Genomic DNA, 59,264 nt, shown 5'->3' on the forward strand with positions numbered 1-59,264 from the left:
TATGGGGATTATCTCATGTAATACCTTGAGAGCAATAATCTGCCCAAGGGCATACAGCTGGTTACTGATGGAGCTGGGATTTGAACTCAGTATTCTCACTTCCCAAGATCCCTGCTTGAAACTCTAGTTATACTGATCCTAATGATTATTAAACCAAATTTCAAAGCATAAATTTTGGAAGTGAGTGTGCAAATTTGAATATGTGGCAGCAGAGAACTCCTCTGGTAGTGTTCCAAGATTTATGACGAATTTCAGCCTTGCTCTTGATTGTAATTACTCTCTCCACGAGCTCTGGTGCCCTGGCCTCATTAGGGAAAGGCGCTCACCACCACCAGCACCTGCCCACTGCTGTCAGGCCTCTGGCTCCTGTTACTCCTCATCACATTAACCTCAAGTGAAACCTTTCTGCAAAGTCACATGGAGCTACCCCCGCTCAGATTTCAGAGACATTTTCTCGTTGCAACTGTTTGAAAACCTCTGACTCATCTCAGTTCCAGAATAGACTCAAGGCTGAGACCTCTTATGCTAAACAATGCAACCTACAGAGGAAAGCAAACCCTGTGCAGAGAGAACTTGCTCATTTTACAGAGAAAACAGACTACTACTTTGTACCACATCAAACAGTGGACTCCAGACAGAATAAAGTCCTAAATGTAAATGGCAAACTACAAAGCTAACAGGGAAAATTCCAGGAGACAATCACTGTGACACTGCATAACATAGGAGGTCAAACGACGTCGTGGTTTCATCAAAGTAAGGCTGTCTGGTCAATGAAAGATGCCACAGACAAAGTTAGCAGGTAGATCCACATGGGGAGATGGTTTTAGTGTTATTAAAACTGACAAGGGATTAATATGTAGATATACAATTAACTATTATAAACTGACCAGAAAAAGACATGAGCTCTAGTATAAGTGGACAGGAGATGCTTTACCCTGGTGCCTAGAATGATGTCTGGAACATAAAAGCCCCAGTAATTTTTAGTTAAATAAGTGAGTAGTTAGCAAAAAGATGCAGAAATGCTCAAATTCACTGGTAGTCAGATAAATGCAAATTAGAACAGTGATATTCCACCATTTTACATCAATCAGAAAGGCAAATATTAGAAAGAAGATGCATGCTGCTAGTCGGAGAATAAACCGCTACAAACAATCTGTAGAACAATCTGGAATAACTTCGTGAAATTAGATATATCTATACCCCAGGATCAGCAATTACATCCCTGAACATATATGGCCCAGGGGAAATTTTTCACAAGACTCTAAGGGGGAAACATGATGCCGTCCGGAGCAAGCATTAGTTCAAGGCCACCTAGCTGCCCATAGGGTGAAATAGCTAAGTAAACATGGTAGATGCCTATGAAATACTATGTAGTAGTTAGAACAATGAACTAGATATACACATAGTAATGTAATTAATTCTTAAATACATAATGGTGACTAAAAGATAAGAAACAATAAGATTTTTAATATTTATGTAGATGGGAAAAGTATATACACTTAACATAATCCCACTTAAGTTCCCAAGATACATGCATACATATTTAAGGCAAATTATTAAGTAGATTAAAAAGTGTCCTCAGTGGGCAAAGGGATAGTGCTGGGGGCTAATTCCAGCAGGTCATAAATGCAAGAAGTTCATCAAAAGGTTGGTGGACCTTGAGGCTTCAGCAGGGCTAAAGATACATGTTGTTGCCTGCTGTAATAGCTGAAAGCATTTCCCTAAACCTAAAGATTTGCATATATTATTGCCTGCTGCTTGACAGCCAAGGGCAGTTCCCCTAACTTGACAATGCCTACTATATCCCAAACCTTACCTTTGATATGTATATCTGCTTTGCTTTAGGACAATCTACACTAATAAAATACAAACATGCAAATTGACCGTACCTTCGCTACACCTTAATCCACACCTGCCAGCCAATCAGAGTGACTATATGCAAATTAACCCAACCAAGATGGTGGCCGGCAGCCATGAAGCTAGGGCAAGCAGGAGGCTTGGTTGCTCCAGTGATGGAGGAAGCCAAGCTTCCCGCCTGCCGCGGCCCAACTCTGAGCTCCACTCAAAGCAACAAAGTTTAAATTATAGAAGGTAAATAAACCCCAGATACCTGCTTTCAGCCGGCCGTGGCCACGGAGCTGGAGCGAGCAGGAAGCTTGGGTTGCCCCTGGCGATGGAGGAAGCCAAGCTTCCCTCCCGCCTGCCCTGGCCGGCTCTGAGCTCCTCTCAAGGCTACAAAGTTTCAATTTGAGAAGGTAAATAAATCCCAGAATAAAAAAAGAAAAAGAAAAAAAGGAGAGGCTGGGAGCTTCCATTGCCGGGGGGAAGGGCGGCTTGGCCAGTCTGAAAACGGCCCTCAGCCTCTCACCCAGACTGGCCAGGCACCCCAGTGGGGACCTCCCACCCTAAAGGGGGTGTGGCCAGCCTGAAAAAAGCCATCAGCCCCTCACCCAGGCTGGCCAAACCTCCATGGGGTGAAAGTCCCCACTGGGGGGGGGGGGGGGGCTTGACCAGCCTGCAAACAGCCATCAGCCCCTCACCCAGGCTGGCCAGGCACCCCAGCAGGACCCCACCCTGATCCGGGACACCCTTCAGGGCAAACCAGCCGGCCCCCACCCGTGCACCAGGCCTCTATTTTTTATATAATAAAAGGGTAATATGCAAATTGACCCTAACAGCAGAACGACTGGGAATGACTGGTCCCTATGACACACACTGACCACCAGGGGGCAGATGCTCAATGCAGGAGCTTCCCCCTGGTGGTCAGTGCGCTCCCCACAGGGGGAGCTCTGCTCAGCCACAAGCCAGGCTGACAGCTGCCAGTACAGTGGTGGTGGTGGGAGCCTCTCCCGCCTCCTCAGCAGCTCTAAGGATGTCTGACTGCAGCTTAGGCCTGCTCTCTGCCAGCAAGTGGACATCCCCCGAGGGCTCCTGGGCTGCCAGAGGGATGTCTGACTTCCAGCTTAGGCCCAACCCCCTGGGGGAGCGGGCCTAAGCCAGCAGGTGGTCATTCCCTGAGGGGTCCCAGACTGCGAGAGGGCACACGCCAGTCTGAGGGACCCCCCTGAGTGCACAAATTTTTGTGCACTTAGCCACTAGTTTGTGTTAATAAAAAGCTAGGGGTCCAGAGACTTAGAGAACTTGGTTACTGAAGCTAGGTCTCCTCTGGCTCCCCAAAATGCCTTCCAAATTGATATTTCATGTCTAGTCTCTTTATTAATTTACTTGCAGCCCTTCTCCACATTTCTGAACTCTTCTAGATGCTGGATAACACCCTGGCAGGATAGGACTGGGCATTGGAATAAAGGGAGAATTCTATCTAATAAAGAGGGAATATAGATCGTCATGCCGTAACAAGATGGTAGACCCCACAGCAGAGGCGGGGATCCCGTAACACAAGATGGCAGCACCCACAGAGGGGAGGGGGCAACAGGCACAGGTTTTGATAAATTCTTTGAATGATGAACAGTTGGCAGCCTTTCAGACTATAACTTCAGCCATTGAAGATCAAACTGTACACCCCAAATGCTTTTTCTTGGATGGTCCAGGTGGTAGTGGAAAAACATATCTGCATAAAGTTTTAATACATTATATTAGAGGTCGTGGTGGTACTGTTTTACCAATAGCGTCTACTGGAATTGCTCCAAATTTAGTTCTTGGTGGAAGAACCTTTCATTCCCAATATAAATGATCAATTCCATTAAAGGAAACTTCAATTTCTAGACTCAATATAAACAGTAAAGTTGCTAAAACCATTAAAAAGGCCCAACTTCTCATTATTGATGAATGCACCATGGCATCCAGTCATGCTATAAACGCCATAGACAGATTACTAAGAGAAATTATGAATTGGAATGTTGTATTTGCTGAGAAAGTTCTCCTTCTCTGAGGGGATTTTTGACAATGTCTCAGTATTGTGCCACATGCTATGTGATCGGCCATAGTGCAAATGAGTTTAAAGTACTGTAGTGTTTGGGGCTGCTTCAGAAAGTTGTCTCTTAAAACAAATATGAGATCAGAGGATTCTGCTTATAGTGAATGGTTAGTAAAACTTGGAGATGGCAAACTGGATAGCATTTTTCATTTAGGAATGGATATTATTGAAATCCCCCATGAAATGATTTGTAATGGATCTATTATTGAAGCTACCTTTGGAAATAGTATATCTATAGATAATATTAAAAATATATCTAAACATGCACTTTGTCCAAAAAATGAGCACGTTCAAAAATTAAATGAAGAAATTTTGGATATACTCAATGGAGATTTTCACACATATTTGAGTGATGATTTCGTTGACTCAACAGATGGTGCTGAAAAGGAAAATTTTCCCATTGAATTTCTTAATAGTATTACTCCTTTGGGAATACTGTGTCATAAATTAAAATTGAAAGTGGGTGCAATCATCATGCTATTGAGAAATCTTAACAGTAAATGGGGTCGTTGTAATGGTACTAGATTTATTATCAAAAGATTACAACCTAACATTATCGAAGCTGAAGTATTAACAGGATCTGTAGAAGGAGAGTTTGTTCTGATTCCAAGAATTGATTTGTCCCCATCTGACACTGGCCTTCCATTTAAATTGATTCGAAGACAGTTTCCCGTGATGCCAGCATTTGCGATGACTATTAATAAATCACAAGGACAAACTCTAGATAGAGTAGGAATATTCCTACCTGAACCTGTTTTTGCACATGGTTAGTTATATGTTGCTTTCTTTCGAGTTGAAGAGCGTGTGACGTTCAAGTTGAAGTTGTAAATACTTCTTCACAAGGGAAATTAGACAAGCACTCTGAAAGTGTTTTCACTCTTAATGTAGTGTACAGGGAGATATTAAAATAAGTTTAATCACTTTATCAGTCATTGTTTGCATCAATGTTATTTTTATATCATGTTTTTGTTGTTTTCATATCATGTTTTTGTTGTTTTTATATCATGTCTTTGTTATATCATTTTATTATTTATTTATTAATAAATTCATATATTATTTTCATATGCATTTTACTCATTTCCTTTCATCTCTGACACTTCTATTATAAAGAGAGGGCAAATAGCAATATTAAAATATTTCCTCTAATTAATTCCCTTTTAATGTGCATGAATTTCATGCACTGGGCCACTAGTGAATAAATAACCAGAGAAGGGTTTACTCAGATCAGTAAAGATAATAGCTCTGAACCAGGGCTTCTCAAACATAAATGGGCAGAGGAAGCATTGGAGATGTTGCTAGGTACAGGTTTCTACTCAGTAATTCGGGGATGATGCCTGGATTTCTGCTTCTCCAATAAGCTTCCTGTGAATACTGCTGGTCTGTGGACTTCACTTTCAGTAGCAAGGACACTAGGAGCAAGGTTAACTCAGAGCTGGAAGGTGGTGTCAGGGCCTCCAGAGCAGGGCAGTGGGTCTAGAACACACAAAGGCAAGAGCCAGTAGGTGACCGGACTCTCTCTGCTTCTTGGAGTCTAGTCATGGCAGGCCATGCCACACACACCAACTCTTCAACCAAGTGGGAACGATTCAAATGATTGTAGTAAAGAACAAAAGACTCCTGGTTCCCACCAGGTGCAAACTGTTACCAAAAAGAAAGTAGGTCCGAATTTTCCTCAAAGAGGTCTTCCACAACCCCCCTATCCAAAGTTATCCCTTCACCCCCATAGCCAGCTGGCCTGCCCAGTCATTCTCCATCCTGCACCCTCTCTCCTTGCACAGGGATCACACATGCACCATGACCTAAAGACTCTCCTTACCTTCTCCTGCTCCATCCCCCAGTGAACCTCTTGAACACCTAATCCCATTTTGCCATTTGCTTCATGGCAGATTAAACCTAATGCAGGCTTCCTTGTCAGAGACATTCTCCCTATTCCCCTGTGATATGAGGCTTTTCCCTTGAGTGAAGACTGCAATTTGTGGAAATAACTTGGCAGGAGGTTGGGGAAACCAGTTCTCTTCATTCTTCCCCCCTAACATCCCTCATTGCCTGAATCCTAGCAGCAGTAATGTGCTAGAGACAGCTTCTATCACCTCACAAAAGCCAACTTAAATTTTAAGGAATTAAGTTAAGTTGGTTGGTAAACACAGTCATTATTAAATATCCTTAAAGTTAAATAAATTATATTAAGACCAAAGGTAATTAAAAACTCAAAAATTCACCAATGCCCATTATTACACATTGTGGACCAGTAGTTTTATTGCTAGCTTTACCCAGTGGCCAGATAAGTTTCTATTGAACGAGTACCAAAAACGTTTTACATAAATGTTAAAGGCACTCTTTAAAATGAAATCCCCATTGCATTTTGAAGTTATTACATGTTCTTACAAGCTAATATCTTTTTAAAGTATGATACTTTGTAAAACAGTGTAATATGAAGTAAGAATTCTCATGATCCGTCCACAATGTCTTAACAACTTTCCATTATCTATACCCTTGAGGTTATTTGCATCCCTTATATCTGGGTGTTGGAACTAATGTGTAATGGTGCTCTACTTGCACTTCTCTGGATTTTGGAGGCCAGATTTAGATGTGCTGTTTCAGCTCTTTTCTTTGGTAACTTGAGAGGTTGCCAGCTTTGAGGGCAGCCTACAGCAAGAGAAAGCTTTTAGCCAGGCCCTCTGATCCACGAATCCAGTGGGCTTGACGCACCTGTGGCACACAGGCAGCTTTGGCACCCTCAGAAAGCAAATCAGAGCACGGTCCCCCAGGGGTTTGCAGCCGAGCCAAGAGCTCTGTGGCACAGAACTGTTTTCCTTTTGAGAAACGAATCTGGATGTGTTGCTTGGCACTAGTAAATACAGCAGTTTGTCATGAGACATTAGGTAACCAAGCAAATGGTGCTCATCATAACCTGGGGTCACCTGACCCGCCAAGTCACAGAACCAGCTACCATTTAGTGTGCGTGCACAATGTGCCAGGCTCTTTTCTAAGCATTTTACTTGTAACGTTTCCTTTAATCCTCCCCAGCTATTGGTGATAGTGCTGTTATTACTTTAGAAAACTGACCCAGAGAGAGGGTAAGCAATTTGTTCCATGATCATATAGCTCCTAAGTAGCAGAGCTTGATTTGAACCTAGGCCCTTTGGCTCCAAAGTCTAATTCCCAAATTATACAGCTTCTCATGATCAAGTGGAAGTTTTCTGTGCGGGACTGGGCTTGATCAGAATCTGAAGACACAGCCAATGGCATGGTGTGCTCGCTCCTACCACCCTTCCATTCTTCTCCAGCCTGCACATCTCACCTGGGGACGTCCTCCAAGTCCAGGTGACTAAACAGACGACCAGCACATATGATGACAACAGCACAAGCGGCCTGCCACTACGCTGTAGCCCAACTCAAGGGTGGCCCTGAAGAACAACTGAGAAGGGAAATTTTGCCGTAGACAAAATGGTAAGTATTTCACCCTGTTGACCACTTTGTCTGAAGAGGAGAAACGGTCTGAGGTGTATATGTCAGTAGCTGATTGGTTTAGCTCAACAACCAGAGACGTGGAAGGATCAAGAAGGTAGAACTGGTGACAAGCCTATTAGGGGGAAGAGGTATGTAGGGGATCTCTCAGAATGGATCCAGAGTAGGAGGTTATTTGGTTCTTTGTGAATAACCAGGAATAGGCCTCCCCTGTAGAGGAAGCACTCACTAAGCAGGTGCGAAGGCTGGCCTGTCCTCTATCTCAGCCTGGCTTCTTCCTCTAGGCATTCCGACGGTGCCCAGTGGGCATGGAGGCAGAGATGCAGGCTGCATGTGGCTTCAGCAACTTGGATTTCCCCTCACCAAGGCTGATCTGGCTACTGTTTCTGCTGAATATTTAGTTGTCCAGCAATTAAAACCAAATTTGAGTTCCTGGTATGAATTAGGCTTGAATGCAACAGAGCCAGGGAAAGAAATGGATTCTCTCCAGACCACCACTGCCAGTATACCATCTTCTGCTCAGCACTTAAACGTCAGAATCCTGGTGCTGAAGGCCAAAATCCCGCCCCAGCTTGCCTGGTAGAGCTGGACGCCTCCTCCTCCGGGCCTGCAGGAGCAGCAGCTCTCCCTGTGGCTTCTGTGGATACCAAACATAGGAGCATGTGTGATGAGTTGAAACATCAGAGGAGCCTGGGAAAGGTGGCCTTACTGTAATAGAAACTTATTCTGGACCTGGATTTGCTCTCCTGTTGAACAAACTTCTGCACACACCCATCTTCACAGACTTCTGAATGCTCATTCACCACCATACATATTTCACCCAAAATTGGTTCTTGCTTAAGAAACTAATTTTACAGCAATGGGTTCATACTATGGGGTTCACTGCTTCTATCATGTACTCCATCACTCTCAGGTCCTGCCTCACAGCGAGTAAAGACTTACAGAACTAGCTGTCAGTTCAGCATACAGATTACTGAGATGGGCTCATGACAGACCAGTGAGATGAGAGGTCATCACCCAGAGACTTTGTATTTGAAGACAGATGCAGTAACTGATAAAACTCAGAGACACAGTATCATTTTACTAAATTCTTTTTTGATCAAATTATCCAGAGTGAGTTTCATAGAGAAAGTCCTAGAACAGTGGTTCTCAACCTGTGGGTCATGACCCTTTTGGGGGTCGAACGACCCTTTCACAGAAGTCGCCTAAGACCATTGGAAAACACATATATAATTACATATTGTTTTTGTGATTAATCACTATGCTTTAATTATGTTCAATTTGTAACAATGAAAATACATCCTGCATATCAGATATTTACATTACGATTCATAACTGTAGCAAAATTACAGTTATGAAGTAGCAACAAAAATAATTTTATGGTTGGGGGTCACCACAACATGAGGAACTGTATTAAAGGGTCGCGGCATTAGGAAGGTTGAGAACCACTGTCTTAGAAGGATATATTCCAACTAGAGGCCTGGTGCACAGGATTTGTGCACTGGTGGGGATGGGCCTGCTGTGGGAGCACCGCTCATCCTGGTCAGCCGAGCTGCTATGGACCCGCCCTCTGAGCCGCTGCTCCCTCTGTGGGAGCGAACTGACCACCAGGGGGGCAGCTCCTGTGTTGAGCGCCTGCCCCCTGGTGGTCAGTAAGCATCATAGCGACTGGTCGAGTGGTCGTTCTGGTCATTCTGCCTTTCGGTTGCTGGGCTTTTATTATATAGGATAACTGAAGAGTGGTTATTGTTGACTCCATAAGAATTAAGTATTTTCTACATTCTTTTTGTTAGTCTATATTTTCTAATATTCTTAACATGAGCATTAACATTTTTATTATACTTTATTTTTATTGTTGACATTATTACAAATGTCCCCTATTTTCCCTCCTTTGCTCCCCTCCACCCAGACCCTTCCCCCCTCCTCTGGCCCAGACGGCATTGTTGTCTGTGTTTGTGGGGCATTCATACATGTTCTTTGGCTATTCTCTTCACCTTCTTTCATCCATCTGCCCCAGAGCATTAACATTTTTTAAAAAATATATTTTTATTGATTTCAGAGAGAAAAGGAGAGGGAGAGAGATAGAAACATCAATGATGACAGAGAATCATTGATCAGCTGCCTCCTGCATGCCCCCCCGCTCCCTCCCCCCAGGGATCAAGTCTGCAACACTGGCATGTGCCCTGACCAGGAATTGAACCCTGAACTTCCTGGTACATAGGCCGATGCTCAACCACTGAGCCACACTGGCTTGGCCAGAGCATTAACATTTTTAATAAAAAATACTTCTAAAGAATTATTTTAAAATACATGTCATCTTGAGTTTCCATTAAACTTTATGATTTATGGCCTTATGTCATAGGTACACATTTATTATCAAGACCATGCTTTAAAAAGGAGGAAAACCCCAGTAAGCTTAATTCAGAATGAAAGAAAATTATATTGTAAGGAAAGAATAAAGCAAATATTCACTCAAAACCAGGGAAAATAATACCGTACTCTAGAAAAAAGCAATAGAACAATTTTACTTTTATATATAATTTTATTTATGTTTTACCCATAATTGATATAACTATGTTAAATTTACAATGCTACAAATATGTAAGAAGACTATATATGACTATTGATCTCACAGTTGGCAAAAATATATAAAATATTGATTAACGAAAGCAGAAGGCCACTGTGAAATGTTCATAAGCATCAGGTATAAAATGTATGGATACCTTTAAGCCAAAGTTGTACATCCATGGTGGGACACTCATCATAAATTTTGCATCTATTCAATGAGAGAGAAAAATAGCCAAATACTATATAGTCAATAAAATCTGTCTAATCATCTTCCTAAACTCTTCTCTGTTATTTTCTAGGAGTCTTTTTACAATCGCAATCACATTCCTTCTTGGTATTTATATTCTCCAGGAACTAAAAAAAAAAAAAGAAGAAAAAGAAGAAGAAGAAGAAAAGAATGAGAAAAACTTAGATTGGCAAATAAAAATTGTACAGTCCTGCCAAAAACCACAACCATATACCCAAATTTACAATTTCACACTCTATAACATATATCCTCATAGTACTCAAAATCTCATGGTGATAATTAGACAGTGATAGATGGTGGGCTTTGGAAAGTAGCTGCACAACATCAGAAATACTTAGAGCTAATTTACATTTCTTTGGTGCCCAAGCCAGCCCAGCCCAGCCCACCCCAGCTCAGCATAGCCTTGTGCTGCTCATCCCTGCTATTGAAGGCCTGGCTCTTATCTGTGTAGCAGACTTAATGAAGCTTGGGTAATGCATAGAACAGATAACCCAGCAGCAGGTACTGGAATGTATATACACTAGTAAGTATGTGTGCTCATATAACATATGTGAATCTGTATGTTATACACAGTGTACACAGACATTATAGGAGTTAAAAGAATGAATTTTCATACCTAAGTTTAAATAAGTAATGACAGTTTGTATGTGTGTGTATGTGTGTGTGTGTCTGTGTATATATTTATATGTATGCGTATATATATATATATATATAAACTTCAATAGATTCCCTTCTCTCTTTTAGTCAAAATCTTATTGATAAAGTAGAGAATATAGCACGTAAGAAGAAAAGGCTTGAGTGACAGGTGTTCTCAGAGGACTCAGATGTAGCCAGGAATGTCATCTCTCTTTAGTTACTGCAGCTAAAAGAGTATAGCCAGAGTGTCAGGCATGCTTCCTTTTGCCCAAAATTGTGCTAAATGTTCATATACAGAATGGATGAAGCCAACAGGGGACAAATCAGAATGGAAAAAAAATGTTTTGCCACTAAGAATGTTAAGATAGAACTATGAATCATTGTGGGAAGAGCTCAGGAGATTTATCTCAGTGCTGCGGCAGATGCAATGGCGTGAGCACACTCCGCCTATACAAGCTTCCTCGGCACACCAGGAAGTGGCATCGCCCGCCTGAGAAGACCCCCTGGAGCCCCTACATAGTACCCTGGTCTTTCCTACTATTGGTTGCCCTATGGATGTTGTAAACTTCTGATTGGTCTGGAATGTTATATATACTGCTGCACTCACACAATAAAGTTGGATTTGCGTCACTGAACCGTCCCCGGAGTCGGGCATGCTTCGTTAGGACTCCGTTCGGCCTCACCCCCGCGGACCCCCCTGTATCAAATCATTACAACATCAAGAGCAAATAAAGATTATAGAGTGTATATATAGATATATATATGTAAATATACATCTACATAGATACATAGTCATGGCAAGAGGAATATATATATAGAGAGAGATACATTTATATATCACATAATTATACTTATGCTTAAGTATACTTACATATATTATCTAAATATATAATCATATAATTATGTAACTATATAAGCATATTTTATATGTCATATATATATACTATTGTAACCTTATATACAGACTAGATAGGTTATTATAAGTGCATAAATGTATATAAGTATATTAAATATATATCATTGATGCTGAAAGCTAGAGGAGAAATTTCATCCTAGCTATGTAATGGAGTCTTTCAGCCCCATCTCTACCTCATCTTCTAGACCTCCCCTCACCTTGCCTGACTTAACTTTGAAATCAGTCTGTACCTGAGCCTGGTAAATATATTTATTTGTCAGTAAGTATAAGCTATTGTTAACTCTTGGGAAAAAAGAAATTCTGTGTCCCATTTCCAGGAACTTCGACCATCTTGGCTACATGGCCGCGAAGCCTCTGTGGGCTGTGCACACAGAGGACACCGGCAAACACATGGCTTATTGCTAGCTCTGCCTCTGGCTGGGCTGGTGCAGAACTTCCTGCTAAATGGTCCAACCTCCCACTCCACCCGTTACGGAGTCTTCCAGGGGGGGGCTGCTCCATGTGGGAGGCAGCTGGGCCAGCTTTGCAAGTTAAGGGAGGGGAAACTAGACAGGCAAAAGAGAAAATGGGGAAGAGACAGAAGGCCTTGGTGGGCCCCAGGAGAATTTTTGCTCTGGTCTGTTTCCACGTGAGGCCGACAATGTGATATTGTCAATGCCAACCCCATTTGGTCCTGATACAAGCCACAGCTCTTTGTCCTTAGATATGGAAGCAAAGAAGCAAAGGAAACGTAAACACTTCCTAGAGAATTCAGAGTGTTTTAGTAGCAGTCAGAGTTTGCATGGCACATGCCCTGTACATGGTTCCCTTTTACTTTGGTCCCGTTAAGGCCAACCCCAAGGCAGGTGCATCAGCAGGGAGACAACACATCTGACAGCGGAAACCAAACTGGCAGAAGAAAAAGAGAAAATGCCAAATCCTATCTCTTGGCTCCTGTCTGAGGAAAAGCATCTTAGCTCTTTCTTCCAGGGGCCTGAGTCCTGGTGTTTTGATTCTGTCAGGGTGCTGAAGCCTTCCCATGAGCAACTGAGCCCCTCAGCAGGTCTTTCTGAAATGACCCTTTACTCACACTTGGCATCCTGTGGCCCTTCCTTAGAATGAAATCCTTAAAGGCAGCTGGTCCATGAAGTTTTGCAAACTCCTCCTCCTAAAAGAAAGTTCACATTTTAAATTAACCACCAGCAGTCAGAAGCTTGATTTCATACTTGTCCTAATTAGAAGCATCTGACTCTTTATACAATACCTCAGGTATGTAGGTTACATTCACAAGTTAAAGAATACAAAGGCTTTCAAAAGATGTACAACTTTCTCTCCTTTCCCTACCCCTTTTCTAACCCTTATATTAAGGATAACTCATACATTTTAGCAATTAGACAATTATTGACCTAAACTGTCTGGAATCTAACCAACTTAAGAATAACAATTGTGATACTATGGTTTACATTATTCACAAAGATATATGTAGCCCTATGTTCAATGCAGCATTATTCACAGTGGCCAAGACATGGAAACAACCAATAAATGGTTGGATAAGGAAGATGTGGTACATATATAATGGGATACTACTCAGCCATAAGAAAAGATGAAATACTGCCATTTGGGACAACATGGGTATATCTTCAGTATATCATGCTAAATGAAATAAGCCAGGAAGAAAAAGTCATGAACCATATGATTTCACTCATATGTGGGCTATAAAACTGAAAGCAACAAGTGAATAAACATGAGAAAACAAACAAAAATTCATAGAACAGGCAACAGGGGTCAAATATACGGTGATGGAAGGAGACTTGACTTTGGGTAGTAAACACAAGGCAATACAAGATTATGTATTATAGAATTATATTTTGAAACCTATAAAATTTTATTAACTAATGTCACCCCAATAAATTTAATTTAAGTATATATTTGCTTTTCTTCCTATAACTGGCAGAAAGCCCCCCAAATCCCTTGGATTTCCCAAGTGATAAGAGCCACAAAGGTGAAAGGAGAGCCTTTTGTTATTCATAACGAACCCCTTTCAATACAGGGGAGTTTATATTCCTGAGGTGACTTTTGGTGAGCCCATAGGTAGTCCTATGAAGGGGGCTGGTTGCCAGAAGAACCAGCCATGTGAAGAGAGGGTTGACACGTTCAGTTCCACTTCCCAATGGCCAACCATCAATCATGCCTGTGTAATGAAACCTCAATAAAACCCCAGAAGGATGAGGTTGAGAGAGCTTCCAGGTTGGTAAGCATGTGGAGGTTCTGGGAGTGTGGCACACCTAGAGAGGGCATAGAAACTCCATGCCCGCCCCTTCCTACATCCCTTGTCCTATGTATCTCTTCCATGTGGCTGCTCCTGAGTGTGCCCTTTTATAATAAAACTAGAGGATCGGTGCACAATGTGATATTGTCAATGCCAACCCCATTTGGTCCTGATACAAGCCACAGCTCTTTGTCCTTAGATATGGAAGCAAAGAAGCAAAGGAAACGTAAACACTTCCTAGAGAATTCAGAGTGTTTTAGTAGCAGTCAGAGTTTGCATGGCACATGCAGCCTGTTTGCAGGCTGGCCACAGCACCTTCAGTGTGGGGGTCCCCACTGGGGTGTCTGGCCAGCCTGGGTGAGGAGCTAAGGGCCATTTTCAGGCTGGCCACACTCCCTTCAGGGTGAGAGGGTCCTGCTGGGGGGGCGGGGGGGGTCCCTCAGCCAGGCCTGTGCCCTCTCACAGTCTGGGACCCCTTGGGGGATGACCACCTGCTGGCTTAGGCCCGCTCCCTGGGGCATTGGGCCTAAGCTGGCAGTCAGACATCCCTCTGGCAGCCCGGGAGCTCTTGGGGGATGTCCACTTGCCAGCGGAGAGCAGGCCTAAGCTGCAGTCAGACATCCTTAGAGCTGCTGAGGAGGCGGGAGAGGCTCCCACCACCACCACTGTACTGGCAGCTGTCAGCTTGGCTTGTGGCTGAGCAGTGCTCCCCCTGTGGGAGCGCACTGACCACCAGGGGGAAGCTCCTGCATTGAGCATCTGCCCCCTGGTGGTCAGTGTGTGTCATAGTGACCAGTCATTCCCAGTCGTTCTGCTGTTAGGGTCAATTTGCATATTACCCTTTTATTATATATGAGTGCCTGGCCATCCTGGGTGAGGGGCTGATAGCTGTTTTCAGGCTGGCCACAGCCCCTTCAGGGTAGGGGCTCCCCCTGGGGTACCTGACCAGCCTGGGTGAGTGGCTGATGGCTGTTTGCAGGCTGGCCACAGCACCTTCAGTTTGGGGGTCCCCACTCGGGTGCCTGGCCAGCCTGGGTGAGGAGCTAAGGGCCATTTTCAGGCTGGCCACACCCCCTTCAGGGTGAGAGGGTCCTGCTGGGGTTCCTGGCCAGTCTGGGTGAGTGGCTGATAGCAGTTTGCAGGCTGGCCAAGCCCCCCAGTGGGACCCTCACCCCATGAGGGTGTGGCCATCCTGGGTGAGGGGCTGATGGCTGTTTTCAGGCTGGCCACGGTCCCCAGCCACCCAAGCTCCCAGTGGAGGCTGGCTGGAAGCAGGTATCTGGGATTTATTTATCTTCTATAATTGAAACTTTGTTTCCATGAGTGGAGGCCACAGCCGGCTCAGGGAAGGCGAGAAGCTTGGCTTCCTCCATTGCCCCGGCAACCAAGCCTCCTGCTTGCTCCAGCTCCATGGCTGTCGGCCACCATTTTGGTTGGTTAATTTGCATATAGTCACTCTGATTGGCTGGTTGGCATGGCTTGGGGTGTAGCGAAGGTATGGTCAATTAGCATCTTTGTCTTTTATTAGTGTAGACTAGAGGCCTGTTGCACAAAATTCGTGCATGGGTAGGGTCCCTAGGCCTGGCCAGCGATCAGGGCCAATCAGGTTCCCCGTGTCCCCACCCGCATGCCACCACTGCGCAGTTCCCCCACCTCCCTGCCTCCTCCTTCCCTTGCTGCCACCACATGGTTCCCTGCTTCCCTGCCTCCTTCTTCCCTCACTGCCACCACATGGTTCCCTGCCTCCCTGCCTCCTTTCCCCTTGCCACCTGTGCACCCCGCCACAGCTGCTGGTCGCCTGCCATGTTCTGCACCTCCCCCTGGTGGTCAGTGCACATCATAGCAAGCGATCGAACTCCCATTCTCCTGGTTGAACTCCTGAGGAGACACTTCGAATGATTAGAATCATTTGACTCTTTATAAAATACCTCAGGTGTGTAGGTTACATTCACAAGACCTGCTGAGGGGCTCAGTTGTTCATGGGAAGGCTTCAGCACCCTGACAGAATCAAAACACCAGGACTCAGGCCCCTGGAAGAAAGAGCTAAGATGCGTTTCCTCAGACAGGAGCCAAGAGATAGGATTTGGCATTTTCTCTTTTTCTTCTGCCAGTTTGGTTTCTGCTGTCAGATGTGTTGTCTCCCTGCTGATGCACCTGCCTTGGGGTTGGCCTTAATGGGACCAAAGTAAAAGGGAACTATATATATATGTATATATATAGCCTTTTATATATATAGATGGTAATCTGATACATAAACTGTTTTCCCGAGTTCTGTGAGCTGCTCTAGCAGATGATCGACTCTGAGGAGGGGGCTGTGGGAACCTGCGATGTATTTAGCCAGTTGGTCAGAAGCACATCTGAAATGAGGGCAGTCTCATGGGACTGAGCCCTTAACTTGTGAGATCTGACTTTATCTCCAGATAGATAATGTCAATATTACATTAAATTGTAGGACACCCAGCTGATGTTCAGGGAATCAGAGAATTTCTTGGTGTGTGTGGGGGGGAGGGGGGAAACCTAACACATTTGGTGACTAGAGTTGAGAGTGGTAGAGGAAGAAACAGAAGTGTTTTTCTTATTCAACAGTATATTCACAATTTTTAGATCTTAACTCCAAAAGGCATGGTTATCAAAAAAGACTTGATCCAGTCCCAGTATCTTTGGAGTATTCATGCATTCATTTGGTCTTTCCTTTCATTTATCTGAGTTTAAAAATTGGGTATGTAAGATTATATCATTGTAATTCAGTTCTTTAAGACCATTTCACCTTCCAAACAAACTTAATCAGTAGCAGTCAAGACTCATGTTACCAGAAAGACAGCAATGTCATCATAGTGACTGTCCCTTACTAGCACAACCCTGCCCCTGTGTCTTGTGAATTGGGGTGCCATAGCCAAGTGGCCCCCCAATTCACAGGTACACAGGTAAATCAATCTTCAGGTATTACAAAATTGTGACTTATAAAAATCATTATAGAACGACTCTGTTGCTTTAAATCATTTTTGTGTCTAAACTGTCTGATAAACCATCTTTTACTGTAATAGTTCTATCAGCCATATTTCCAAAATTTATATATTACTTCTTTTATTAGATTTTGCTGTCAAAATAAAATATTTTTGGAAAATTATTTGTTTTTAACATTTAGTCTTTAAGAATATATTTCTAAAAAGAGAACTTCTAGATAATTTAAACAAAAATTTTTGTAACTATTTTTTCTTTTAAAATATTTGAGACTGGTTTGTTATATTTTAAAAATGCAAATGAAATAGTTTTATGTTATGTGTTAAATTCACATAAGTTTAGATAGGCAGCTCCAAAAACATACACCAAGAAATAGTGCTGTATATTATTTACATTATTTTTTTTTTTTTTTTTTTTTAATTAAATCTTTATTGTTCAGATTATTACATTTGTTCCTCTTTTTTCCCCCCATAACTCCCCTCCTTCCAGCTCCCACCCCACCCTCCACCCTCACTCCCCACCCACTGTGTTCATCCATAGGTGCATGATTTTTGTCCAGTCACTTCCCGCATCTCCCACACCCCTTTTTCCCCCAAGAATAGTCAGTCCCTTCCCTTTCTATGTCCCTGATTCTATTATAATCACCAGTTCATTCTGTACATCAGGTTATTTATTCACTTGATTCTTAGATTCATTTGTTGATAGATGCATGTTTGTTGTTCATAATTTGTATCTTTACCTTTTTCTTCTTCTTCCTCTTCTTAAAGGATACCTTTCAGCATTTCATATAATACTGGTTTGGCGGTGATGAACTCCTTTAGCTTTTCCTTATCTGTGAAGCTCTTTATCTGACCTTCAATTCTGAATGATAGCTTTGCTGGATAAAGTAATCTTGGTTGTAGGTTCTTGGTATTCAGCACTTTGAAAATTTCTTGCCATTCCCTTCTGGCCTGCAAAGTTTCTGTTGAGAAATCAGCTGACAGTCGTATGGGTATTCCCTTGTAGGTAATTGAGCCTCTTTCTCTTGCTGCTTTTAAGATTTTCTCTTTGTCTTTTGCTCTTGGCATTTTAATGATGATGTGTCTTGGTGTGGTCCTCTTTGGATTCCTTTTGTTTGGGGTTCTCTGCGCTTCTTGGACCTGTAAGTCCATTTCTTTCACCAGGTGGGGGAAGTTTTCTGCCATTATTTCTTGAAATAGGTTTTCAATATCTTGCTGTCTCTCATCTTCTGGCACTCCAATGACTCTGATATTAGACCGCTTAAAGCTGTCCCAGAGGCTCCTTACACTATCTTCACACTTTCGGATTCTTTTTTCATTTTGCTTTTCCAATTGGGTGTTTTTTGTCGAATCTTTGGTTTGATTATTGTACTCCTCTGGTCTGCTATTGGGTATAATATTCTTTATTTCAGTCTGTGTATGCTTACTTTCTAATTTCTTTATCGTAGCATCGAGGGTCTCATTAGTTTTCGTGAGGTTCTGCACAAATTTATGGCAAGCCCTCAAAATTGCGATTCTTAGCTCCATATCCTCCATTTCTGTCATGTTTTTTTGTCTCCGCATCTTTTATGCTTTCTTGGTGCACCCCCTTGTGGTCTCTGTGCGCAGTCTTGTTCTAGCCAAGCCTTAATTGTTGTAGTTAACACTAGGGGGATTTGACCCTCAGGCCGGCTGGCTATAGTAATCAGCTGTGCGGAAAACTCTGTCTTCTGGGGAGGCGCTAATCCAGCCTTTGCCTGAGGCGATCAGCAAATGGCTGTGCGCAGGCTTTGGGCGGGGCGGGATCAACAGGGCGGGCGGAGGGAGCAGTTATGGCCACGCTCAGTCCCGTTCCCAGAGGCTCTGCTTCTCAGAACCCCGGCAGCCGCTGCAAACCTCGGAGAGAAAGCTGCCCTCAGGTTCCAACTGATGCCGGGTAATCCCGCTTCTCCCGTTTGAGTCTGGGTCCCTAGAGACTCGCCCGGATCTGGAGCCCAGAGTCTGAGACTCAGTCCCGACAGAAAACGACAACCGCGCCCTCAGCCACCAGCCCGCTTTCGCGCGCACCTCGGTACCTTTGTATTTTCCACACTGCGCCGCCTCTGAGCCTCGATTTGCTGTTCTCTTTCCTTCTAGTTGTAGAGTCTCTCTTCAGCCAGCCTTCCTGTGGTTCTGGGTGATGTCCGTTCAGTCTTTTAGTTGTATTTTTGAAATGGTTGTTTGCGGCAGCGGTCTCCGGTGTTTACCTACGCCGCCATCTTGGTCGACCCTATTATTTACATTATTATCTCACATCTCAAAATAAGAATTTCATGCCCCGTACTAGAAAATATTAAAATGACCATCCTTCCTCCAATCTAAAGGAGGCAGCTGATGACTGATTTATGAATGAATGAGTAGCCAAATTTGTATAGCATTTTACTTTTTCAAAGTGTTTTCACATTGAGATCTGGGAGAAGTTTGGGGTCTATTGAAAAAGGGAAGTGTTTCACACATATTCTCATTGGAGTCCTGCACAAGTGTTGTGTCAACATCTCCAAGTTTTCAGGACTGCAATGAGGATCTTCTTTCCATTAGATACCTGTACACAAGAGGTCAGCAGGCAGAGTTTATTTGTAGTAGAATTAGAGCACATTTTTGTTGTTTGTGATATCAGCCTTTATCCCTCTCCTCTCAGCTCCTGCAACTCTGCTGAATTGCATAAAAGAAGTTTCCTGATTGCAATTTTGAAATTCTTTAATATGCATTCACTACAGATAAAAACAAAATTTTTTAAAATAGGCCTCACATTGTGTTACTCAAAGAGAATCCATGACATTATATCCATTCTGAGTACTGAGGTGGTCCTACCTGGTCACAACACCCTGTGGACAGCCAAAGTATCCATGAACCCTGGACCAAGCATGGTAGAAGTACAGTGAGTAGTTGCCCCATCTTTGGCAATATTTCTGTCCACCATGAAGCCAGGAAATTTCCAGTCTTGCTTATTAGACATTCCCTGTCTAATGACTTGGCATTCTCATTGCTGGATTCCCTATATAAGTTATGAGACTTTCAGAAGCCTCTGCATTAATCAGAGACTCCCCTACAATATGAGGGTGCAGTTGCACTGATAATGTTTAGTTCAGATGATCCACAGCATACACACATACCTGTTTCTTCTGCTCCTTTCCTAAATTCTCATCTTTGTGTAAGGCCTTGGGGTCAATCAAAGGTTCATTTGCTCTTTGTCTTTTCCACAGTTTTGGGTGCAGATACCAGGATCCATACCGCATCTTCACGTGCTTTGGTTTAGAAGTATTCTATGGAAAATAACATAATTCACAGTTTCATTCGTTGTTGTTGTGTTGTTTTTTTGTTGCTTTTTTTTGGTGTTTTTGTTTTTTTGGGGGGGGGGTCATTTTTATAAAAATTTAGCTTATGAAAGCAATTTTGAATTTATTTTGAATTTATGATTTATCCTTGCCAAAGTATTTTATGAAGCTTCAGTATGCTTTGATTTACAAAGGTAACATGAAGAGTTTGAGATTGAGAAAATAATGTGGTGGTTAAGCATGGTCTTTGGATTTAGAGATATCTGGTTTCAAATCCAACTTCCTCCACTTAGCAGATATTAAAGTCGACGGGCACGTTACTTAAATTCTTCATCTGTAAACTAAGATAGCAGTACCCACACATAGGGTTGTTGGGAAGATCAAAGGAGAGAATTATATAAAGCAGCTAGAAATCATGTAAAAATCACATATTTCACCAAATGGTAATGATTTTAAACAACCTTCAGTCAACCAAAATGATAAGTTACTAGCCCAACACTGTGCTCAGCCTTGTAAAGATGCTATCCAACACCCATCTCTTGCCTCTTTAACTAGAAGAAAAAGAAGGGCCCTGGCCATTGTGGCTCAGTTGGTTGAGCATTGTCCTGATTCCGGTCAGGCACATGCCCAGGTTTCAGGTTGGATCCCCCGTTGGGTGCACACAGGAGGAAAGTGATCAATGTTTCTCTCTCACATCAACGTCTCTCTCTCCCTCTCCCTCTCCCTTCTTCTCTCTTTGAAAGAAATAAAAACATATTTTTTAAAAAAAGAAGAAAGAGGAAAACAACTAGATGCCATTCCTTTCTTTCTCCCATATCTCAGTAGTGCATCTGTTGGTTCCTGCTGGATACTATGGATACAATAACCACATATTGTCTCATCACAAAGGGGAGGCGGGGTCTAATGCTTGGGAGCGACAAAGATACAAGAAACACAAAGATCCGGCCCTTCTCTCTTCTCACTCATATTTAAACTATGAGGTGGAATGTGTGGGGCATCAAGGGTCCAGCCAGATGCACCTGTCTAAAGCAGAGAGGATGGAACAGGACAGAGGGAGGGAAATCCCTCTCCTCAGATCTACATTAGCATTGTGATCCCTCCGTTCCAAGCATACTGATCTTCTGGCTGTTTCTAGAGCACTCCCTTCATGCTTTCGCCTCAGGGCCTTTGCACTCACTATCCCTTCTGCCATAATGCTTTTTACTCAACACACCCACACGACTTACTCCCTTACCTATTTCATGCGATCTTCTCAGTAGTATACTTCCTGACCACCCAGTTTAAAAATTATAACCACCTCACAATAGTCCTGTCTTTTTTCCCTGACTCATGTTTCTCAATAGCACGTACCACCATTTGAAATGCTATATATTTTTCTGATTGTTTATCTCTCCTTTCACCCTCTAAAATGCAAGCTTTTGAGATTGTTCTGTGCTACATCCCCCTGGCATCTAGAACAATACTTAGGATACAATAGGTGCTCAATAAGTAATTGTTGAATTAAAGTCCGATTCCTTAATTTGGGCATTATTGATATTTTGAGCTGGATAATTCTTTGTAGCACCCCCCAAATTGGGATAACCAAAAATGTCATCTCCAGACATTGCCAAATATCCCGGGATTGGGGGGCAAAGTCACCCTTGGTTGAGATCCACTGAATTAAAGGAAGGAGGGAAGGAAAGAGAGGGAAAAGGGAAGGAAGAATTATTGAATCTACACTATGTTATGTTCTTGGGTAACTGGTGTTCTTTCAAGACTCAGCACAAACATAGTATCTTCTATGATGCCTTAACTGTGCTTGGTGAAATTGATTACTTCCTCTGTCCTGTACAAACCATGACATCATTTCATTGTAGTTAATCATTTACCTGTTGATCCTACTGGACTCAAAGCTCCTTAAGTGCAGGAGATAGTCCTTCATTTGCTCCCAGCACTTTTTGGCACATAGTAGTAGATGCTAAGAATATTTTTTGAATGAATGTATAAACAAATGGGTGAATGAATATACTAGGGTAATTCATTCATAGAGACACATAAGAGGCACAGATGACTGTGAGAGATTAGCAGTAAGAATAAATTAATGTCAATCAAAGGACCAGGAGAAAACCCATGGAACAAATTGTCATGTAAACTGTGCCCAAAGAGAGATACAAGCATGTAGACATTGGAAGAGGGTAGTTCAGGCAGAGAGAATATTGTGAGCAGAGGTAAGGCAGTGGGAAAGCTCAGAGTCTTAAAGAACACCAAAGAAAAGAGTACCGCACGCCTGAGAGAACATGGGGTAAAAAATATACACATGGAGACTTCCATCTGGAACAGGGTAAACAGATTTACCTTCCCACCTGCAACAAACAAACAAAAAAACAAACACACATATACAACCGACACAGTATTTTTTAAAAAATGTGTTTATGACACTGGACATCAAATAACAAAACACCATGATCCCTGAGAGGCAGGAAACCAACAAGATAAACCCCACAATTGACACGGCTCACTGCCTGGATAGTTTGCAGGCCACAGTGCAGGGAGAGCCCAGGAGGAGCCCAGTGGACTTCGAGTTGAGGAGACAGCACTGAAAATCCAGGAAGATGAAGGCAGCTACAGTTTGCAGTCCAGACTGCAAAGAAAGGGAATTCCAGAGGTTTGCACAGAGTGTCTCTCTGTGCATGTGTGGGAGGAAATTACCAGAGGTCCGGGAAGAAAGCAACCAAAGGATTAGAGAGAACAGTGCCCAGCATGCATGGGGCAGGGACAGTGCCCACTCCCTCCTGAGAATCTACGGATTCACAGGACACTGGGTCCTGCCTCAGCAGTAGGGAATCAGCCGTAGACTGAACATTACTTTGATCCTTCACAACAGATCTTAAAAGCAAGACCCAAAGGATCAAACTTTTCCAGGTAACTTTAACTATACCCTAAGACAGTGGTTCTCAACCTTCCTAATGCCGCGACCCTTTAATACAGTTCCTCATGTTGTGGTGACCCCCAATTTCATTGTTACAAATTGAACATAATTAAAGCATAGTGATTAATCACAAAAACAATATGTAATTATATACGTGTTTTCCGATGGTCTTAGGCGACCCCTGTGAAAGGGTCGTTTGACCCCCAAAGGGGTCGTGACCCACAGGTTGAGAACTGCTGCCCTAAGACAAAACTCAAGTTTATAAGAACACAAAAATGCCCAGCACCCAAAAAGATAAAATTCATCTACTCATATATCACCAGGCATGTGGAGAGGCAAGAAAACATAATCCACAATGAGGAAAATATCAAGGAGTAAAACATATGCAGAAAAAACAAAGATAAGGATGACAGAAGATTTCTCATTGGAAACAACTCAACCAAGAAGACAGTGAAGTGACATCTTTAATAGCAACTCACACAGAACCAATAGATATGTTAGAATTAGCAGACAAGAACATTAAAAGAATTATAATTCTGTAAGCTCAAAAGATTAGGTAGAGACACAGAAGATATATATTTTTTTATTTTTTTTAAATATAATTTTATTGATTTCAGAGAGGAAGGGAGAGGGAGAGGAAGAGAGAGAGAGAAAAACATCAATGATGAGAGAGAATCAGTGATTGGCTGCCTCATGTGCCCTGACCGAGAATTGAACTGTGACCTCCTGGTTCATAGGTCAACACTCAACCACTGAGCCACACTGGCTAGGCCAGAAGATATATATATTTTTTAAACCCAAGTTGAACTTCTTAAGATAACAATTATAATGTATGAGATGAAAAATACATTGGCTAGGATTAACAGCAGGTTAGACATAGCAGGAGGGAAAAACATTAGAGAATTTAAAAATATAACAATAGAAACAGAGAGAAAAGATAATAAAAAACTGAACAGAGCAGCAATGAGCTATGAGACAACTTTATGCAGTCTAACAACATGTAATTACAGTCCTGGTGTTACAGAAAACCAGAGAAGAAGCAAGCAACGCTTAGAGAGATGGAGTTACATTTATTATTATTACGCGAGGGCCCAGAGGAAAATGTCTCTCAAATTCTGGGTGAAATCACACAGGAAGCTTCCTGTATTTATACCATTTTACCTTCTTTGTCTCCCAAATATGAGGTTTTTCTGGTTCCCTTTGCAAGTTCTTAAAGGGCCCGATGTGCTGGAGCTTTGAGACCTCAACCAAAGGCTTGGCCTGACACCAGCACTGATAACTTCATCTGGGGAAGGTTTAATGGCCTCTCTGAAATGGGAGTAGTCTTATTTACCTTATTAGTTAAGCCAGCAAGCATTTACAGAAGCCAGAAATAGCAGAGTTAAAATTTCAAACAGCAGTTTTTATATAAGATGGATGCTTCACTGGGAGTTGGGTTGAGAGACCAAAAACTGTTTTTTAAGAAATAACAGTAAAACTTTTTCCAAAATTGATGAAAACTATAAACCCATGGATCAAAGAGACTCAGCAAACCCCAGCTACAAGAAATATACACCAAGGTATATAATGATCACATTACTCAAAAACAGTAACAAAGAGAAAATGTTAAAAGCAGCCAAGGAATAAAACATATCCAGAAAAACAAAGGTAAGGGTGACAGATGATTTCTCACTGGAAACAACTCAAGCAAGAAGACAGTGACGAGACAGCTTTAAAGTTCTGAAAACAAACCACCAAACCAACACTGGGAACCGAGAATTATATAACAACAAAAAGCTCTTGAAAAACCTAGGCAGACTAAGGCTGTTTTCAGACAAACGAACGCTGAAAGAATTCACCACCAGCAGAAGGACCATGTGGAAATTGATTTTGAACTTTTGCACAGTGACCCTCCATCTGCCAGTCAAAAGTTCAATTTTGGCAATAACCACTGTGGTTTATAAAGAAGAGTTTGTGCAATTATTTATAAGTACAAGGAATTGAGCAATTTCATTCAGCCCAGATTCAGGATCAGCAGGGGTTCAGGCCGCAGGCGTGATGAACATAATTTTTCCAGCAACAGTTTGCATTTTACCCTTTAGAAAGATGAGAGGAAAATGGAATAATTTAAAGAGTTTATATCAGTGATGGACTGCGTAGTTTTCATAAACCTTATGCAATAGAGTTAGGGATAGAAAACATCGTGTATGTAAAAATAGGTCAGTCGATTGTGTTAGATTGTAAAGGACAAGGTTAATATGTCCACAATGTTGGAAATATAGTATAAAAAATGATGTGTAAAATACAGAGAGTAGCTAAAGATAATATATAGTTCTTCACTTTTAGAGAAAGGAACTATCTCCCCACCCCAACTCCCATTTAGGCACTCAAAGTGCCATTTAGGCACTTTGTTGGATTGGCACATTTGACTTGTGTGTATATTTGCATTAACACATTGTGTAAAAAAGTGGAAAAGTGCTTAGGGGCTCACAGTACTTCCCTTTGGAACGTAGTGTGTTATTTCCCCTCTCTATTACCTTGTTCTACCTTCACAGGAAATTGGTATTGGGAAACTAAGCAAGTTATTAATGATCAGGCAAGCACTCGATCAGGAATGATGGTGTGTGGTCAGTTAGACTCCCCTAAAAACTCAAGAATTCTTTGGACATAAAATCAACAGTATTCATGGTCATTAACTGCAGCATTTTACTGTTGCAATAATAAACATTCATATATATTTCCACTGACAGGATTTGAACATATAAAACACATAAAGAGATTATCTCAACCTAGAAAACACATAGAATACTAACGACTCTTCAGATATGAACAATAATGCCAATTGACATGCCTTGATTGTATATCTGACTTTGCTATATGTATTAAATATTCACTCACTTAACAAATATTTATTAAACATTAAAAAAATTCAAGAATTCTACTGAAAAAGATGGGTGCCCCTTGTAGTACCAGAATTTAAGATTTTAATAAAACTTTAAATTTGATTTTCAGTCTTCTCCCCTGTTGTAATTACCTGAGGTTCTGGCTCTAGTTCCTGGAAAAATTCTGACTCCTGCTGTTTCTTGAGGCCGTCTCCCTTCTTTAGTTCCCCAGGAATCTCGCCGAGCTTCATCGGGTGGAGCGTATTATGGCTGACTCCCCTCTCATAGTTAATGTCAAATTGCTTCATGATGTACTCTTCATCAATCCCCGAGCTTCCCTGGAAGAATATCACATTGCACAAGTCAAGGACAGATGGTGAAATGCTCCTTGCTTTCTTCTTTAATCTAAGGGAGGCATTTGACCATGGCTGGAGAAGAGGTAGTTTGGAGAAGGAGAAAATGCTCAGTCAGCATTCAGTGAAGACAAGAAGTATAATTGACCCTTGAACAACAGGGAAGGGGGCTTAGGGGGGCTGACCTCCAGCACAATTGAAAATCCTATATAGCTCCTGACTCCCCAAAAAACCTAACTACCCTTGATATTTGCAGGGAGGAGAGGAGGGTTGGTTCTAAGACAGTGATGGCGAACCTCTGACACGCGAACTCATTTTTTTGGTTGATTTTTCTTTGTTAAATGGCATTTAAATATATAAAATAAATATCAAAAATATAAGTCTTTGTTTTACTATGGTTGCAAATATTAAAAAAAATTCTATATGTGACACGGCACCAGAGTTAAGTTAGGGTTTTTCAAAATGCTGACACGCCGAACTCAAAAGGTTCGCCAGCACTGTTCTAGGACCTTCCCGCCACACCCCTCACACACCCCACAACTCCCCAGCCGATCCCACCCCCTGCCATGCTCAAGTCCCTTCTATAAAACGGTGTAAGTCAGCCCTCCACACCTGGACTCCCAACCATAGCTAGAAAACAGTATGGGCATTTATTTTTTTTTTTAATCTGCGTATAAATGGGCCAGCACAGTTCAAACCATCTTGTTCAAGGAGGTCAACTGTATTTGGGGCCTGGAGGACTTTGCCTTAAGAGAGAATTTAGGACCTGCAAGAAGCAGTGAGTCCCTGAGGGAATGAATGGGCCTGGGGAAAAGTCAGTCTGTTTGACCAAAGAAATTTCTCCAATCCTTTAGAGCAGTGACATCCCTAGAGGTATTCTCCAGGCATGTCTAGAAAAGTGTTTGTTCTGCTCGCAGACCCTCATAAGGGAAGCTGCTCCATCAGGGCTCCCGCTGAAGAAGGTGGTTTTAGTCACCCATATTTTGTGCACAGAACAACCCCTTCTGCTGCCTTCCCCGGGCCACAGCCAGTGGGAGTGGAGATGGGTACATAAAGAGTAGCTAATAGGTAGGCTGACCCTTGACCTATGATGTGGCTAAAAAATAGCTTAGATTTGAAGGGCAGCAGAATATGCCACTCCAAAATATGCCTCTGGCATAAGAACTGTTTTGAGTTGATGGTCTTGAGACTCAGCAGACAAACAGGAAAAGCACTGGAAACAGGATAAGAAGTTACTTTTTTGTAAGAGACATTTACATTTATAGGGAAATCTCCAGTTGTAAGGGTGTCTCACTCTCTGTACCAGGAAGAGAAGGAAGACTCTAAATCATAAGAAACGCTTATCAATGGAGAAGGCACATACTTAAGTCTGCATAGCAAACCTTACTCTAGTTTACCTACTTTTCCTGGTCATCTCCTTATAACTGGTTCCCCACACACTTCTTTCTTTTGTCTTGTGCTGAAGATGGTATTTAAGCCTGAATTCTAAGCCACCTGGGAGAGTTACTCATTTTTCCTTGGGTATTGCCCATGTATATATGATGTATACGTGTTAATTAACTTCTGCTTATTTTTCTCTTGCTAATCTGAATTTTGTTATAGGAGCCCCAGAGAGAACTTAGAAGACTAAAAGGAAAGTTATATTTTCCTCCTCTACAGACTCAACACAATCCCACTTTAGAAAATATAAATTGGGGAGCACAGAGAGAATGAGGCCATTAGCAACTGAAGCTGATGTTGGGGTGACATTCATAGAGAGGAGCCATGAAATAGAGTCAGGAACATAAAGGGAGGAGTAGCATTGAAACCAGGGTGAAATAATGAGGAAGCAGAAATATAGCAAGCAGAGTCAGTGAGGTAAACAATAACGCATGGAAGGAAAGTATAAGCTAATGCTACGGAGAAAACACCGCAGGTGATGTGATGGGGCCCGAGGGAGCATAACTGAGGTAAAGATGAGACCTTGGTCATAAGGGACTGAAAACCAGGCTTGTCACCTGTAGAAAACACTTCTATGATAAGTGGTGGCAGAGTCATAAAGGTTCCTCTATGACTTTGTTTGACTTAGACGATAGCCAAACACTGTTTTTTAATAAAAGTAACTTTGAATGTGACTTTAAAAGTTGTAAGTATTACTACTAACGTACCATCGAAGCAGCCCAGTCACAGAAGTCTCTCACTGATTTGCGGACGTTTTCATAAGGATTAGGACCATCTTTGTGGAGCGAATCCTTTGCACTGGGCTTCTCTTCAGAAAGCGATTGGCGTGGCTTCTTCGACAGAGGAGTCTTCTTGGGACTAAAGACAATGGGATCATCAGATATGATCACTACAATATGAGCCACCATGAATCCAAATGGATTTCAAAAGGTATCATGGGGGAAAGCAGATCATAAAACAAGTATTTCCAAGTTTCTTGCAAACTCACACTATTTAAATTTTTCAAAGATTCCATTCCTATTATCAATAACATAAAGAGAATGACATGATTAGTTATAACAATTAAAGCTTATATGGCATTTTACCATTAAAAGGTGATTTTTAAGATTATGAGTACCAGTTATTAAGACATGCGCCAGGTAAAAGCGTAAATTGCTATGCTTGGAGTCTGCCACGGCCTCAGACAATCTTGACAAGTAGGAGACATCCTTGACCCCTCTGTCCCTCATCCCTAAAACCTAGCCTATTAATAAGTCTGATGGATTTTAGTTCTGTCTTCTCTGGACTCCTGCAAAAGGCTCCTCACTGGTGTCTCTGAATCTTCTCTTAGGATCCCCAATCCTTAATCCCTAACCCATTCTCTAAACTGCAGCCAGAATAGTCATTTCAAAATATAAATCTGATCATAATCAGCCACTCTTCATCCTTGATTATACCCTCTTCAATGGCTTCTTTTTAAGAATTGAGATAAATTTACAGACCATAATAACTAGCGAATGGCTCACTGAGGGCCAAGAATTTAAAGATGCTCCCAGGGCCACACCGACCCAAGGTTGGAGTCTCCAAGGGGATCCCTTCACATAACGCTGCTCCCTCTTCCCCAGCCAGGATCTGAGCAACTTGAAAAATAATACAAATTATTACTGACAGCAGCCACATTGGAAGACATGGGTTTAGGTCCAAGAGGACTTGCTCACTGAAACCCAGAAATGGGTAGACTGTCCAATCCTGTCCTGAGCAGGGGGATTCCCTCAAGGAGGAAGAAACAGAGGAGACCTTGCTTCCCAGTGAAAGGGCAGAGCTGAGATGAGTGTCCTTAGTTGTTCTTCCCAGATTTACCAGGGGGTACACTCAGGGGCCAGAACAGTAGAGTTCCGGTCACCTTGTGTCTCACCCTCACAAACATGTATAATTTAATACAGTGCATTTTCTCTCACTCCAGGTAGGTAACTTGTGCAACTAGCAAAGCTCTACATGTCCCTTCCGAACACCCTGACCATAGTTCTGGGCCCTGTCGGTGGTCTGGGTGCCGTGGATGGGCTTCTCCCTAGGACACCTGTGCTCTTCTGTGCCTGCAAGTGACACCAGTTAATTTCAAAAGTCAAATGCATATCCCACATCTACTTATGTCAAGTATACATATTTCATTGCATTTACATTTTAAATTAAATATGACATGAGTTGGGAAAACAAGAGTTGTTTCTATGGAAATTAAGCTCAGTGCTTTAGAAAGATTCAATGAAGGTGTCATTACTGCTGCGATTTATGCAAAAAAAAAGATGACTTGGAAATCCAAGCAGTAGACCCATACTCAAAAAAAGGCTTTATACTAAAAGATAGAATGTGAATGCAGTTATGTTCTAGGGCAGCGGTTCTCAACCTGTGGGTTGCGACCCCTTTGGGGGTCGAACGACCCTTTCACAGGGTCGCCTAAATACATCCTGCATATCAGATATTTACATGACGATTCATAACAGTAGCAAAATTACAGTTATGAAGTAGCAACGAAAATAATTTTATGGTTGGTGGTCACCACAACATGAGGAACTGTATTAAAGGGTCGCGGCATTAGGAAGGTTGAGAACCACTCTTCTAGGGTAAAATAAGGTGCTTTAAGTACTTAAGTGTCATCTTTTACAATTCCCTATATTAACTTTTTTTTTGGGGGGGGGTGGCTATCCAATTAACTATTGGTCCCAATCATGTGACTAAAAGGGCTTCTGCCATAAATAACTCAATGAGCCATTTTGGGCCAATTAATCAGGCTGTCTGCAGTGTATCTCTTCTCCAGCAGCTCTCACTGAGTCATGTGGACACGCTGGTGTTTGCTCCATTGCTGGCTAATTAACATCCATTAATTAAAAAACCACTGTTTAGAGCAGGACTCAAGGCTCCTTTCCCTCCTTCTTGGCAACTTAGTTACTTTTGCTTCTCTAAATTATTCTAAAAATGAGGAGCTTTGAGAAGGACACTCCTAGAATGCTTCATCAGGTGACAGGAATAGGCGAGGGGTTTAGAACAATACTTACGGCCCCAGGGAGGCTCGGGTGGGACGTTTTTCAAGCAGTTTTGTGGGTTCCTTGGTTTTTTTCTCAACACCCTCACAATGAGCCCATGCGTCCTCCAGTTTCTTGTCAGGATCCAGCACTTGCAGCACCCTTTTTAAGAGCTACACAGAGAAAACAGTTTTGGTGGAAAGAAAAATGTGCTGAGAACGAGGGCCCCTTGATTCTAAAAGAGAACGGCCCTTTGCTTTTCCTTTCTAATCAGTCAGAGCATTCCCTGGTTTGGGTGCAGATCCTGTGCTGGGTGCTAGGTGAACCTCCATCCCCTAGACCAGTGGTCGGCAAACTCATTAGTCAACAGAGCCAAATATCAACAGTACAATGATTGAAATTTCTTTTGAGAGCCAAATTTTTTAAACTTAAACTATATAGGTAGGTACATTGTAATTAACTTAATTACGGTACTCCTAAGGCTTAGGAAGAGCCACACTCACGGGGCCAAAGAGCCGCATGTGGCTCGCGAGCCGCAGTTTGCCGACCACAGCCCTAGACATTAGGTAGACAGTCCGTAGACCAAAATTCCATCCCCTCTAGGTGGAGTGGTCTGCCCAGGTCCCCATCTGCCCCTCTGAGTATTTCTAAAGAATGTCTGTGGTTTTTGACTGTCCAGCATTCATTCTTCCTCCTATGAATGACAGTATCTACATTTTTCTTTGGAGATCCATCTCTCTTTCCACTCTCAGATTGAATGGTCTGAACTGGCCTGACCCCATTCTCACTTCACAGGCAGGCCAGTCCCATCTGGACTAACCCACACTGGTTTTAACGGGCACATAACCCAAGTTGGACTCACAGGAATTAAGATATGGAATTTTGCTGAGCCTGTGCAAAAATAAATGCTCTTCTTTTCTGGGTAGAATTTAAATCTAGAGCTGCTGATGGTCATCACAGCACCATAAAAAGAGATCTGGCCTCAAAAAAAAAAAAAAAAAAAAAAGCCAACACACCTAGTTGGGAGGTCAAACATGGAAATAAGGGCACAATCCCATGAGCCATCTGAAGGTATATGAAAACAGTCTGTTTGCCAGGACTCAGAAGCTCTGGCTTGCAGGAGGCAGTGCAGGAAAGCCTTGGGTGGAAAATAATTGGTTAGAAATTCCAGGTGTCCTCACTATAGACTTCTCTGCCATGGATCATTCATCCATTCATTCATTCAGTATGCACAGATATTTACTTAGTGTCTACCATATGTCAGGTATTGGTAGTACACAGTAGAAGACACAAAGTCACTGCCCTGCAGAGCTTTTATCTAGTGAGGAGCCCAGTGGGGACAAGTGCTATCCTATATAATAAAAGCCTAATATGCTAAGTGTCCAGTTGTCTGGTCGGCCATTCAACCAATCAAAGCGTAATATGCTAATGATATGCTAAGGCCGCTCAACAGCTCGCTATGACATGCACTGACCACCAGGGGCCAGACAGTCAACTGGTAGGTTAGCTTGTTGCTGGGGTCCGGCCAATAGGGACTGAGCAAGATGGGCCAGACACGCCCTGGAGCCCTCCTGAAGTCCCTCCCCAGCTGGCCAACCTCCCATGTCCCTCCCTCGCCTCAATCATGCACTGGTGGGGTCCCTTGGGCTAGGCCTGAGCCCTCTCGCAATCAGGGACCCCTCAGGGGATGTCGGAGAGCCAGTTTTTGCCCAATCCCAGGCCAAGGCCGAGGGACCCCACTGGTGCACAAATTCATGCACTGGGCCTCTAGTGTTGAATAATAGGTCATGGTAAGGACTAGAGCATGAGGGTGGAAGGGAAATGTTATTTTATACAGTCTAAGTAGGAGGCATTCCAGCAAAGATCTGAAAGAAGTGAGGGAGTGAGCTAGGCCAGTGGTCGGCAAACCGCAGCTCACGAGCCACATGTGGCTCTTTGGCCCCTTGAGTGTGGCTCTTCCACAAAATACCACGTGCGGACGCACACATACAGTGCGATTGAAACTTCGTGGCCCATATGCAGAAGTCGGTTTTCAGCCTGGGCGAGTCTATTTTGAAGAAGTGGCGTTAGAAGAAATGGGGGTACGTTCACTGAGGTTGGCCCCTCAGATTGAGGATGTTTTTAGCAAAGCCCAGCTTAGGAGTACCGTAATTAAGTTAATAACAATATACCTACCTATATAGTTTAAGTTTAAAAAATTTGGCTCTCAAAAGAAATTTCAGTCGTTGTACTGTTGATATTTGGCTCTGTTGACTAATGAGTTTGCCCACCACTGAGCTAGGCAGACATGCGAGGCAAGTGTTCCAGACACAGGAACAGAGATCTGAATTGGAAATGTTTGTAACATTTACAGACAGAGCAGGCAGGGGCCGGAGTGGCTGCATGGGTAAGAGCAGAGGGGTAGGCGGCCAGGTTGGAGGGGGAGCAGCAGAGAGGTAGGCAGAGAGCAGAACACACAGGGCCTCTAAGACACTGCCAAGGACTTCCCTCTGAGTGAGAAGGGGCCACTAGGGGGCTTTCTGAACAGCTGTCGTGCTCGCTGTGTAGGAACAGACTGCAGGGTGGGAGCAGCAGGCACTGCTAGTTCCCCGCCCAATATCCATTCTGCTCTTTTGCTTCAAATCTAAAACACTTGTTCTGTATTGTGTTCAACACTGCAATGCCAACCAAGAGAATCAATTTCCTAGACTCCCGAGCATCTGGACGAATGAGCTGTTTACTGAAAAGCTCTCACAGTTGACCTCTGAACAACACAGGGATAAGGGGTGCCGACCCCTGCACTGTCGAAAATCCACATAGAACTTCTGACTCTGTAGTCAGCCCAAAGCATCCATGGATTCAATCAACTGCAAATCAAAAACAGTATTTTAGGTCCATGGTTGGGAATGTGCATATACTGTTTTCCATATGCAGTTGGTTGAATCTGCACAAGCGAAACCCATCGCTAGGAAGGGCCAACTCTATTCATTGAAAAATCTCGGGATAAGTGGACCTGGGCAGTTTGATCCTGTCCAAGGGTCAACTGTATTTGTCTAATTAAAAAACAGTCAGCTGGCATGTACCCTTTAACCTTTGCCCCTTACCCCTTCCTGTTTGAAAGCCCGCATGCCTGGTGGTGTGGAAGCCTTTGGAGATACAAGAACTAGAGACAATAGAGTGGTGAAGGCCTGGAGGGTGCAGGGTAGAGGCGGTCAATGAGGGGGAAAAATCACAAACAAACAAAGGGGACAACTGTAATATTTTCAACAATAAAGATACACTTTAAAAAATGCTAATGTGGTAGTTTAGGACTTTCTAAATTAAGATGCCAATATGCAACATCCAATGAAAACCAATGAAGATTTTTTTAAAAAAACAACAAAAACTAGAGACACATGCTGAGGATTATAGAGCTGCCGCCCACCCCTAGACTGACAATTTGGTGAATTTTCCCTGTGACCTTTCTGGTTCTCATACGCCTTATACCTATCAGTTAGTAAATACTTACGGACACCTCCCAAGACCAGGTTTAAGTGACAGGAGTAAGACTGAACAATCCCACCACCCTCATCACATTCCACCCCCCAAAAAGTCCCAGGCAAAGTAGACTGGTAGAACCGTCCAGGGAAAAGAAGTCTCATGGTCCCAGCTGCTGGACTGTGATAAGTTGTGCAGCCTCACTGGAAGCAAAGGGAAATGCTGCTGAAGGGAGGCTGCTCCAAGCCCCATGAAAACTCTCACCCTGGGAGACACTCCTCGTCCTCTCCTCTTTACAAGCTGTCATCCCCCAGGGGGAACGCCCCAGCTGTCTAAGGAGAATTCTTTCTAACGTCCCCCCTCCCCCACCTCCTGAAGGCCCTCCCACACCCGAGGAGAGGCCATCACCTCCGGAGGCATGCTTTCCTCCAGGTAGGGGTAGCGAGCCAGGGGATGCCGGGTCAGCTGGGCTTCGATTTCCTCCAGGAATGCCTTCCGGGCCTGCTGGGCTGCCGAGAGCCTGGAACACAGGGCTGCGCCCGTGGGCAGGTAGCTCGGCCTCTTTGTGGGGGGAGGTCGGGGACCTCTGCTATACCTCTGGGGGGCAGGGTGCTCCGGAAGGCCCCGAGTGATCATATTCTCACAAGAAGGGCAGCCGTACCTGAAGTCATCCAGTCCCTTTTTCACAAACACCCACCGTTGCGTGCTCTTGAAGATGGGATGTAACTGCCTGTTCTCAAGTTTCGTGGAAAACCGGGAAGGCAAATTCTCTTTGCACCTGAAAGAGAACATGCTCAGTATATGGAACCACAAGGACCCGGGTGGGAGAAGGCTGAGTTAATCACACTCCTAAGTTCATGGCCCGTTGTCACTGGTCTGTGTACGGCCCCGCTCCTGTTTTCCGTATTCTATGTAATCCCCGTATCCCACTCTCATCGCTCTCCCCTGCAGAAGCAGAATCACTCTAGCGGATCTGTAATGCACCCTTTTGTTTGTACACATTCTTATAATGCCTGTGTTACCCTTTCGTGTGCATGTATTCTTAATTTACATAAATGGTGCTATTTGTTTACCAGCCCAATTTTATGAAGGCCTATTCATGTCACTATGTGTAACTCTAATCCATGATTATCAACCGCTGCCACCACAGTCCATCTGTTCATTCTCTTTGTAAAGGACACTCACAGTGGCGGCCCCTTCGAGGGCTCCTTCCTACCCGTTTAAAGGGAGACAGTGCAGTGGGAAAACCTGGATCCCAGTGACAACTTGCCACTAACTAGCTGGATGACCTTGGCATCTCGTTTAACCTATATTATCTTATGTATCGACATCCTGAAAAGAACAATATCAAAGATATGGAGAACAAATTAACGGTTGCCAAGGGAGCCCCTTTAGTTGCGCTACTCCTTTAAATCATCATTCCTTTCCCCACCCCCAACCCTTTTGCAACCACTAATTCAGTGGTTCTCAACCTGTGGGTTGCGACCCCTTTGGGGGTCGGACGACCCTTTCACAGGGGTCGCCTAAGACCATCGGAAAACACATATATAATTACATATTGTTTTTGTGATTAATCACTATGCTTTAATTATGTTCAATTTGTAACCATGAAAATACATCCTGCATATCAGATATTTACATTATGATTCATAACAGTAGCAAAATTATAGTTATGAAGTAGCAACGAAAATAATTTTATGGTTGGGGGTCACCACAACATGAGGAACTGTATAAATGGGTCGCAGCATTAGGAAGGTTGAGAACCACTGCACTAATTCCTTGAGATGAGAAAACAGTTGTGTATCTTGAGGTGTACATATGACAACATTTTACAGAACTATACGCACAGGAATGCAAGTAAAAACTGGTAAAATCCGAGTAAGGTTTATAGTCTAATTAATACATTGTGTCAATGTAGATTTCCCCCGTTGCCACTGTATTATAGTTATGTAAGAAGGAACCACTAGAAGCAGCTGGGGGAAGGGTACTTGGGATCTCTGCACTGTTTTTGCAACTTCTTGTGAGTCTATCATTACTTCAACACAAAAGGTTTGTCAATAAGAAAGAAGGGAAAAAGTTTGAAAATGGGCGATAAAGGGAATTCCCAAAGAGCTTATAATTGCTACCACGTGTCCAGTGCAAACCGTGTGTCAGTAATGATAGATCCTCCCTTCCCCCAACTGGTGGGCGGGGTATGAGTACCTGCAGCCCAGAAATACCTGAGTGACTAACCAGGTACCTTATATGGACTATACATTGGACTACCAATCCACACCTGCCAAATACCCTAAGCCCTTGTCCTCTATGGACAATGCAGTAAGCCACCAATCAGTGTGCGCCGAGTACACTAAGCCCCCCACCCCTTCCCATTCCACCCCTCAAAAGGCTGCCCACCCCTGCACGTGCTGCTGTTCTCCCCTTGCGAGACAGCCCGGCAGGTGCTTCTCCTCTAATAAAGCCTGTAGCCCTGGTTTTAGGCCTCGGTCTGATTTTTCAAGTAACTGCTTCACCTGTACTCTATCGGTTACTCCTCACAACAATCCTATACAACTGATTGTGCTGATTGTCTCTGTTTTATTTTTTTAATATATTTTATGGGAGCTGATTGTCTCTCTTTTATTTTTTTAATATATTTTATTGATTTTTTTTACAGAGAGGAAGGGAGAGAGATAGAGAGTTAGAAACATCGATGAGAGAGAAACATAGATCAGCTGCCTCCTGCACAGGGGATGTGCCCGCAACCCAGGTACATGCCCTTGACCGGAATCGAACCTGGGACCCTATTGTCTGCAGGCCGAGGCTCTATCCACTAAGCCAAACCGGCTAGGGCTGATTGCCTCTGTTTCACAGCTAAAACTGAGCCCAGAAGGAGCAACGAACTCGCCTAAGGCCGCCTTGCAAGTCAGGGGCGCACTGGCCCTGGACTCCAGCCTTTCCGATTCTAGACTTGGGGATCTTTACCCACGTCGCCCAGCCCCTAAGAGCGTAGCATTCCATTCTCATAAACTCAAGGAATCAGCAAAGGAAAAAAGCCCTGGCTTCTGCCTGGTGGCTAAGACACCACGCCCTCAGAATGGCAGCGGACCGCCCTAGGACACCAGGCTGTCCCCAAACCCAGGCGCAGCTCGCCCCCCGGTGGCGCACGGCTCCAGGCGCAGCCGAGCTCCCGCGGGGCGCAGGGTCCAGGTGGCTGCCTCGGAGAAGGGTGCGCCTACGCTAAACCAGGCTCCACAGAGGACTCTGTGGCCATCAGGTTCCCATCTGGGATTGGTATGTTAATCTGCATTCCCTGGGGGTTGTCAGGATAACAGGGAAAAAGTGTCCTTTGCGATAAACAGATTCGAGCGCTGGTTATTTTATATTATAATCATTTATGTGCTGGGGACCTTGAAGAGGAAAGGTAGGCCGGCCTGCAGCCAAGCTCCGAGTGGCCCTCCGCCACCCCCCACCCCAGCCCCGGCTCCGGCCCAGCCGGGGCAAGAGCGGATTCCAGGCGCCCCCACGCGGTACCCACGGCACCCACGGCGCTTACCAGGGCTTGCCATTCATGCCGACCCTGGTCAGCGGAGTAGGCCTGAACAGTCGTCTGCGGTCAGCCATCGTCGCGCTCTGCTTCTCGGTGACCGCTGAGCCCTTGGCGTTAGCGTCGTCTGGTTCTGGGGTCGCTAGGAGACCGCACAATAGCTACGCGGGGTTCGGATTCCAGAGGCGCGAGCTGCCCGGGCGCCCCTCCCCCTCCCCTCGAAGCCGCTTCTCCCGAATCAGGGCCCTGCACGCTCCACGCCCCCTCCCCCGCACCGCCCTCCCCCCACCTCCCGCACCCTGGGGGTCTCCGAGGCCCGCGTGTGGGGGACCGAGGCGGGGGAAGGGAGCGGACCGGGTCCTTGAGTTCATTATGTTTTAACCTGTTGGGAAGGCGTTTTCATCTTCCCACTGAAATTTACTGTCAGCTGGGCCAGGTCTATTTTGCTCACTACCTTTTCAAAAAACGTTTCTTGAAGGAAAGAAAAGAAGAAGGCAGCTGGAGAGAGAGCAAGAGAGACCGGACAGAGAGGGAAAGAAATAGACCCATGTCTCATGGTGAGAAGGCCTTTTAGCCTGAAATGCTTTCCAGAGGCCTTGGAACTGCCTGGGCGCGCAGCCTCTGCCATGGTGGGCTCCGCAAGGCTTAGTCACCAGCCGATTTCCCGACTCCATTCCAGCCCGCGTGTTACCTGATTCGTTTGCCTTGACCCACTTCCAGCAGGGAGTTACCCTACCAGTTGGCCCTGGTAGGCAGATGCCCATGTACATATGGGTTGCATGAGTATCCTTTGGTTTTGCTCATTTCTCTTGCTACTTCTGGGGTGTTTCTGATTTAAATATCAAGCATTGCTTCCAGAGAAAATAGCAGCAAAGCATTCTCCTGTCTCAAAATTATTGCAGTCGTTAAAATTTAATGGTTAAATCGTGTCTGTTATAGGAGAATAATTTTTGTAGTCATTTAAAGATGTCTTCTGATTTTCAGACTATATGGCAATAAATTAGCTCCACTTTTGGGAAGCCATCAACTATTCTGTTTCTTTGTTATGGGGTGGGGCCACAACATTAGTAACAAAGAAACAGAATTTCCAGAGGATGAGGCCCAGAAATCAGGATTTTAAAAAGATTCCCAGGTGATTCTATTGTGCAGCTAAGGTTGAGAACCACTGATCTGGATAGTATTAAAGGTGTCCTGAGTGGTATTAGTTCCTGCAGCTTCACCTGTGTGTGTTTAGCTGCCTTCTCTGCACACAATGGAGAGGCCTGGAGTCCCACTGCCTTAGGTGAATCCTCGCTCTGCCACTTAATAACGATGCACTCCTGGGCACGGTTACTTAAACGTTTATAAGCTTCATTGATTTCTTACTCTGAAAGTGGGAGAAATAATAGTTATTGGGGGATTCAATGAGATGATAAATGTAAAGCACTTAAAACAGTGCTGGCGATACAGAATCCCTCCATAACTGCTGAGGACTATTATAACCTCAGCTGTGAACTGAGGATAGGTGTATTTGCCCTGTCTACTTCATAGAGTTGTAGGAGTCAGTTAATGGAAAAAGTTACAAATGTAATCATTATAAGGAGCTGATGACTTGTTTTTATTGTTTGATAATATCTTTGATATAGTTTGATTGATTGCAAATTCAAGCTTCTTTACTTTGAGGAAGTAGGATTTCTCCAAAAGACTGAGGGTAAGGATCATGTCCATCTTGCTCCTAGTACTGTGCCTGGCACACAGTAGGTACTCATTCAACAACTATTGTCTGTTATGACCATGCTAGGCACTGGGGATGCTATGCAATGGAGAATTAACAGGCTTGGTTCTTGTCACCTTGGTCCTTAGTTTCTAGTGTTTGTTGCATGAATTAAGAAGAGCACACCTATTTTCATGACTTTTGCTTCTCACAGGATATTTGCTCTGTGCAGTAATTTTGTCTCCATATCTGGTAGGAGACAACTAACATTTTTATTTTGCCACATTCCATACCTTAATTATAGTCATTACCCAGGAAATCTTTCATATTCTCTCTCTCTCTCTCTCTCTCTCTCTCTCTCTCTCCCCACAAAGGTAAAATGTGTTGCATATAATCTAATGAGTAGATGTTATTTAACAGTGAGGATGTTGATGTTCCAGGTATTTTTCTAGCATTATTGCCAGGTAGTGTGACCATTTCATTTCCAAATAAGATTACTTAAATACCTATAACAGGATTGCCCAGAACTATTACTGCATCTTTCTCACACAAGGATTAATTAGTCTCTGTAGCATTATAAAACATACTCAGCAATACTTAGTTATCAGTACTTTCCAGAAAAAGAAGCATTTGAACAACAAAAGCAACAGGAAGTTAAACTGAGACATTATAAAGTGCTCCTGCCTTGGTAGAACCCTTGGCATCCAGACAAAAATCCTCCCTGCAGGACTATATTGAGCCCAGACAATCTTACCCTCAGCCCAGTTCTCACAGAATTTCTACTGTTGGATTCAAAATGGGCATGAACTTGCCAAGAAAGATAACAAAATCTATGAGGAAACAAGACACAATGACTAAGAGTCAGTAGAAACAATAAAAGACCAAATCAGATTGTAGAAACTTTATGTATGGGAATGTTCAGATGTATAATATAAATATATGTGATTAGTTATGTATAAGCATATATGTTTATATACATAAAGTAAGCATGTTTAATATGTTTAGGAAATAATAGAGGGAGTTGAAAATATGAGCAAAGTGTAAGAAGCTATTTTGAAAGATATATTTGAAAAAGAACTACATAGAATTTATAGAAATGAAAAATATCGTTGCAATTAAAAACTCTGTGGACTGGTTTACAATAGATTAGATCAGCTCAAGAGAAAATTAGTAATCACAGATAGCTCTGAATAAATGCCTGGAGTACAGCAAAATAGGTAAAGAAATAGAACATATGAAAGATATGGAGGAAAGAGTAAGAAAGTCTAATATATTTCTAATTATATACTTTAAGATTTCCATAAAAAGATGGTAGAGAGAATGGGAAATGGCAATATTTAAAAATATAATGGCCGAGAATTTTCCAGACTTGATTAAAGATCCAAATCCTCAGTTTCAGGAAGAACAACTGACCTCAGATAAGATAAAAAAGAATAAAATCTCATATAGCATTTCACCATGAATACAAAAGGCAAGAAGCTGACCTTAAAAGTAGCCAAATATAAAAGATAGATTGTTTACAAAGGAACAAGTAAATAGACTAAAGCTAACTTTTAAAGCAATGATAGAAGCCTAAGACAGTAAAATAATCCAGCTTTGAGGGAAAATTAACTGTCAATTTAGAATTGTATATTTAGCATAACTATCCTATATAATAAAAGCCTAATATGCTAAGTGTCCCACCGTTCATTCAACTGTTCAACCAGTCACTCTGATGCGCACTAATGTGCTCTGACTGGTAGGTTAGGTTGCTGCTGGGGTCTGGCCAATTGGGACTGGGCAAAATGGGCCAGACACACCCTGGAGCCCTCCCTCGGTCCCTTCCAGCCCCCATCATGCACTGGTGGGGTTCCTCAGCCTGGCCTACACCTTCTCGTAATCCAGGACCCCTTGGAGGATGTTGGAGAGCCAGTTTTGGTCCAATCCCCACAGGCCAGAATGAGGGACCCCATTGGTGCATGAATCCATGCACTGGGCCTCTAGTCTTTCAGTAACAGGGCTCAAAAACACTTTCAGACAAACAAAAAATAGCAGAATTTTATCATCAACAGACCAAAACTAGAGAAAATCTTAAAGGTTGTACTTCAGGTAAAAGGGAGAAAATGACTATTATAAAATACAATAGAATGTTGAAAAAAGAAAATATACAAGTATTCTTTTAAAAAGTGGATTGTATAAATTAATAATAATGTCTAATTAACGGAGATTAACAAAAATATTTTTTCTGAAATACTGGATTTTTTATTTAAATGAGAGGAGGATAAATATATTGATTAGAGAAGTATAAAGGAAAATGTATCAGGCAGATATTAACCAAAAGAAACCTAATATAGTTATATTAATATCAGACAGAATAGAATTTAAGGGAAAAAAGATCATTAGAGATATATAAACATTATTATGCATAATGGTAAGAAGTTTGATTCACACGCATATGTATACACACTAGACAGAGATATACAGTTGTAAACTTAAATGTATCTAATAACATGGGTTAAAATATAAAAAGAAAAATTGATATACCTATATAGAAAAATTGATTAATACATTCTAATAGGGAGATTTTAATACAACTCTCAGTAATATATCAAAAGGACCAAAAAAAATTAGTGAGGACCAAGGATTCAAAGCTTGATCTAATAGGTATATGTAGAACTTTGCATCCAATAATTACAGAAAACACATTCTTTCCAAGAACATGTAGAAAACTATATTTGCTAGTTCATAAAGCAAGTTGCAACATATCTCAACTGGTATCATTTAACTCACACACACTGATCACAATGTAGTTAAGTAAGATATCAATAGTATACGTAAAAGCATTTATTTGAAAATAAAATAAAACACAAATAATTTATAGGCGAGGAAGATATCAAAATGGAAATTTAAAAATAAATGTAAAAATATCAAAAATTGTAGGATGCAGCTAAAATGATACTTAGAGTAAAATGACCTTAACTTATTAAACTAAAAAAGAAGAAAGGTTAAGATCTAAATAAATGGAAAGACATCCCATGTTCATGGATTAGAAGACTTAATATTAAGATGACAATACTACCCAAAGTGATATACTAACTCAGCTAGTCAGCATATCAGATATAGGGAAACAACCCAGTTAAAAAATAGGCTCAAGACTTGAATAAACATTTTTCCAAAGGAGATATTCAAATGGCTGGTGAGCACATTAAAAGAAAAAGGAACCCTTCTGCACTGCTGGTGGGAACGCAGACTGGTGCAGCCACTGTGGAGAACGTATGGAGTTTCCTCAAAAAACTAAAAATGGAACTCCCATTTGACCCAATGATCCCACTTTTAGGAATATATCCCAAGAAACCAGAAACACCCATCAGAAAGGATATATGCACCCCTATGTTCATAGCAGCACAATTCACCATAGCTAAGATTTGGAAACAGCCTAAGTGCCCATCAGTAGATGAATGGATTAGAAAACTGTGGTACATCTACACAATGGAATACTACGCTGCGGTAAAAAAGAAGGAACTCTTGCCATTTGCAACAGCATGGATGGAACTGGAGAGCATTATGCTAAGTGAAATAAGCCAGTCAGAGAAAGATAAATATCACATGATCTCACTCATTTGTGAAATATAGAGAACAACACAGACTGATGAACAGCGATCAGATTATCAATCCCCAGAGGGAAAGTAGGGGAGGGTGGGGGTAAGGGGAAGAGATCAACCAAAGGACTTGTAGGCGTGCATATAAGCCAAATCAATGGACATGGACAACAGGGTGATGAGAGCATGAGTGGGGGGGGAGGGGTAGGTGGGGGTTTAATGGGGGAGGGAGGATGAGGACACACTAGTAATACCTTAACCAATAAAGAAATTAAAGATAAAAAAAAAGATTCTCAACATCATTAATCACTAGGGACATGCAAATCAAAATCACAGTGAGATACTACTTCACACCAACTAGGACAGCTATAATAAATAAACAAAACAACAAGGATTGGTGGTGATTTGGAGAAACTGGAACCCTTGTGCATTGCTGGTGGAAATGTAAAATGGTAGAGCTGCTGTGAAAAACAGTTTGTCAGCCCTCAAAAAGCTAAACATAGACTTAACATATGACCCAGCAACTCCACTCCTAGGTATATACCAAAATAATTAAAAACAGAGACTCAGATATTTGTTCATCAATGTCAATATCAGCATTATTTATAATAACCAAAAGTGGTAACAACCCAAGTGTCCATCAACAGACAAATGGATAAGCAAAAAATATATATGTATGTAAGGGAATATTGCGCAGCTATAAAAGGAATGAAATTCTGATACATGCTACAACATGAGTGACTTTGAAAGCATTACATTAAGTGGCATAAGCCAAATGCAAAAGAACAAATATTATATGACTCCACTTATATGAAATATCTAGATTAGGCAAATTGATTGAGACAGAAAGTAAGTTAGAAGTGACTAGGGACTGGGGGGAGAAGGAATAGGGAAATATTGCATAATGAATACAGAGTTTACCTTAGGAGTGATGAAAATTTTTGGAAACAGATAGTGGTAATGATCGCACAACATTATAAATGTATTAAAGCCACTGAATTATATACTTAAAATGCCTAACATGGAAAATTTATGTTGTGTGTATTTGCCACAATTTTTTAAAGTTGTAAAAATAAAAGGTTTGAAAATTAATGAGCAACAATCCAATTTAACGGATTGGAAAAATTGCCAAATAACCCAAAGGAAAGCCCTGGCACCTGAGGGCTGCATTTGAGGGTGGGTTCTGCTGGCAGAGGCACTGACCGGAAACTGGGGGTGAGGGAAGGGAAAAGGCAGGGTATTTCTCTCTCCCTCTCTCCAAGGAGATGTCTATATTTCTTTCTTCTCTTCCAGTTCCCACCAGGCAGCTCCCATAGGTTCCAGCTTCCATCATGGAGATGTGCTTAAATTTCAGACTTAGTATTAAAAATATGTAAAATTTCTCACTAATATTTTATGCCAGTTACATGTTAAAATCATAATATTTTGATATGTTGGGTTAAATCATATATATATATATATATATATATATATATATATATATGATTAACCCTTTGAGTGCCAACCAATATCCTAGGAACTATGCTAAAATTGCCAAGGCATTTTAGTTAAGGTTTTTAAATTTTTTTCCCACAAAAAGAGTGAACTACTAGCATCTAATAGTGACACTGCAGGAGGCGTGCGATCGCGCTCCCCGGCACTCTAGGGGTTAAAATTAATTTTATCTGTTTCTTTTTACTTCTTTTTCCTTTTAAAAATATAACTACTAGAAAATTTAAAATTACACATATGGCTCACATTTGTGACTTGCATTATATTTTGATTGGAGGGCATAGCTTTAGATTATCTCCATACTGAATCCCCATAACAACCTTATCCCACAGACTGTTTCCAGGTCTGTTTCATTGAAACTGCTGAGCTGTAGAGACTGGAAGTGACTTCCCAGCCTTATTAAGCGGAGAGGCTATAATTCAAGGGGCTGTGTGTAACAGGAGACTCGGGCTCCTGTTACAAGTAATTCCTACAGTTTCAATGTGGTAGAGCTTTCCTGCTATTGCTAATCTCTGTTACCTCAGATTCTGTTTGACTTCAGGATCTTTCCATCAGCTCTGTAACCTACTCCCTGCATTAAAGTCCCTTGGTTTTACACAGAGTGGCTTTCGTTTTCCAGTAGGACCCTGACTGATTCATGTTATTTATGACCCAGCATTTCCACTGCCTGGTACAGGAATCCAGAGGAATTCTCACCCATAAGAAAATATGTATTTAGATATTTGTGGCAGCATTATTAGTAGAATTGGTGAGTTGAAGGCAATGTGCATGTCCATTTCTGTGGTGAACATGGGTAAAAATGGATGGAAAACTGGGCATTAGTTAGAAGCAACAGTCTAAATATATACTCAAAAACATGGTTAGACTTTTTATTTTTTATTTTTTTTTTAAATATATTTTATTGATTCTTTACAGAGAGGAAGGGAGAGAGATAGAGAGTTAGAAACATCGATGAGAGAGAAACATCGATCAGCTGCTTCCTGCACATCTCCTACTGGGGATGTGCCCGCAACCCAGGTACATGCCCTTGACCGGAATCGAACCCGGGACCTTTCAGTCCGCAGGCCGACGCTCTATCCACTGAGCCAAACCGGTTTCGGCCATGGTTAGACTTTTTAAGGTGAAGTGCTGAGTGAAGAAAGAAACAATGAGATTTTTGCATAAATGAATAAGCAAGGGCCTTGCATACCCAATTGATAATGGAGTGCCATGAATGAAAAAATAAAGTTAACCCATATGCTGTATCTGAAGTTGAAAAAAAATAAAGTTGCCAGAAAAAAGAGTTACTATGTGACACTGAGACACACTGTAGATTATGAAACAACTAGAGGCCCAGTGCACGAAATTCATGCGGGGGGGGGGGGGGGGGGGCGGGGACCTCAGCCCGGCCTGCACCCTCTCCAATCCGGGACATCTCTCTTGCAATCTAGGACCGCTGGCTCCTAACCACTCACCTGCCTGCCTGCCGGCCTGATCGCCCCTAACTACCTCTGCCTTGGCCCCTGACACTGTGGCTTTGTCCGGAAGGACGTCCAGAAGGATGTCCCGAAGACATCCGGTCTAATTAGCATATTGCCCTTTTATTAGTATAGATATCTGCTCCACAGCCAACCAAATTAGTTTGCAGTAATAACAAAAGCATAGGACAGATGGTGAAGCAAGGAGTCAGAGCTGTGACAGGTACTGGATAAAGCAGAGGTGTTTCAAAGTTCTGTGGCAATTTTACATGCTCCTAGTTGAAGAGGATTCTGGGTCCTCTGATTTTCTTGTCAGTTGCACTCAGACAGGAGCTGAGATTATGATTTGTAGTCTTACAACTGCTTCATGATTTCAAAGGTCAACTCTGGCCTCAAAGGCTAAGCTGCTTTCTCAAGTGGAGTTCAGATTATGGTCAATATATACACTAAGAAATTAGAAACAAGGAGCATTTGGAGTGTCTGAGAAAGGACTTGAATTCTCACCAGTGTCATTAAACTGAAGTAAGACATCCCAATTACTACCGAAACAAAGAAACCTGGGCAATTGTGCATATACTGGGGTGAATCATTTAATGTCTGGCCATTTTCATTATTTTCCTTTAAAATTCATGGAATGCCTGGTCGGGCGTGGCTCAGTGGCTGAGCATTGACCTATGAGCCAGGAGGTCACGGTTTGATTCTTGGTCAGGGGCTTACTCTCTAGTGGGGGGCATGCAGGAGGCAGCTGATCAATGATTCTCTTTCATCATTGATGTTTCTATCTCTCCCTCTCCCTTACTCTCTGAAATCAATAAAAATATATTTAAAAAAATAAAATTCATGTGATAACTATAGGGTGACTTGAACTTAAATAGCCAACCTGACAGGTTTCTATTGGGTTGGGACAATTAATTCAAATGTTCTTTAATCTCTCTAAACCACTTCATAGATGTACAAATTTCAAACTGATTATTCCACTCTGTTTTGGTGTCAGAGCTAGTATAAGAGTGCTAAGAGCATTGGCACCAGGTGCCTGGATTTGCTCTATAATTTACTAGCTGTACCACCTCAGGGTATCACCCAACTTGTCTATGTCTCCGTGTCCTCATCTGTAAATATGAGAAGAATAATAGCACTTACCTCATTGGATTTGGGGAGGATTAAGTGAGTTTTATCACATGTAAAGTGCTTACAACAGTGCCTAGCATGTAGTTAAGCCCCCAGGAAATATTAGGACTATAATTTAGAGGATATCTGAAATGGGGATTCTAAATCAAATCATTTGATGAATTTCAGTGATCTGTGCATCTGTGATTCTCAAACCAGCTTGGTGAAACAGCAGGACATGGTAATGGGTGGTATTATGAACATGAAAACCACTTTTTCCCCCCTCAACAGCTGGCCCTTAAGTGGGAATCCATGTCTGCTGGTAACTAGCTTCATGATCTCGGGCAAATTATTTAATCTGAGACTCACCCAGTTTTTTTCAAATGTAAAATTGAGTTAATAATACTTCTGTCACAGGATTACTGTAAAGAAAGGAAAACATGGGGAGTGCCTACCACTGTCCCTGGCGTACAATAGAGGCCTCCCCTCAGTGTTCCCCTTTATTTTATTGAGGATAGATAGCTTGCAAACATATTTTTAAAACTATTTTCCTAAAATAAAATGTATCTAATTTAATATTACTATTTAAATCCGTCAAAATATAATTTTAAAGACTAACATTCCCCAAAATGAAATAATAAAGGGTCATCATCTTAAACTATTTGTTTAAACAAATTCCATTGGACCATTGTATATAAATGAAAACTATTTACACATACACAAGAAAAGGATTCACATATTGTTTAAGTGACTTTATCACTTAGCATTTTAAAAGAAAGTTTCTAAGTTATTCCATTTGTATATATTCAGCATTTCTTTGCGTCAACATTTTAGGGAGGCATAAAAACAATGTGTCTTATCTGAATGAGGCTCCTTGCATTTTGTTAAGTGTGATATGAGAGCCCCAGCAAGTTTTGTCCCTCCTTGTAAATCCAATTTCTATTCAGAATATTTACAAATCTAAGTAACATTCAGTGAACACATATATAATGCCAGGCACTTTATATGCTTCATCTCATTTAATCCTTACAACATCTCCATGAGGTAAGAACCATTATTAGTTTCATTTGATAGATGAAGAAATGAAGATACAGAGAGGTTTAGTAATTTGCTTAAGGTCACACAGCTACTAAGTGATGGAAGCAGGATTCAAACACAAAGAGACTTGAGTCTGCTGACAGTGTTGAACTTTTTATATGAGCCCTGTGCTCCCAGAAAGCAGTTGAGCAATCTTCCCACCTTTTTGTGTTCCAGCTAAGCCACAAAGGACCACCTGCCTATCAGAGATAAGGCTTGTCTTTGCCCTTCCTCATGACTCTTGCATACCTGCCTCTACGAAACCCTAGATCCTCATTTTTGTTTTGAGGTGTTCATTCCTTCCTAATGAGCATTTTTCCTGATGCAATAACCTGAGTAAAATCATCCACTTAATGGTCTGGTGTGTTTTGTCTTCACACTATAAACTTACTCACTAAGGACAAAGTCACATCCTTTAGAAAATGAAATCCAATTTGGATTTCGGTTGTCAGGTAATGCCTATTTTGGTAGAATGGTCCACATGCATTTCATCCAGTCTCTCATAATCATTTCATGCTGGGGCTGACCGGCAGGTGAATGATTACTGAGCGACAGGTGAATGATTACTCTGACACACGTTTCTGTAAAAGAGAAGCTAAGGGGCTAGTTTGCTTTAGGAGCAAATAGCCCTGATTGCCTGCCTCCTTAGCTTTTTATTGTAACAACAGCTTGAACTAAAATTAACCTCTAGATACAACCAGCAGGGTAAGTGTCCTTGAGAAAGCACATGCTTCTACAAGGTCAGGTCTCAAAGACTAAACCTAGAGATTCTAACAAAATACCCAGGGGATCAGACTTGTTTGGAAAAGTCAAGGTAGGTGGGCAAGGTCCCCTCAGAGGCCCCGGCCTTTTGGAGAATCCTCCTTATAGACATTCCAACCAAGTCCCCACAATTTCAGACATTTTTACCAACAGGAAGAGAAGGCAGATACCTGAGCAGATGTAAGGTAAGGTCTCTTCAGGGGAAAACAAGACTGTTAAAGCCGATGGCTGTTGCTACAGGAGGGAGCCAAAACAGATTGGAGGTTTTGAAAACACAACTCCTTTCCCCAAATCAATCAATCAATCAATCTTTCTCTCCCTCCCCCCATCTCTCTTTCAAAACTTCAGCAAATACAAAGGTTCTCAATAGACAGCTTTAGCCAAATCCAACCAGCATTTGTATCTTCTGTGTCCCACTGTACTGCACAGAAATAAGCAAAACCCATGTCTTGCTCTCGTAGAGTTCACACAGAGGTAGAGCTCGCTTCTAGGTGCATTCCACCCCGAAGCGCTCTTGAACGCACGCTGGATGAGGACAGCCACACATGGAGCGCTCGAGAACAGTAATACCTAGTACAGAGATGACCAAAAAGTCTCATCCCTCCTGAACTAGAATCCCTAAATTCCTCCCACCTCAGCCAACGGTGTGATATTCAACTTTCAACAAATACTAAGAACCTACTATGTTCCAGGAACTCCTCCAGACGCTGCAGAAATAATCTCATGGCTGAATCTTTCTGTGCCTTGGTTTCTCCATTTCTATCCAGTGTCAAGAGTAAGGTGCCCGTGTAGCACAATAAAGGCCCTATATCCTCTCCTGCAGGGCACTCACTTTCAATTCCCACAAAGCACATCCTGAGGACACACAGCAAAGATCCTCCTCTCATTTGTATAAGTAATAGTACCACCGTATCTGGTACCCTTAGTATCCAAGAGTTTACATTCATTCATTCATTTCTCAGGATCCAGAGGAAAGCTTTCTTTTTCTTCTCATATTGCACTAGGTGGTAAACAAAGCTAATTATTTTTACAGTGTCCCTTGGGGCAGTTTAAAAAAACAACTTCTTAGTGAAAATGAATTCGAGAAATCTCTAGAAGAGGGGAACAAATATTGGTGAGGTCATTCATTGGAGTACCTACGTCATCAACAGTCATTATCTAGGTTTCTGCTGTTTCTCCTGTGTTACAAAAACCATGGCCCATTTACAGACACATGTCATTTCTTAGCAAGGCCTTTAGCTTCCTTCTCTTAGCGTTTATACAGTCCTGATCATTGTTGTCATGCTCTGAAGTCTTATTTAAATTAGCAATGAGTTATTTCTATCAGAAGCTCTGCCTACTAAAGAGGCAATTACTGATCAGAAACAGCTGAGACGGACAGATGGCAGACATCGGGCCAGCACATCTCAGGTATCCGGGGTCTGGCTGCTTCTCTCCTCTCCGCCCTGCCCAGACTGACCGGTCTGCTTCCTCCAAACCCACTTGCCATTCCTTCCCTTGAACCCCACTCCTGCCTCTAAAACTTAGTCAAATTAGCCTCTGGGAAGGGTGGGTACAGCTTCACTGGGTACTGGAGGCAGGTGGGTGTTCATCATAAGGGTAAATGCAAATGGAGAAAAGGAAACAGAATTTTCTCTGGTTTAGTAACAGAAAGAGACTCCCCCTCCTCTGCTTTTCTTTAGAAAACTTGTAAATTCTCTCTGTGTCCCTTTGAAATGCATGTAAATCTCTTTCAGAGCTAAATAAGTCCCCTGCCATCTTTACAATCCCGGAATGTCTTTCTCAAGGACTTGGAGCCATCTCTTTATATGTAATCATCAAGAAAGATAACATGCCTATACCTCACTTTCTGTGGGAGGGTGGGAGCAGGTGCCTGGCTCTAAGTTGTAAAAATATCTCTCTCTTGTCCTAAAGATACAGAAAGTTTTCTTTTTCTGTTGGATAATTGCTGACACGGTTGGCCGCCCAATTACCAAGCAAATATAGGATGAACTATGTGTGACAAATGGTGCTGTCATGCCCTCTCACTTGAGAACCCGTTATTATTCATTTTGAGAGCATGTATGAAACAGGCTGTATCTGCCTGGATATATAAAAGGGTGAGACTTTTTTCTTTTTGCCATCTCTTTAGCAGACTGCCTGTGATGCCGTTTAATGCATATTCAATAATAAAACTGTTTCCTTTCTCTTTTTCGGAGAGGTTTCCTGGGTTGGCAGGAGATTTTATTTTTAATTGCATTTCCTCAACACCATCAGAATCTGGGAAGACAGGGCATGACTGAGTTAATGCCAGATATGCCAAGGTCAAGCCTGAATGTTCCAGGACACACTGCTCACCGGTGGTCCAGAGAGACGCTGGGAGTGGGGGGTAGGCCAGGGACACTGTTAAGTGCAGGTGCATGTGGGCTGAGGGTGGGAGTGGAAGGGGCAAATACCAGTTCTGAGGTCCATTGGAGGAGCCAGCCTTGAAGGATTATGATCTAGCTTGCTGTGTTTCCCACATGTTAGGATGCACATGGGTCATGGGATGTTCTGCAAATGTGGGTTCCCCTGGTCCAGGGTGGGTCTGAGCTTCTGTTTCTAACAAGCTCTTCCAGGTGGTTCTGATGCTGCCTGTCCTGGCATCACACTTTGGTAGCAAGAGACTAGAGCAGTGATTTTCAACCTGTGCATCTCACGGCACACATACACTAATGTTTTTTGCCAATAGGTATAATTTTGATTCATTCTCACCAGATGGCTATTGTTGTATTGGCTCTTGGTTGTTGTTTGTTTGTTTGTTGTTTGTTTTTACAATCTAAGGGAATAGATGTCAGTGCCCCTGACTAAATAGTCAGGCAGTGCGTGTTTTAAAAATTCTTGCGTCCCGGCAAGCTGTGGCTCAGTGATTGAGCGTTGATCTATGAACCAGAAGGTAATGGTTTGATTCCCAGTCAGGGTACGTGCCCGAATTGCGTGCTTGATCCCAGGTGTGGGTTGTGCAGGAGGCAGCCAATCAATAATTCTCTCTCATCATTGATGTCTCTCCTCTCTCTCTCTCTCTCTCCCTCTCTGAAATCAATAAAAATATATTTTAAAAAATTATTGCGGTGCACCGGTTGAAAATCGCTGGAGTAGAGAAAGAGTATGTGTAGGGGGCATTAAGGCAGGGAGGAAAATGAAGCAGGAAACGGGCCCAACCTGGGAATGGGGAAGCCAGCTGAAAGGCCAGAGGAGAAAACTGAAGGCCCGAAGGGCAATCAGAAGTTATGCCGAGGCCTCCACGGAGGACTGGAACTACCAGGACACTTTCTGCTCTGCGCCTGGACCGACGGTACTAATTCTGGGTTACACAGGAGTCTACCCAGACTCATCCTGCTTCTGATTAATTCTGCTCAAAATTAGATGTTTGGCAAAGTATAAACAGGGGGTGTTATGTTACCAAGACACCCCCAGGAAGCAAATGACCTAAGACTCACTATGAATGTACCAAGAAGAAAACAGCTTTCTTTACTGAACCCTGTATCAGGAAAACTGTCCATGTTTAAGGGATCCCTTGGATAAGCCACTGGTAGGTTGGGGGTGAGACCCCTAAAGACCAGTCTGGAGTTAAAGTGCTTCCAGCGCGGACAGGGCTTTCTTTGACAGGGTGTGCAGATGTAGTCCCAGAGCTGAAGTTGAAAAGAGGCTGACCTCTTCCCCCAGCCTCCACAAAGCCTTCCCTTCGATGGTGAACAAATCTGTAACAACATGGTCTGAAGGGGTGCAACATGATCGGTAGCCCGAGGCACCCACCTGTCTGAGTCTGACCCTGCCAGGAAGCTCTTGTGCCCCAACGATCCATTGCCTCGCATCATTCTGGACCCTCCCCACCTGCTTTTCTTCTCAGCTTTCAGTTGGAACCCCTGACCAAGCCCTCAGCCAGCTGCTCAGCCGAGGTCCTCCGAGGTGGGAACATCCACAGCCAGGGGGTGTTTCTTCCCCCTGGCCAGCCCTTCAAAACAGTCTTTATGTCTGTGAAGTCCTCAGAACAGAGCCTGGTATATAGCAGATAATATTTAACTTTCGATAAGACAGTCCATAGAGAATTTGAAAGGCTTTCCGCACTGGCAAGAAAAGGCTGGGCTGATGCTATAGATCCCCTGGAGAAGCTGGTGATTCCACAGGAGTTGAGAGGCCCCTTTAGGGTAATGGCTGGGGGAGAGGAAAAAAACTATGCAGGGAATCAGAGAGACATCCCCGGAGCTCCACAAGGTGGGTGATGTCTGGAAGGACTGGAGACTCAATTTGAAAAGTATTATTTTGCACTTTCTAATATTAAGATTTTATTTCAAGTAAAGGATTGGACCTGCTCAGCCGTTCAACGTTCTACGTAGAACTCTGACAGTATATTTGACTAGCATCCTCCTCCTCCTCCTTTTTTTAACCGCTGTATTGAAGTATGATAGACATACAAAAAGCTGTACATATTTATTTATACACCTTGATGAGCCTGGAGATAAGCATACACCCATGATCACCACAATCGTGCCGTAAACATGTCCATCTTCTTCAAAAGTTTCCTCCCACCCTCTTTATCATGAGATGGTGTGTCTGATATTTAAAATCTGCCCTCTTTAAAAATTGTAAAGGCACAATACAGTCTGGTTTAACTAGTCTCCACGCTGTCCAGTAGATCTCTAGGACTTACCCACCTTGTATAACTAATACCTCTCTGTCTCCCCTCTCCACAGCCAAACCAGCTAGGGCTGTCTGTCCTTGACAACCACCAATCAGTTTTATGTCTCCAAGGATTTACTTATTCTGGACATCTTACAATACGGGACCGTTTGTGTCTGTCTTCTTTCACTTAGCATACTATTTCCAAGTTCCATCCAAGTTGTAGCATGCATCAGCACTTCACTCCTTTCTATGGCTGAACACTGTTTTGTTGTATGTTTACACTATATTTTGTTTTTTCATTCATGGGCTGATAGGCACTTGGGTTGTTTCCATCTCTGGCTATTGTGAATAATATTGTTGTGAACGTTTGAGTACAAACATTTGTTTAAATATCTCTTTTCAGTCATTTTGGGTCTATACGTGGGAGTGGAATTTCTGGAAGGTAGGGTAAGTCTATGTGTAACGTTTTGAAGACCGTGATTGCCATCTTTGTCTCTTCTGATTTAATTACAAATGCTGCTCAAGCTAGTTTGCATTGCAATTGAAGCAATCACTTGTCATGAATATTCTGAAGCATTCTTCGTTAAGGCTGAAAAGAGACAGTGTTGTTTACCAGACAACTAGAAATGTTTCTAACCCAACAGTTGTAAGATTAACTGAATACCAATCTTCTTTGAAGTTGAATCCACTTCAGGATAAACCTTTCAAAGAGGTTCAGGGCAGGAGGGCAGGGTGATTCGTGGCCAAGAGTCCTGTGGGCACTAAGTCAGAGGTGAGGTGCAGGTCTGATCCTCACCCTTTCCACAGTCTACGCCTTAACCCCCAGCCCTAACCGTTGCCTCATTCCCAGCCATCTGCTCTCCACTCAGGGCTGACAAGGACTCTCCTGACCCTCAGGCAGCTCTTCGTCATTCATTGCCCCCTTCTCCCCACCAGAGATAGATACTGAGTAAACTTGACCTTCTCATTTAAAGCAAACTCTGCTGAGGCAAAATCATTAACGAATAACTGTAAGCTCTTACGTTGTTTATTTAGCCCTGATTTCATAATGTGCAGGAATCATGATCTGCAGGAATCAGACTGCCCTGGTGTTTCATAATACACTGTTGTTGCCACACTGAGTTAAATGGCTATCTAAACACTCTACTCAAGCCCTGGGCTCTGTGGCTCCGTTGGTTGAACATCATCCTGTGCACCAGGAGGTTGCTGGTTTGATTCCAGGTCAAGGGCCCATGCCTGGGACGCAGGCTCAATCCTTGGTAGGGGCTTGCAGGAGGCAGCCAATTGATGTTGTGCTCTCACATCAATGATTCTTTCTCTCTCTCTCTCTCTCTCTCTCTCTCTCTAAAAATAGCAATAAACTATTCTTTAAAAAAATAATAAACACACTACTCAAGCTTCATTTGCTTCTAGAATAGCTGTGGGCAAACTACGGCCCGCGGGCCGGATCTGGCCCGTTTGAAATGAATAAAACTAAAAAAAAAAAAGACCATACCCTTTTATGTAATGATGTTTACTTTGAATTTATATTAGTTCACACAAACACTCCATCCATGCTTTTGTTCCGGCCCTCCGGTCCAGTTTAAGAACCCATTGTGGCCCTCGAGTCAAAAAGTTTGCCCACCCCTGTTCTAGAAAGTACCATCAAACTACCTCAAGTGAGAACAGATGAGAATACTGTTCACATCAGAGCATGCATTGGGAATTACACTTTTAGCACCTTGAGGTGGAGGGGCATCTGCAGCTTATCTTACCCCTGGCTCACCATTCTAGTCCAACATTAAGAACAGAAGTATTCCTTCTCTCAAACGACTAATGCCAATCCCACTGCCCTTCTTAGTCGCCCATGTCACCAAGAATGTTGGTACTGCACAGCTTTTCCATCAATGTTCACTTCTTTTTCCTTTTGCTCTCAAAAAGCATGAGGCCAGATGCCCGAAGAGGTGGTTAAGAGGCTAAACCTGGCTAAGTGTCTGATGGGCTTGGGTTTCAGTCCTAGCTTTTCTTCCTCCTCCTCCTCCTCTTCTTCTTCTTCTTCTTCTTCTTCTTCTTCTTCTTCTTCTTCTTCTTCTTCTTCCTCTTCTCCTCCTCCTTCTCCTTCTCCTCCTCCTCTTTTATTTTAATATTTTTATTGATTTCAGAGAGGAAGGGGGAGGGAGAGAGAGAAACATCAATGATGAGAGAGAATCATTGATTGGCTGCCTCCTGCACGCCCCTTACTGGGGATTGAGCCTGGGCATGTGCCCTTGACCGGAATCGAACCTTGGTCCTTACAGTCCGCAGGCCAATGCTCTATCCACTGAGCCAAACAGGCCAGGGCTAGCTTTGCTTCTTACTGGCCATGTGACTTTGGATTACTTTATCAACCTCTGTGCCTCAGTTTCCTCATCCTTAAAATAGAGGTAGAGCTTCTACTCCGTAGGGCATTGCAAAGGTTAAATGAAGTAACATGAGTCCAGTGTCCAGCACAGTGTTTGGCACATGTACAGGCAGCAGATGATATTGTTGACACACTAACCACAGTGCCCACTATTTCTTCTCTCCTCCTTGCTCCTCTGTCTTCCCTCTCCCCTCCCCCTATTCTATTGGTTAGAAGAGACTATGCTCATGGCTTCAGGGAAGGGAGAAGAAGAAGAAAAACAGGTTATTTCTTCCTACTTGTGTTTTAAAAGCTCTGCATCTTCAGAGGAACAAAAAGAGAGAAGGATTTGAAGAGAGGGTTCTCATTTTCCTACAACCCCAACAAAATAAAACCAAAACCAAACATACTGATCATATATTCCCCTATCTTGGGGTACAAAGATAATAACGGGGAAGCCATAGGGTTTCCTGGTTGGAGGAGGCAGCAGACAGGGTCACGGACAGCGTCACAGCCTCCCTCTGCCCTGGCACTCTGTGAGTGTGATATCATGTACATGAGAAAGAAGCTCTAGTCCTGAGAGCTGTAACTTGTGTCATAAAGAAGTTCTATAAACGCAAGAAGTTTGGGGTGACTGGTTAGGTCAGAAGGGAGAAGACAGAAAGTTTTTCTTATGGATGCTGCATTGCTCAAGGTTAAGAATGCTCCACAAACATTTAGAAATAACAAATATCAAGTCACTCAGGTGTGATGGTACCTTTTATAGATCACCTACAAACAATAGTACGGAAGCCAGGATATTTAGAAACCTCTTAGAGTCTGGCCGATCACAAAGTAAGCAAGGCCCAGGCCACTTCCATTCATTTCTAGGCCCCTGGAATATTAAAATAATCAATAAATAACAAAACACCATGTTTCAGTTCTCGATCCTGGTGTAACAAACCACTCCAAAACTTAGTCATTAATACACATTCATTCATTTGCTCCCAGTTCTTCAGTTGGGCGGGGCTCAGTAGGGAGGGCTTCTCATCTCTGTTCCATGAGCATATGAGCATATTCATCTGGGAGTTAGATGGGCTGTGACATCCTCCAGTTATCCTCCAACCAGTGGTGCAATCTGAGCTTCTACATGGCGGGATCCCAAGAAGGTAAAGGGAAAAGCTCCCAGGCCCCTTAAGGCCTCGCCCTGGAACTGGCCACTCCATCAGTTCCATCACACTCTCTTGGTTGGAGCAGGGCACAGGGCCAGCCCAGACCTGAGGGGAGGAGGATGAACACCTCTGACTGGAGGCGCAGCCGGAGCCTGCAGAGATCGGAGGGGTTGCTGGCGGTCATATCTGGAGACTGCCTCCCACACAGGGTTGTAAAAATTGTGTTTACATTGGACACATGAACACTTTTAACATAAAAGTGCACGATGACTATATGATGAACCTTCTTTAAGTATAATATAAATATTCTACATGTAAGGTGGGGCCCAAAGAACCCTCTTGCTCCCCGCTGTCTTAGAGTCTGTGAAGGAAGGCCTCTCTCTCGTTCTGAGTCCTGAATGATGTGTAATTGGTAACAGCCACCAACAGGCATTCATGCCTAAGGGCACTTGTACCCCTCAGAGTCTTGTCCTTCTGATTGTAGGTATAGTGAAGCCATAGGCCAAGCATGTCAAACTCATGGCCCGCGGGCCGCATGCATCCCACAACTAATATTTTATAATTATTAACAACGAACTACAACGTTTGCTAATGACTGATTACTAAAATCATTTCCCTTACGCACCTTATGTGCAAGCGCACCACTTCTCTCCACTAATACTAGCAGCGAATATTTTAGCAGCTGATTGTCACGTCATTAGTCTTGGACTGACTCGTTTGGTGTGCGCAAAAGGAATTGGCGACAGTTCTCTGCTATCTTAAGTGAACTAGACAGCGATTATTCCAGCTTGTCCTACTTTACCGAGGTACATTGGCTATCTGGCTCCAAGGTTCTTAAACAATTCTGGGACTTGAAAGAAGAAATATGTCAGTTCTTAATAACTAAAAATCAAGACACAAGCCTGTTTTTTGACACAATATGGTTGGAAGATTTATCCTTCATGGTTGATATAACAAAACACTTCTACGATTTAAACTTAAAACTGCAAAAAAAAAAAAATCAGATTATTACAAACGTGTGACCAAGTCAACGCATTCAAATGTAAGCTAGTTCTTTGGGAAAAGCAGTTGAAAATGAAGATTTAATGTACTTTCTGACATGCAACATGAACAAATCAAGTTTGGGTGAAACTGCATTGTATCAAAAATATGCAGAAAAAATTTTAAGCCTTAGAACTGAATTTAAAACAAGGTTTGCAGATTTTAAATTTTTGGAAGGCAAGTTTTCTTCGACTTTTTCAATAAACATAGAATTAGTACCTAATCAAATGCAAATGGGGGTAATTGAGATCCAGTGTGATTCAGATTTGAAGGCAAAATTCAGTGAAGTTGGCGTGCCTGAATTTTACAAATATTTACCTGCCAGGTTTGAAAATACTCGAAAATTCGCATGAGAAATTATTTCTATGTTTGGAAGTACTTATCGGTGTGAGCAGTTGTTTACAATTATAGAAGGAAATAAGTCTCCTGTCAGATCCAGAATTACTGACATTCACCTTGGGTTAGTTTTGAAAGTAATTACTGTGAACAAGATTTCCCCTGAAGTAGGAAAGATAGTAGCAGAGAAGAGATACCAAGTATCAGGAAGAAAACATTGATTTTATCATGGCTCTTGTTCTTTTTTTAAAAAAACCATACCTTTCTAAATAAACCTACGTTTCTATGAAAATTAAAGCTTTTGTTTTTTGTGGGGTTTTTTGCGGCCCACATAAACTTAAATCTTGGTTATCTGGCCCGTGTTCGCCTTTGAGTTTGACATGCTTGCCATAGGCAAAGCTCCTGGTTGCCTCCCTGCCAGGGTGTTAGCCTCCCGTCTACCTAGTAGAAGCACTAATCTCCTCCCACACAGCCCGCCCTGCAGAGTCATTAGTCGTACCTGCCATGCAGCAGCCACGCCCTGTATGGAGAGGTGGAGTGTCACCTGCAGGGTGAGCTGATCCTGTGGCGTGCCAGTGCGCGCACACACACACACACACATACACGACTTCATAGTCTCACACACACACACACACACACACGACTTCATAGTCACACACACACACACACACATACACACACACACATACACGACTTCATAGTCACACACACACACACACAACTTCATAGTCACACACACACACACACACGACTTCATAGTCACA

At 42.7% G+C, this 59,264-nt stretch overlaps 1 protein-coding gene across 5 annotated transcripts; it reads right to left on the bottom strand.

The window, feature by feature from the left end:
* Positions 1-9,954: 9,954 nt before the first annotated feature.
* FAM47E (family with sequence similarity 47 member E) lies at positions 9,955-37,914 on the bottom strand. Of its 5 annotated transcripts, none has more exons than XR_011468451.1 (9): positions 37,817-37,912; positions 34,693-35,062; positions 30,862-31,001; positions 28,540-28,690; positions 26,192-26,377; positions 20,109-20,258; positions 12,839-12,916; positions 11,461-11,550; positions 9,955-10,324 (listed from the first exon to the last, which is right to left on the bottom strand). XR_011468451.1 is itself a non-coding variant. In XM_070394578.1 (9 exons), the coding sequence occupies exons 1-9, from the start codon at positions 37,882-37,884 to the stop codon at positions 10,259-10,261; spliced, it is 1,068 nt and encodes a 355-aa protein (XP_070250679.1). In that variant the 5' UTR covers positions 37,885-37,911; the 3' UTR covers positions 9,955-10,258. The 5 variants fall into 5 exon arrangements, 4 of the variants coding, with proteins under 4 accessions (XP_070250679.1, XP_070250657.1, XP_070250688.1 ...); XM_070394578.1 differs by lacking the exon at positions 11,461-11,550 and having other exon boundaries at positions 34,693-34,804; positions 34,946-35,062; positions 37,817-37,911; XM_070394556.1 differs by lacking the exon at positions 11,461-11,550.
* Positions 37,915-59,264: the final 21,350 nt, after the last annotated feature.

The sequence above is a fragment of the Myotis yumanensis genome, unplaced genomic scaffold, assembly GCF_028538775.1.
Source record: "Myotis yumanensis isolate MYYU_CA2020_CCGP unplaced genomic scaffold, mMyoYum1.0.hap1 SCAF_1, whole genome shotgun sequence".
Lineage (NCBI taxonomy): Eukaryota > Metazoa > Chordata > Mammalia > Chiroptera > Vespertilionidae > Myotis > Myotis yumanensis.

Coding starts and splice junctions, on each gene's coding strand:
- FAM47E (XM_070394556.1), bottom strand. CDS start 37,884: ATGGCTGACCGCAGACGACTGTTCAGGCCTACTCCGCTGACCAGGGTC. Junction 26,378..28,539: donor GTGACTGGGCTGCTTCGATG/GTACGTTAGTAG, acceptor ATATTCTTCCAG/GGAAGCTCGGGGATTGATGA. Junction 20,259..26,191: donor AACTAGAGCCAGAACCTCAG/GTAATTACAACA, acceptor TATTTTCCATAG/AATACTTCTAAACCAAAGCA.